This window comes from Oryza sativa, chromosome 12, assembly GCF_034140825.1.
Source record: "Oryza sativa Japonica Group chromosome 12, ASM3414082v1".
Lineage (NCBI taxonomy): Eukaryota > Viridiplantae > Streptophyta > Magnoliopsida > Poales > Poaceae > Oryza > Oryza sativa.
The window spans coordinates 11462184-11534272 of record NC_089046.1 but is presented as its reverse complement, the minus strand read 5'-3'; the positions used below and the strand labels follow the sequence as shown (position 1 = coordinate 11534272).

General features: G+C 43.3%; 2 protein-coding genes and 1 long non-coding RNA gene across 4 annotated transcripts; 1 reads left to right on the top strand and 2 right to left on the bottom strand.

Annotated features, from left to right (window-relative positions):
• The first annotated feature begins 10689 nt into the window (after nt 1-10689).
• On the top strand, nt 10690-12699 carry LOC136354794 (uncharacterized). Its single transcript, XR_010738576.1, has 3 exons — nt 10690-11280; nt 11611-11676; nt 12171-12699. It is a non-coding gene; the product is annotated as an uncharacterized lncRNA (long non-coding RNA).
• Nucleotides 12700-28499: 15800 nt separating this feature from the next.
• Nucleotides 28500-29985, bottom strand: LOC136354533 (uncharacterized). The gene is made up of 2 exons (XM_066306039.1): nt 28884-29985; nt 28500-28510 (listed from the first exon to the last, which is right to left on the bottom strand). The coding sequence occupies exons 1-2, from the start codon at nt 29983-29985 to the stop codon at nt 28500-28502; spliced, it is 1113 nt and encodes a 370-aa protein (XP_066162136.1).
• Nucleotides 29986-43487: 13502 nt separating this feature from the next.
• On the bottom strand, nt 43488-52598 carry LOC4352026 (WD repeat-containing protein GTS1). Of its 2 annotated transcripts, none has more exons than XM_015765229.2 (8): nt 52182-52598; nt 51163-51413; nt 49663-49752; nt 48971-49045; nt 46191-46301; nt 45575-45666; nt 45366-45450; nt 43488-43992 (listed from the first exon to the last, which is right to left on the bottom strand). In XM_015765229.2, exons 2-8 carry the CDS (start codon nt 51406-51408, stop codon nt 43636-43638), a joined length of 1056 nt encoding a protein of 351 aa, XP_015620715.1. In that variant the 5' UTR covers nt 51409-51413; nt 52182-52598; the 3' UTR covers nt 43488-43635. The 2 variants fall into 2 exon arrangements, with proteins under 2 accessions (XP_015620715.1, XP_015620712.1); XM_015765226.3 differs by having other exon boundaries at nt 51163-51370.
• Between the last annotated feature and the right edge of the window lie 19491 nt (nt 52599-72089).

Below are 72089 nucleotides of genomic sequence, written 5' to 3'. Positions count from 1 at the left end.
TACATCCCACCAATGATGTAAGCAACAACTAAAACCCACACACTCACAAACAAACTTAAACAAGCAATCTAACACAGCGAACTACGGCAACGATCTAACTAAGCGACTAATCCCGCCTTGCGTCGGAACGAAGCGATGGATCTTCTTCCTCTGGAGTAGCTGGCTCTCTTTCTTCAGGGTCTTCCTCTTCTTCCTCATCACTTATGATGTCGATGACAGGTTCAGCACGATCGGGCACAGCTTCACCCATCACGCGAATCTTCGAAGCTAACTGGAGACGAGGTGGCGGACAGGTTCTCTTTCTTGCGACGAGGCGAAGCTTGGGTGTTGGCGGCGGCGTTTCTCCTTTGAGTTCAGCTAATTCCTTCTGTAGACGGTACACCTTGCTCTCCAACTTGCAAATCTTGCCTCGATTCCAGTTTTCCCTGTCATGAGCTGCTTTGTCTCGCTCCACACTTACTGCATCCATAGCACTAAGCATATGCACCACATGCATCAGAGTGGCACTCTCTTCACCATCAGGACAGATATAGGTTCCATAGTCTTGACCATGAGGCTTGTGAGGATGATACTGGAAAGCTGATGAATCCAACTCTTCTTCAAAACGTTGACGCAACTCTCCAATGGCCACCAAAGCTGCTTCTTGACAAGCATGGCAGTACGATCTTCCTCCAGCTTCGAACTTAATAGACGGAAGGTCTTCTCTATCACTAGCCAACGTCACACGAACACGACACTTCTCCTCGTCGGGGTCATGGGAAATCTGGCGATACTCAGGAGCAACTTCATAACCTACCTCAAAAGCCATCAACCTCAGCTCCCTGACGAATCCTAACACCTCGATCAAATTTCTCGGTGAATGGGGCGGCATCTAAAGAAACATGGAAGAGAAGAATTAATGCATATTTTTTCTAAGTTAGCTGCACCAACTAGACTTAACTGATTTTTGACCAAAAAGGAAGAAAATAAAAGAAAAGACACATAAAAAGCTATTTTATAAATATTTTTAGAATTTAACTTTTTAGATAGAGACAAATATATTTTTTTTGACAAATAACTAAAACAAAACTAAAATACTTATGATCTATTTTAAGCACGGTACAGTGTCACCACAAGAAAGATGAGTAGTACTAGTGCTACCATGATTATGTCGATACCATAATAGATGTACAGTGCCGACTAATCAATAAGAAAAAAGAAATATTTTGAGAAGAACAACTTTTTGCTATTAAAAGAAAAGAAGTTGAATTAAATAAATTTTGTGCATAACCTTGCATGTGTTGCCAACTTAATTAATTTATAAGAGAATAGAGAAGAGCAGTTCTATTTTCAAAATATTTTGAAGGCTACTTAAGGTTTACCATTTGGCTTATCCTAAGGTCAAGGTGGCTCTGATACCAACTTGTCACGCCCTGAATTTCTATCCAAAATTCCAAACGCTTACATGTGTGTTAAACCCTCGTCCAGGAATCAACCGAGGCACACAATGACAATATTGATAATAGAGTACAATTAAATAACTATTTAACAATCGCAAATAATAAATTATTACAGAGGTAGATAGTTCCTCTCAAAAAAAATAACATTCTACGCAGCGGAAAAATTAAACTAAAACAATCTACGGAACAGCTATGGCAACTCCACTCCACAGACAACTTAACCAGGACAAGCCTAATCCTCCAGACCATCACCTTCACTCAAGTACTCCTCTTCTGATGAATGAATATTGCAAGAATGAGCATATGACATACTCAACAAGCCACACAGCAAATATGCAAGTGCACAGGATAACAAAGGATGGCATAATACAGTTCATTTGCAGAAAACAGCATTTAATAAATATTTAAGAGAATAGTAAAACAGTTGTATAATTAACCAATATTAAATAAACACCATACAACACACCCGTGTTGCATAGGCCCAACCACATTTGAACAACCAACCCCAGTTGAACAAATTAAACCTCGAAACCAGGAATTATCCATTCCAAACCAGGAATCAAATTAATTACCACATTATTACCATTAATGGGTGGTGTGAGACTAATCACGAAAAACATTGCTCAACTCACCCATAACCGCGGGTACGGCTATTCGAATAGATTAAACTCTGATCAGAGGTGTACCACTGTACCCACAAGACACAACCCCACATCATGTCACCATGTGCCTCAGTACCACCACGGTACCTCGGAAAGGAGTCGTGACAATACCCCTCGCACAACATAACCCATTACAGTGCTCCTTTCCTGGATCATAATCACCCCCTTTAAAACAAGGCATGGACTCCCCAGCGACCCCCATGGACTTCTCGCCACTTCTCAGTCGGGCGCACTATAATGAATCACGCTATACAAAAGATAAAGCCGTTGCCCACGCTGGCTTGTGGTTGGCACGATAAATGTTTCACAACAGTAGCTCGCGAACCGGTCCTTAATTGTCATGAGCACAACCATCAAAACCATATGCTCACAACCCACCTTATCCAGGTTTTAATTATCAATTAATTAACATCACACGATTTACCATCGTGAGCTACCATTGAATATAACCCTAATTAATAATAACAATTATGTAATATAATTTATATTTAACTCCTTTTGTTAGCTAATGTTTCTAAGCATGGCTAAGCAAACTTACATATAGCATTTAGCCGAACCAATCCAATATATAAGGTTCATGCTAATCAAATTATAACCCATAGGAAAATAAAGTCATCTTCGGCCATTAATTAATTGGGAAAGGTTCACCACCCGATGACATTCGAAAACAATGCATAGTTGAAATAAAATAATAGCTTTAAACAGGATCAACATGCTCAAAGGGTCGTTTGGGATCTGTGTGACTTGCCTTGGGCTTCCACAAACGCGTCGGAAACTTCCTCAACGGAAACACTCTCCTCCGGAACGTCGAAAACTAAAGCAAATAAACAAAATCAACAAAACAGTATAAAAACAAGCATAAACAGTACATGTGAATATTTTTAACATGTAGATCTTGATTTTAGAAAAATTTAGAAACTTGAACCACCTGAAACGGATCTACGGTTATTTAGTTATGATTTTCCGAAGTTTTAATCTATTAGAAAATCGGGAAAAAGAAAAAGAAAAGGAGATGATGACGTCATGCTGACGTCATGCTGACGTCGGCAATGGCGGCCGGCTAGGGTTTGCGAGCTCGCCGGAGCTAGGGCGGTCGGCCGGGTGATTGGAGGGCACCTACGCGTAGAGGACATCGAGACGAACCCGATGGTACTCACCCCGACTTCAAACGACGAACGATGGCGGCCGGCGACGAGGAGGATGGCGGCGGCGGCTCGGCTTGACGGCGACGAGGGGACTCCGGTGGTCGGCGGCGAAGGGGAACGGGCGGCCGAGATTCCTCTCACCACGGCGCACCTAACGGCGGCGACGGCAAGCGGCGGCGACGGCGGAGACGGCGCGACGACGACGCCGAAGACGGCCGGCGGCGGCGGCGAGCTTGGCGCGCTTGGCGGCGGCGCTACGGGGCACAGGAGAGCTCGGGAGAGGGGGCAAACGGAAGAGGACGACGAGGGGAAGCTTTATATAAGCTCGGATTGAAGAGATCGAACTCCAAACGAGAGGAATCGGCTCGGAAAAGATTAAAACTCGGTTTTAGGGATAAAATCAAAACGAACTCGATTCGGATCAAATCCTCAACGATTCTCTTTGATTCTTGGGGAAAAAGAAAGAGGAGAACGAGAGGAACAAAACCCCTCAAAAACCCGAAGGAATCGGAGTCGGATTGAGGCGAATTTGGAGGTGGAAGGCAGCGGCTCGGGCTCGGCCGGCGGCTGGAGGTAGGAGATGGATCCGACAGGTGGGCCCCACCTGTCGGCCTCCACGAGAGAGGGGAGCGGGCGGCGTCGGCTTGGGCCGGCATGGGCCGGTTCGGCCGCGAGAGAGAGAGAGGATGTTGGGCCGAAAACGGCCCAACGGCTTAGGGAGGGGTTTTTAAACTTTTTTGAATAAAACAATTTGTGAAATGTTGTTTCAATTATTAAAAATACTTCCCTTGCTCAAATAATTCCCAGAAAATTCTAGAAAATAGAGGAGCAAGCATAGTATTTAATAAAATTTTATCTAACTCATTTTTATATTGAAAATTTTCCTAGAAAATTAGGGTTTAGCTTGTAGGCTTTTAAAATAATTTCTAAAAATGATTTAAAATATGCATTTTTAATTTAATCGATTTTTAGGGCGTGACAATATTGCCAGAGATTATATAGGATATATGATAACTCGATGAATTACATAAACAAGATTAGAGTGTCATAAAGATGGAAGCACTAATCCCGAGAACGCAAGCCACCATAACAAGTTTTACCTCTAGTTGAAGATCGAAACCAATGCAGCTCAACTTGAAAGCAAGAACTTGTCGAAAATAAATGAAAGTAAAAGAGTGGTGATGCGCCGAGATTGTATTGAACGATTGTTGTTTGATTTCATGGGTTCGGGTCATATTTATACCCGTCATAAAAAATATGTCCTAGTCTTTGCGGCAGACTTTTGCCCAAACTTATCTCTAAGGATATTACATAAAATATCCTAATTAATAGATACAATTGCCTTTTCAGGACTTAATCCGTGCGTGGCAATCCATATGAAGCACATTAACTCAATTCGACAACGTGTACCGAGTCACATTGTCGGAATCGGCTCAATCGGCTACCTTGTCTGACTCGAACTCTGCCGATCCTGATCGTAGCCGATTCGGACTTCGGCCGATTCTTGCTCTGTTTCCGGAACAATCTTTCTCTTGGATTCTGCTTCAATTTTATCTTCATCTCCGATACTTGAATTACCAAATTTGGTCGTTAACAAATGCCCCCCAAGTCTGGAATATTTGGTAATGTTTCGGATTTGCCATATTTTATCTCCAAGAAAATCGCTCATTGCCGTTTTTCCTACCGTTACCACAGCGCTTTAAATACTAACCGTCACCCCTGAGAAACTTCACACCGTTACTTCTGTTTTCACAGCTTAAGAAAATCTTGCCTTTTCTCTCCGGCGATCCCCTCGGTGCATAAGGCGATCTTGAGATGATTTTCCCTCCGACCAAACTTCCGCCCGTGGCAATGTCAATTTCTGCCAGCCCGTCTGCTGTGCCATTAGCCGAATATGCAGAGGTACGTATCCATCGGCTAGATCCTCTCCTTTGTGCAGTAGATCGGTTTTCCTCTGTCTCATCTTGTTTTCTTCTTCTCTATTCTTTTTTGCATCGGTAGCATCTTTCCAATCTGGTTGCGATTCCCAGTCTATCCCATGAGCATCAGTATTTCCTTGGTCCTATCGGCGATTCCGACCCCATTGAGTTCATTATCACCGAAACCAATAGGATACCTTTTAGATTGGCAACCCAAATCTAGGTCATTGGAAAAACACTTTCAAATCTTGGCCTTCCCTTGAGAAAAGATGGCCCGCCTGGTACAAGCGCGTGTCGGCTAGCAAACAAGTTCACTGGGACGAACTCGGAATCGGCCAAGCGCTTGCTCTCACAATAGCAAATTCGGCTAAGGATGAACCTCTGATGGCCTCTGCAGCTTATTTCTGGTCCAACACCCTCAATGCCTTTATGTTCAATCAAGGGCCGATGACCCCCTGTTAACAACCAAATTTGGTAATATCGGCATCGGGAAAGAAGATTAGATCGAAGTGAAGTCGAAGGCGGAGATCGAATCCGAAAACAGAGTAGGAATCGGCTGGAGTCCAGATCGGCTATGATTAGGATCGGCTGGGTCTGAGTTGGACTAGGTAAGCCGATGCAGCCGATTCCGACAATACGACTTGATGTATGACATTGGGTTGAATTGAGGTGGTTCAAGATGATTGCCGCGCATGGATAGAGTCTTGAGAAGGCAATTGTATCTATTAATTAGGATATTTTATGTAATTTCCTTAGAGATATGCTTGGGCAAAAGTCTGCCGCAAAGACTTATGGTATCTTAGAGTTTGTTAGAGATAATAGTCGTGTCTGGTATGGACATGTCTTGTAATTCTGGGGTATAAATAGACCTGAGCCCTATGTAATTTTAAACACACACACGTTCAATACAATTTCGGCGCATCGCCACCTTTTGCTTTAGTTTTATTTCGACGAGTTCTTGCTTTCGGGTTGAGCTGCGTTGGTTTCGATCTTCAACAAAAGGTAAAACTTGTTATGATGGATTGTGTTCTAGGGATAAGTGCTTCCATCTTTACGATACTCTAATCTTGTCTATGTAATTCGTCAAGTTATCATATATCTTACATAATCTTCGACAATATCGTCATCTAACCTACAATCGGCTAGCATCTGTCGACAGAAGGCAGCCGATTAGGTTAAATAGCGGCGTTGACGTAGATTATATAAGATATCTACCACTTTATGAAACATCCAGCGGCTTGATTGTCTATATATTGTTCTTCTTTTCATACTTAATGCTGCATCAGTTGAGTTTGATCTATTAAGTCGTGCTTAGAGTTTCAATCTCTAGCCTGCTTTCTGGTTGCTGATTAGGGTAGTATCAGAGTTTCATCCGATCTTATCTGATTTAACCATATTCGCTCTATATGCTTCATTGATATGTTAAATCCACCCTTTACGTCAAGATCTTACTGCATTTAAGTATATTAGGCTTTTGTTTGATATATTATACTTGTTTTGATATCTTGATATAGAGTAGTATCGGAGTATTAGCCGATACATGCTAGATCTATCTGATCGGCTATGCTATAAACATATATAATGCTGTTATTAATATATATTTCGATCTAAGTGATTTATACTGTCTCGGCATGGCAACCGATCTATCCCAGTCACTTGATTTAAGTATATATCGATATAAGAACTATATATTGTTAATATCTACAGCCGATCGAATATATTTAGTTCTTTATTGTCTATTTACAACCGCCGATCGATTCACATATGACATCGGCTCAAAGATAAATGATATGTCATTGGCACCTAGCCGATCGGCTATCATTTATAGATTTAACCGCGGTCTATTTGTCTCTATTTCTTGTTGATTACAGAATCAAATCAACTGGCACGCTTATACATCCAAAGGCGAGGTTTGGACCTGCACTGGAGTTAAGCAGATCTCCCAGGCCTCGTGTTTTCTGTCAACACCCCCACTCTGCTTGACGTCATCATGATTACTGGTTTAGATGTCACCTCTTCAACCAATCCCATGACCCTGAACTCCAAGAACCAGTTTGAGTTTAAAACAAAAACCATAGGTGGCTGGTCTGGCTATGTCGCTGCAAACATGGGCAAAGGATCTGTCACCCCCCAAGAGCACACAACCTTTCTGCTAATGTGGCTTGAGAAATTCCTGTTCTGTGGATCGAGTTGTGGCCCTACCACCAACTGGCAGTTCTTAGCCGAAAGCCTTGAAGCAAAGAAACAAATCTGTTTAGGCAAAATCCTCCTCGGCTATCTGTATCAGATGTTGAACAACGCATCGACTAAAATAGCCACAAGCTCGATAGTAGCTGCAAGTGGACCATGGTGGTTACTGCAAACATGGCTTAACTTAGTCGTCATGAAAGCTGTGAATCAGCCAGCCCTATCAGAGTCCTAGTTTCCAAGTCTAAAGCCGATCGCCAATGAAGATGGGGGAGAACTAACTCATCGCAGATGCATGTCCTATGGAGAAGTTGCATCAACACCAGCCAATTCTGGAGCAAAGCTATCAGCTGAACTGCTCAAGGACTGGTTCTCTAGCTTCTACGATGGCTTCAAGAAAGATGCTCGAGTCTAGTTCGCATATGAGGATACAGTAGACTTTGAGCTACCATCGGACTTCCGGTTTGAAGAAATCAACTCTGAGAAGTACGATAAGTCTAGAGAAGTCTTTTCAGCTGCTATCAGCCCGTGTATTCTTCCTATTGGCATTCATCAAGGAAGAAATATACAAGTATCCTATGAGTTCTATCACCCAATGAGCTCGGCCAGGCAGTTTGGGATGGGACAGGTCCCAATCGGCTTGTACTTCACTGATAAGATCCAATGCAGAGGAGAAATCTCATCAACACTGATGATGGATCGGCTGCTCAACATCCCAGGACCTCCTTTGGGCAGCATTGAAAATATAGAGCTAGCAAGGTTCAAGAGCAGGAACTTTGACAGATGGTGGGGTGAATGGAAGCAACACTTGTTCCAACAATCGGCTTCCATGTACATGACAGATCTATTCCCGGATGTCATCCCTCAGGTATATCTTGACTAATCTCTTCTTCTATTTTGCAGACAACAGAATCCTGTCCTCCTCGCAAAAGCAATAGTGGCAAGGATATAGAATATGCTCCAGGCCTTATCCCAAATGGAGGTGGACTAGCTCCCCCTGTCATTGGCTACCATGCCCCAGGACCTCAAGTTTACTCCAAGGGCAGCTGGGAGAATCGGCCGATGTTGGCAAAAAGAGGAAAACTAAGGCATCAGCTATTGATTCATCAACTCTAGCACCAAAGAAAAAGGCCAAAAAGAAGAAATCCAAGCAAACCAATGATTTGCCTGCCATAGACCCGTCCATAGAACAAGCCTTGGATGAAGAGGAAATCGAGGAAGATGTTGACCAAGCGGCAACCGAACTGAGTGACTTAGGAGAAAAAACACCATCGGCTTTACCCAAACAGACTCCTCCAACTCCTGCTTCTCCAGCCCACTTTTCAATGGTAAATAACTCATCTTGATCACCTTTTTGAAAAAATTGTAGAGCCGATTATTTGTAAGTCTTGTATTTGCAGAAAAAGAAAACTACTGTGAAGAAGAAATTGACACTAGCACCATCTAAACAGGTTCCATCGGTAAGGTTTCTTCTGTAAAATCTTTTAAATTTGCTCGTAGCCGATGATAATTAACACTTGTCTCTTTTAGCGTCCTCCTCCTTCACCTCCTGTACAGCTGATGTCAAGTGACCGTAGTCCATCGGCTATAGACAGCCACAACATTGAGGAAGAAGAAGAACCAGCAGCTCCTGCCATCCTAGTAAGTCTCATTCTAAAAATTCCCAGATCGGCTGTATAACATATTTTGATATTCAATTATCTTCAATTTCCACTTTTGCAGGTATTAGCTGATATGTTCTCCTTTGATATCAAGGATTATCTTGATCAAGAGGCAAAAGATGAAACAACAAGCAAGACCCTAGCTCCTCTAGACGAAGATGTCAAAAGAACTCTTGAAGATATATCTCATCGGCTAGAGGCATCTTTAAACAATTTTGTGGTTGATTGTGGTTCCATTCGGGCAAGACTTCGAGAAATTCACGCTCTGATCCCGGATGATCTTTCGAACACCATCACTCCAGCTGCATACCTCGAGCAACATCAATTCAAGCTAGAAAAAACTAAACAAAGATTACCCGAATGGCGAGAGCGGAAGGACATCGAAGCCACAATCCAAGCCAATCGGCAACTCGTGCATGAAGAGAAGTCCAAGCTTGATAAATTATCTGAAGGTCCGATCCAGTCCAACATAGATCGGCTTGAGGCCCGAAAGATTGATCTCATGGCACAACTTGAAGAATGCAATGCTAAATTGGCCTTGGAAACACAGAAGCTAGCCAATCTCCCAAAAGCAATCGAAGAGAAAAAATCATGACTTAAATCGGCCATCAAAAATGTTGCTGATTTAACCAAGTCTGTGAAGGTTATCCCAGGAACCGATGCCCAAGACATCCAAGAAGTAGAGGAAATTAGACAATGACCTATATCGGCTATCCTGCAATACCTCTCTAAATGATTGGCTTTGTAATAAGACTTAGCTTGAAACTCATTTTTGTAATCGGCTATTTGTAGTCTAACTCTTAATCCATCTGCCGATTAATATAATTTTCGCGTTGAAAATCCACTTTTTTTTTCATATATCTGCCCCCCTAATTTTGCAATGACGAAGGCATTGATAAAATTATAACTTGTACTAAGGGCGATATAGCAAATATCGGCCATCATACATCGGCAAAACACCATCGATTATAATAATACAGAAAAACAACTAAGGGCGATATAACCATATCGGCCGTCATACATCGGCAAGACACAACCGATTATGATAACAAAACTAAGGGCGATATAACTATATCGGCCATCTGAAGGCGATCTAAATACATCGGCTAACATGCATCGGCAACACTTAGCCGATCATGCAATGACCCAGACACTTGGGTAATATTTCTTCAAGTACTTGTCATTAAGTGCTCGTCCATAAACTTCTCCATCAAACCCTTGCAACATACAAGCTCCTTTGGACACAACCTTATGGATTTGAAACGGTCCTTCCCAATTTGGTGACCACTTGTCACGCCATGAAAATCGCCTAGTTTAATAATTCATTCTTTAAATCATTTTTAGAAATTATTTTAGAAGCTTACAAGTTAAACTCTAATAATCTAGGAAAAATTTCAACATAAAATTGAGCTAGATAAAATTTTATTAAATACTTTGCTTGTTTATCTATTTTCTAGATTTTTTTGGAAATTATTTGAGCAAGGGAAGTATTTTTAATAAATGAAACATCATTTCACGAATTATTTTAATTGAAAAAGTCTTTAAAATTCCCTAGGCCGTTGGGCCGTTTCCGGCCCAACTCCTCTTTTCCTCGCGCGCGGCCGTGCGGCCCAAGCCGGCCCAAGCCGAGCCGCCACCGCCCCCCTCCTTTTAGCCGCCGACATGTGGGGCCCACATGTCGGGGTTGTCTTCAACCTCCAGCCGGCCTGCCGAGCCCAAGCCGCCGCCGTTCCCCGCCAAATCCGCCCCAACCGGCCATCTCTGAGTCCGATTGGTTGAGGGGTTTTTATCCCTTTGTTGTCCTCTATCCTTTCCCCAAGAATTGGAGCTAATTGCTTCGTATTTTATCCGAATCAAACTCGATTTCGAGTTTATCTTTCCACCTAACCCTAGGATTTTCCGGCTTCGATTCCTCTCGTTTGGAGTCCGATTTCTCTAATCCAAGCCTATAAATAGCATCCCCTAGTCATCCTCTTCTGTTTGCCCGAAGTCCTAGCCGTCGCCGTTGCCCATAGCACCGCCGCCGCGTTGAACTAGTCGCCGCCGCCGCCGATGCCGTTCCAGCCGCGCCGCGCCGCCGCTGTAGCCGTCGCCGCCGCTTCCCATTGCCGCCGTCGGGTGCGTGCGGAGGAGGAGTACCCCGGCAACCCCTTCGCCGCCGTCGCAAGCCGCCAGAGCGCCGTCGCCACCGTCGAGCCGAGCCGCGCCGTCCTCGGTCCTCGTCGCCGGCCGTTGTTCGTCGTCGTCCGTCGTTGTTCTTTGCACCGGTGAGTTCGCGTCGTCGTCCTCTACGCGTAGGTGTCCTTGGATAGCCCGGCCGAGCCCTCTACCACCGGTGGTCGCGTCATCCCGCACCATGGCCGGCGATGATGTCGTAATGACGTCATAAATCTTTTATTTAATTCGTAATAATTTTCTGTATTTGATGAAAATCTGATTAAACTTCAGAAATTCATAACTAAATCATCGTAACTCGGATTCGAGTGGTTCAAGTTGCTAAATTCATCTAAAATCGAGATCTACATGTTAAAAATATCCACATGTTCTGTTTATGCTTGTTTTTGTACTGTTTTGTTGATTTTGTTCATTTGCTTTAGTTTCTGACGTTCTGGAGGAGAGCGTTTTCGTTGAGGAAGGTTCAGAAGCGTTTGAAGAAGCTCAAGGCAAGTCACATGGATCCCAAACAACCTTTTGAGCATGTTGAACCTGTTTAAAGCTAATGTTTTATTTTAACTTATGCATTATTTTCGAATGTCATCGGGTGGTGAACCTTTCCCAATTAATTAATGGTCGAAGATGACTTTATTTTCCTATGGGTTATAATTTGATTAGCTAGAACCTTATATATTGGTTTGGTTCAGCTAAATGCTATATGTATAATTGCTTAGCCATGCTTAGAAATATTAGCTCATCAATGGGATGAATCATATTACATTATTATTTATGTTTATATATTTAATGGTAGCTCACGATGGTTAATCATGTTATGATAATTAATTGATAATTAAAACCTTATTAAAGGTGGGTTGTGAGCATATGGTTTTGATGGTCGTGCTCATGACAATTAAGGACCAGTTCGCGAGCTACTGTTGTGAAACATTAACCGTGACAACCACAAGCCAGCATGGGTAACAGCTTTACCTTTTGTATAGAATAGTTCATTACGGGGTGCCAGACTGAGAAGCGGCGAGAAGTCCGTGGGGGTCGCTGGGGAGTCCATGCCTCTGGTTATTGAGGGGGTGATTATGATCCAGGAACGGTGCGCTGTGGTGGATTGTGTTGTGTAAGGGGTACTGTCACAGTTCCTATCCGAGATATCATGGTGGTATTGAGGCGCATGGTGACATGTTGTGGAGCTATGTCTTGTGGGTATAGTGGTACACCTCTGGCCAGAGTAAAACTATTCGAATAGCCGTGCCCGCGGTTATGGGTGAGTTTAACAATGTTTTTCGTCATTAGTCTCACACTACTCATTATTGGTGATAGTTTGTGATAACTAAATTGACTCCTGGTTTGGAATGGTATATTCCTGGTATGGAGGTTTGATTTGTACAACCGGGGTTGGTTGTTCAGGTGAGGTTGGGCCTATGCAACACGGGTGTGTTGTATAGTGTTCATTTAATATTGCTTAATTACTCAACTGTTTTACTGTTCTCTCAAATGTTTATTAAATGTTGTTTATGCAATTGAGCTGTATTATGCCATGCTTTGTTATCCTGTGCACTTGCATATTTGTTGTGTGGCTTATTGAGTATGTCATATGCTCATTCTTGCAATATTCATTCATTAGAGGAGGAGTACTTTAGTGAAGGTGATGATCAGGAGGGTTAGGCTTTGTTCGGGTCAAGTTGCTTGTGGAGTGGAGTCGCCATAGCTGTTTAGTCTTATGTTTATTTCCGCTGCGTAGAATTTTATTCTTTTGAGAGGAACTATCCACCTCTATAATAATTTATTATTTTGCGAATATTAATTAGCTGTTTGATAGTATTCTATTATCAATTTGTTATTGTGTGCCTCGGCTGATTCCTGGATGAGGATTTAACGCACATGTAAGCGTTTGGAATTTTGGATAGAAATTCCGGGCGTGACACCACATGCCGAATTTGTTATCTGAGTTCCTATCGGCAAAATTAGCTTCCAAACAAGCTCTCCCTCAGAAAAAGACTTAGGCACCACCTTCTTGTTATAATGTTGAGCAACCCTTTCCTTATCCTTGGTAGCTTTTGCAAGAGCTCTCAATCTGGATTGAACCAAATCTTCCTTCTCATCGGCCATGAGATTATAATATTCATTAGCTGACAACTCATTCTGCAAATCTGTTCCCATGGTAAAACTGCCTCAAATCAATCCGTGGCAAGCCATCCGATAAGACCACAATGCTTCAGCCAACCTAGTATGCCATTGCCGAGGATAATCAGAAATCTTTCTCTTAATCAACTTGATCAAACTCTTGTTAGACGCCTCGGCTTGTCCATTGGCTTGTGCATAATACGACGCAGAATTCAACATTTTGATACCCATGCTATCGGCAAACTGAACAAACTCATTAGACACAAAGATAGACCCTTGATCGGTTGTAATTGTTTGAGGAATCCCAAATCGGTAAATAATATACTCTTGAACGAGTTGTATAGCATCCCCCAAATCATTAGCTTCAACATTTTGCTCCCGAGATACATGCTTTAAAGTTACCAGCCGAAATCCATCCATCAACTCCCGGCACCTCTCATTGTATACCATCAACGTACCATTTTTGCATTCATATTCTCCTACCAATTGACTGATCACCAACAAGGAATCACCCATAATTTCGACTGCATCGGCTTCAACTTCCTTAAGCAACTGCAACCCCTTGAGAACCGCTTCATATTCAGCCTGATTGTTTGTTGCATAGGGCTTAATTGTATAGGCAAACTCAAAACTTGCCCCCGAGGGGAAATTATAACTAAGCCGATACCATAACCATGAGTGCACACTGATCCATCGAAAAACAAAGTCCAAGGCACAATATCGATCGATCCGATTGAGTCATCATGATGATCCACAATAAAATTGGCTATAGCTTGTTCTTTAATCGCTTTTGGTGACTCATACCGAAGATCAAATTCCGTTAAAGCAAATATCAATTTTCCAACCCTTCCTTTCAAAATCGGAGCCGATAGCATGTATTTAACCACATCGGCCTTACATATCACAGCGCATTCATTGGATAATAGATAATGCCTCAACTTTGTGCAAGAGAAATATAGACACAAACACAACTTTTCCATAGGAGAATACCTTGTCTCTCCATCCAAGAGCCTGCGGCTTAAATAAAATACAGCTCTCTCTTTCCCTTCAAGCTCCTGAATCAAAACTCAGCCGATTGACTTCTCACCGGCTGATAGATATAATCTGAAAGGTATACCCTTCTGTGGAGGGATTAAAACTGGAGGAGAACTAAGATATTCTTTAATATTATCCAAAGCCTTATGTTGTTTAGCCCCCAGATGAATTCTTGATCGGCTTTCAATCTCAACAAAGGTGTAAAAGGTTCCAACCTACCAGATAAATTAGAAATAAACCTTATAACAAAATTTATCTTGCCGATCATTTCCTGCAACTTCTTCTTGTCCTCCTGAGGTTGAATCTTCTTGATTGCATTAATACTCCTTTGAGTTACCTCAATCCCCCTCTCATGAACAAGAAATCCCAAAAACTGACCAGCCGATACTCCAAAAGCACACTTTGTCGGATTCATCTTCAGGCCATATTTTCTAGTCCTCTCAAAAACCTTCCTCAAATCGGCTATGTGGTTTTCTACCTCCTTGGACTTAACGACCATGTCATCAATATAAACTTCAACTAACCAGCCGATCAGATCATAGAATATGTAGTTCATGGCCCTCTGATATGTAGCTCCAGCACTCTTCAAGCCAAAAGTCATCACAACCCACTCAAACAAGCCAATTGCACCAGGACACCTGAAAGCTGTCTTATGAATGTCTTCTTCTGCCATAAAGATCTGATTGTAACCCGCATTGCCATCCATAAAACTTAATATCTTAAGCCCTGAAGCAGCATCAACCAATTTATCGGCAACCGGCATTGGGTACTTGTCCTTTGGGGTAGCCTTGTTTAGATCCCGAAAATCAGTGCACACTCTGACCTTGCCATTTTTCTTGATAACTGGAACTATATTAGAAACCCACTCAGCATATCGGCATGGACGGATAAAACCAGCATCATATAAACGTGTAACCTTAGCCTTGACAGCATCGAGCATATCGGCTTTGCATCTCCTCGGCAACTGCTGGTATGGTCTAACCCCCGGTTTAATAGGAAGCCGATGTTCAACAATCGATCGGCTGAGTCCTGGCATCTCATAATACTCCCAAGCGAAGCAATCTTTATATTCCTTTAAAAGCTCTATCAGCTTGGCTCTGAATTCTGGAGATAAGTTATTGCTGATGAATGTCGGCCTGGGTCTATCACCTGGACCTATATCAATTTCTTCCAAATCATCAGCTGACATGAAACCCTGTCCTTGCTTGTCATCGAGATCATCTACTGTATCCTTGGTGTAGACGTTTGAACCCACCACGATGCCCTCAAAATAATAATTTGGGCTCTCCATCTTCAATTGTGTCACGCCCGGAATTTCTATCCAAAATTCCAAACGCTTACATGTGTGTAAACCCTCGTCCAGGAATCAGCTGAGGCACACAGTAACAAATTGATAATAGAGTGCAATTATTACTCTAATTAATAATCGAATATAAAGTCATTACAGAGGTAGATAGTTCCTCTCAAACAATAAAGATCTAAGCAGCGGAAAATAAGATAAACGCACAGACGACTCCATTCCACAAGCAGCTTGACCAGGACTACGCCTAATCCTCCACACCTTCAGCAACACTATAGAACTCCACCTCTGATGAATGTTTGCAAGGTGAGTATATGACATACTCAACAAGCCACGCAGCAAATATGCAAATGCAAGCGATAACAAAGGATGGCATAATATAGTGTCATTTGCATAAATGGCATTTAATAAATACTTCAGAATTTAATAAAGCAGTAAAGTATTTAATTAAGCAATATTAATCCATCGCTATACAACATACCTATTGCATAGGCCCAACCATTCTGAACAACCAATCCCGGCTGCACAGTTCTATCTCCAAACCAGGAATATACCATTCCAAACCAGGAGCTAAACAAGTTATTACCAATTACAGTATCATTTATTACGGTGAGAGATGTGAAACTAATCACGAAAGACATTGTTAGACCCGCCCATAACCGCGGGCACGGCTATTCGAATAGTTTTACTCTGGTGAGAGGTGTACCACTGTACCCACAAGACACAACCTCAACACCATGTCAACCATGCATCGTGATACTTAACAAGTACCCGAATAGAGATTGTGACAATACCCTATGCATAACACAATTCAAAGCAGTGCACCGTTCCTGGATCATAATCACCCCCTTATAAACAAGGCATGGACTCCCCAGCGACCCCCGTGGGCTTATCTCCGCCACTTCACAGTCTGGTGCTCTAAAATGAACCATACTATACAAAAAGTAAAGTCGTTGCCCATGCTGGCTTGTGGTTGGCACGGTTAATGTTTCACAACCGAAAATCGTGAACCGGTCCTTAATTGTCATGAGCACGACAGCAAAACGATGTGCTCACAACCCACCATTATCAGTTTCAGTTGACAAATTAATTAATGAACCAATCACAATTAACCATCGTGAGCTATCATTAAGCCATCATTAAATCATAGTGAATCATAAGTTATCCCATTTATATGAGCTAGTGTCTCTAAGCAAGGCTAAGCATCCTAAGCACTTTAGCTAAAACCATATAATGTTCTAGCTAATCCAATTATTAACCAAGTGACAAAGGATAGATAATCAATAACCAAAAAGGCTATAACAAAGGCAATAGGTCATTCCCACCCAATGACATTCAAAAATATATGCAATAGTTAAATAGAAACAATAGCTTTAAACAGGATCAACATGCTCAAAGGGTTGTTTGGGATCTATGTGACTTGCCTTGCTGGCATTGGAACTCTTCAAAGTCTTCTCCTGCAAAATCAGACTCTCCGGGAAGGTCGGAATCTAAGCAGAAAAGAGCAAAATCACCAAAAAACGGACGGCCTACGAAACGGACGGCCGAGATCTAATCTAATCCAAAACGGATGGCCGAGATCTAATCGGTCTACCGTGGGTCTACGGGTAACGCAATGCTGACGTCGGCGATGACGTCATCACCAACGGCGGCTTGGCAACTCACGCTCGCCGGCGTACGACGGCGGTGCTCCTGCGGTCTTCGGCGGAAACGGAGGGCTGGACGAGGACGACGACGACTTGGCGATCCCGACGGTGGCCTTCCTGAGCGACAACAATGACCAGAGCGGCGGCGGTGCACGGCTGGTCTCCCTTCGGCGGCGGCGGCGCACGACTTGACGCGGAATCGGCACTACAAGCGGTGGCGAGCTAAAGCGAGGGTGGCGGCGGATAGAGGAGGTCCCGGGGGTCCTTTTATAGGGGCTAGGGGGCGGCGACGGAGGCCCACGGCGGCCGGCGAAGGCGAAGGAAAGCTTAGGGTTCGGGAGGAAAAACGAATCCGAATCGAGCTCGAATCCTACGATTTCCAAACGAAATTAGATGAAGATTCCAAAACAGAAAAGGAAGAGGGGATCCCGGGGATCATTACCCCTCTACTGATTCGATTGGATCGGGAAAAGAGTGGTCGAATTTGGAAGGAGGCGGCGGCGGCTTGCGCGCGGCTAGGGCACGGCTGCGGCGGGAGGAGGAAGACGACCCTGACAGGTGGGCCCCACCTGTCAGAGGGAGAGAGGAGGGAGAGCGGCGGCTCGGCTCGGCGGGCTGACTTGGGCCGGGCGCGCTTGCAGGCCAAGGAGAGAGAGAGAGGGGTTTTGGGCCGACTTTCGGCCCAAAGCCAAAAGAGGACTTTTAAAACCTTTTTCATTTTAAATTATTCATGAAATGCAATTCCATTTATTAAAAATACTTCCTTGGCTCAAATAAATCCCAGAAAAATCTAGGAACTATAGAATCAAATGAAGTATTTAATAAAATTTTATCTAGCCCACTTTTATATTGGATTTTATTATTTAAAATTAGATCTTCTCTTTCTAAGCTTTTAAAATCATTTCTAATAATTCCATTTAAACAACAATTTATAAATTTAGGATTTTCAGGGTGTGACAAACCTACCGTCTTAAACAGAATCTCGTCCTCGAGATTCGGAAGAGCTGGCGAAAAGATGCGGATGAGCTGACTTTAATTCTTCTTCTCGTTCCCAGGTAGCTTCTTCTTCCGAGTGATTACTCCATTGGACCTTACAGAAACGGATAACTCGATTCCTGGTTCTTCTCTCATCTGTCTCCAGGATACGGATTGGTTTCTCAACATATGTCAAATCCTCTTGGATTTCAATCTGCTCAAGATTAGCTTCTTCAGTGTGTACCCTTAAACACTTTTTCAACTATGACACATGGAACACATTATGAACACCTGCCAAGCATTGAGGTAACTCCAACTGATAAGCAACCTCACCTCTTCTACTGACAATCTTATAAGGTCCCACAAAACGCGGTGCCAATTTTCCTTTGGTGTGAAAACGATGAACCCCCCAAAGAGGCATGACACGAAGGTACACATGATCTCCTTCCTCAAAACTTAAATCCCTGCGGCGATTGTCGGCATAACTCTTATGACGAGACTGAGCTATACGCAACCTCTCTTGAGTGATCTTTACCTTCTCTTCTACTTCCCTCAGAATATCAGTCCCGAAAACCTGACGTTCTCGCGTTTGATCCCACAACAGCGGAGTGCGGCACTTCCGACCATACAGTGCTTCATAAGGAGCCATTTGAAGACTAGCTTGATAACTGTTGTTGTATGAGAATTCCGCGTAAGGCAGATTCTTATCCCAACTTCCACCGAAGTCTAAAGCACAAGCTCTCAACATGTCTTCCAAAATCTGATTTACCCTTTCAATTTGTCCGTCTGTCTGCGGATGATAAGCGGTACTGAAGTTCAGCTTGGAACCCATCTCTTCCTGAAGCTTCTTCCAAAACTTTGAAGTAAACTGGCTACCTCGATCGGATACTATTTTCTTAGGCACTCCGTGCAAACACACAATTCTTGCCATATACAATTCCGCCAAACGACTTCCGGAATATGTTGTCCTCACAGGGATGAAATGAGCCACTTTGGTAAGTTTGTCGACTATCACCCAAATAGAGTCATGGCCTGATGACGTTCTGGGTAGACCAGTGATGAAATCCATCCAAATTTCCTCCCACTTCCATTCTGGTATCATTAAGGGCTGCAGCAAACCTGTGGGTTTCTGATGTTCTGCCTTGACTCGCTAACAAACATCACACACAGCTACATACTCTGCTATCTCACGCTTTATACTTGCCCACCAAAATTTCTCCTTGAGATCTTGGTACATCTTGGTACTACCAGGGTGAATGGAGTATAAAGTGTCATGAGCTTCCTTCAAGATTGCATTTTTCAACTCCTTGTTCTCTGGGACACAAATTCTCTCACCCAACCATACGGTTCCTTGCTCATCTTCCAAATACCCGATAGCCTTTCCCCTTCTCATGTTCTTCTTAATCTCTTGAATATCAGGATCATTGATTTGAGCTTCTCTAACCTGGTCAATGAGAGTGGGCTTCGCTTCTAAAGCTGCAACAAAACCTCTACTGACAATTCCCAAATTCAATCTTTCAAATTCCTTGCATAATTCCCACGGCAACCGCCGTCCTTCCGTAGCATTGCAATAGCCTTTCCTGCTGAGAGCATCTGCTACAACATTAGCCTTTCCCGGGTGATAATGAATTCCCATGTCATAATCCTTAATCAGTTCCAACCATCTCCGCTGTCTCATGTTCAGATCCGGCTGAGTAAAGATATACTTTAAACCCTTGTGATTCGTGTACACCTCCGTACGAGTACCAAAGAGGTAGTGACGCCAAATCTTCAACGCATGAACCACTGCGGCTAACTCAAGGTCATGACTAGGGTAGTTCTTCTCATGCGGATGTAACTGACGAGATGCATACGCAACCACCTTCCCATCTTGCATCAGAACACAACCTAACCCAAGCTTAGATGCGTCGTAGTACACATGGAAACCCTTCTTTGGATCAGGCAAAATCAAAATGGGTGTTGATATTAAGCGACTTTTCAACTCTTGAAAACTCTGCTCACATTCTTCTGACCACTTGTACTTCACATCTTTCTAAAGCAGTTGTGTCATGGGCTTAGCAATCTTGGAAAAATTCTCTATGAACCTCCGGTAATAGCCTGCAAGACCCAGGAAACTATGAATCTCGGAGACTGTCTTCGGTTGTTTCTAGTTGGTTACTCATTCCACATTACTCGGATCAACGGCAACTCCTCCGGCTGAGATGACGTGTCCAAGGAACTTTACTTCAGACAACCAAAATTCACATTTGCTAAACTTGGCATACAGTTGATGTTCTCGTAGCTTCTCTAGTGCAAGGCGAAGGTGTTCTTCATGCTCTTCTTTGGTTCGGGAGTAGATAAGAATGTCATCAATAAAAACCACCACGAACTTGTCCAGGTATTCCATAAACACCTTATTCATCAAGTTCATGAAGAAAGCGGGGGCATTGGTAAGTCCAAAAGACATAACAGTACATTCAAACAACCCATCTTGAGTGGTAAAATCCGTCTTAGGTATATCTTCCTCTTTAATCCTCAACTGCCCTGATCGAAGATCGATCTTGGAGAAAACGGTGGCTCCTTTAAGCTGAACAAACAAATCATCAATTCTAGGCAGTGGGTATTTATTCTTGATAGTCACATCATTTAGTGCACGATAATCCATACACATCCTCTCAGTATGATCTTTCTTTTCCACAAAAATGACTGGAGCTCCCCATGGAGACGAACTTGGTCTAATGTATTGTCACGCCCGGAATTTCTATCCAAAATTCCAAACGCTTGCATGTGTGTAAACCATCGTCCAGGAATCAGCCAAGGCACACAATAACAAATTGATAATAGAGTACAATTATTACTCTAATTAATAAGCGAACATAAAGTCATTACAGAGGTAGATAATTCCTCTCAAACAATAAAGTTCTAAGTAGTGCAAAATAAGATAAACGGCGCAGGTGACTCCATTCCACAAGCAGCTTGACTAGGGCTACGCCTAATCCTCCACACCTTCGGCATCACTGTAGAACTCCTCCTCTGATGAATGATTGCAAGGTGAGTATATGACATACTCAACAAGCCACGCAGCAAATATGCAAGTGCAAGGGATAACAAAGGATGGCATAATATAGTCTCATTTGCATAAATGGCATTTAATAAATATTTCAGAATTTAATAAAACAGAAAAGTATTTAATTAAGCAATATTAATCCATCTCTATACAACATACCCGTTGCATAGGCCCAACCATTCTGAACAACCAATCCCGGCTGCACAGTTCTATCTCCAAACCAGGAATATACCATTCCAAGCCAGGAGTTAAACAAATTATTATCAAGTACAACATCATTTATTATGGTGAGAGGTGTGAAACTAATCACGAAAAACATTGTTACACCCGCCCATAACCGTGGGCACGGCTATTCGAATAGTTTTACTCTGGCCAGAGGTATACCACTGTACCCACAAGACACAACCTCAACATCATGTCAACCATGCGTCGCGATACTTAACAAGTACCCGAATAGAGATTGTCATAATACCCTCTGCATAACACAATTCAAAGCAGTGCTCCGTTCCTGGATCATAATCACCCCCTTATAAACAAGGCATGGACTCCCCAGCGACCCCTGTGGGCTTATCTCCGCCACTTCACAGTCTGGTGCTCTACAGTGAACCATACTATACAAAAAGTAAAGCCGTTGCCCATGCTGGCTTGTGGTTGGCACGGTTAATGTTTCACAACCGAAAATCGTGAACCGGTCCTTAATTGTCATGAGCATGACCATCAAAACCATGTGCTCACAACCCACCATTGTCAGGTTTTAGTTGGCAAATTGATTAATTAACCAATCACGATCAACCATCGTGAGCTATCATTAAGCCATCATTAAATAATAGTGAATCATAAGATACCCCATTTATACGAGCTAGTGTCTCTAAGCATGGCTAAGCATTCTAGCACTTTAGCTAAAACCATATAATGTTCTAGCTAATCCAATTATTAACCAAGTGACAAAGAATAGGTAATCAATAATCAAAAGGATATAACAAAGGCAATAGGTTATTTCCACCCAATGACATTGAAAAATAAATGCAATAGTTGAATAGAAACAATAGCTTTAAAAAGGATCAACATGCTCAAATGGTCATTTGAGATCTGTGTGACTTGCCTTGCTGGCCTTGGAACTCTTCAAAGTCTTCTCCTGCAAAATCGGACTCTCCGGGAACGTCGGAATCTAAGCAGAAAAGAGCAAAATCACCAAAACAGCACATAAACAATCATGAACAGTACATGTGGATATTTTTAACATGTAGATCTCAATTTTAGAAAAATTTAGAGACTTGAACCAACTAAATCCGAGCTTAGATGAATTAGTTATGAATTTTTAAAGATTAAATCGGATTAAATCATTTATATAGATTTTAATTGAATTATGACGCAATAAAGAATTATTTTTGAAAAGGAAAAAGGATTTATTGCTTCAGCGGCTCGGGTTTACGGTGGACCGGGTGCACAGGAATGGTCTACGGAATGGACGGCTGAGATCTAATCCTATCCAAAACGGATGGCCGAGATCAACTTGATCTACCGCGGTCTACGGCTGACGTCGACGATGACATCGGCGATGACGTCACCACCGGGGGCGGCTCGGCCACGCACGCTCGCCGGCGAACGATGGCGCGGCGGCGCAAACGGAGGGCACCTACGGGTAGCGGGCGACGCGGCGAACTCACCGCAAGCACGGACGGCGGCGGACGGCAACCAGACGGCGACGGCGACGAGGTTGAAGTGACGGCGGCGTTCGGTTCGACGACGACGGCGGTGCTCCGGTGATCTTCGACGGAAACAGAGGGGTGGACGAGGACGGTGACGACTTGGCGAACCTGACGGTGGCCTTCCCGAGCGACGACGACGACCTAAGCGACGGTATGATCCTTTTGCTTCAATGCCCTGAACTCACGCTTCTTCAAAGCAACAACTCCTACAGGTATGTGTGTCTTCTTGAATGCCTCAGTGAACTCCGCCCAAGTGATTGGTTGTCCTTCTGCTCTGTTCACCCGGAAATGATCCCACCATTCTGATGCAGGTCCTTGCAACTGATGTGAAGCGAAAACAACTTTCTCCTGATCCGTGCACTGGAGCAGTTCCAACTTCTTCTCAATAGTGTGCAACCAATCACCTGCTTCCACTGGGTTAGTAGTACTAGAAAAGGTAGGTGGCCTCACACGAAGAAAATCAGCTAGCTTGTTCTGCGGCGGTGGAGCATTGTTGTTTCCTTGGTTGAGCTGGTTCTGCATCTGCTGTATCATCATGTTCATTAATTGAGTCTGTTGAGCCAGAACTTGAGCAAGAGTTGGGTTATCTTCATTGTTATTATTTCCACTTCCACTGGTGCGAGTGTTCACCATCTGTTGCATATTAGAGAAGATAGAAGGAGAGGGGTTACACTAAAGACAAGACCTTAACCAGGTTAACACTGATCTGATGTGTGTAGACCATTATATTGTTCAGGTTGATTAAGCAAGCAACCTAGTACAGTTACACACTCATCAATGAACTACTCCAATGATGGGAATGCAACCATACCTACACACAAAGCAAACAAACGTTCTACCCTACTAACTATTCTTCAAAGACACTTTGGCGGCATAGGTTTCTAAGGTAGGATCCAAACTTCATTCCATCTTGACCACTTGGCACTTCGGTCCTTCCTCGATCCACTTGACTGACCTCCATAAGTAGACCTCATTGGCGTCTTCAAGTTTCAACAACTAGTTTCAGAACTACTCAAGTTGAAAGCAGGAGGGGAGAGGATGATAAAACAATTTGCAAAGAATTCTAGATAAGGAAGAAAGGAGAAATTTTCACAAATCATGTTTTCGGAAAATTTGTCCTTAAGGTTTGACCATTTGGCTTATCCTACAGTCGAGATGGCTCTGATACCAACTTGTCACGCCCGGAAATTCACTAGTAATTTCCGAACTTATTTGTGCATGAAATCCTCGTCCAGGAATCAGCCGAGGTACACAAATTGACAATTTAATATACAGATTCATCAAATTAACTAAAACGATAAATACTTACTTAAGAGGCACTAAGTCCTCACCAAGAAGAAAACTGCAGCGGAAAATAAAATCTAGCGAAGCTCCGGCTACACTCCCACAGGCAGCTCAACTGGGGTATAAGCCAAACGTCTTCTCCTTCTGGATCCTTTTTCTTCAACTGAGGTTGATTGATTATTGCAAGGTGAGCATATGACATACTCAGCAAGCCACACAACAAATATGCAAGTGCACAAGGATACCAAAGGATGGCATAATATAGGCTCATTTGCAAAAGCAGCATTTAGCAAAACATTTAAGAGGAATAAAATAGTGGAGTAGTTAATCAGAAATTTTAATCAACACTGAACAGCACACCCATGCTGCACAGGCCCAACCATCCTGAACAACCATACCCGGCTGTACAGATCAAATCTCCAAACCAGGAGCTAAGCAAATTATTACCAGTATAACATCATTAATTATTGTGAGAGGTGTGAGACTAATCACGAAAAACATTGCTCAACTCGCCCATAACCGCGGGCACGACTATTCGAATAGTTTTACTCTGGCCAGAGGTGTACCACTGTATCCACAAGACACAGCCTCAACATCATGTCTACCATGCGTCGCGATACTGGAAAGTACCCGAATAGAAGCTGTGACAATACCCTCTGCACAACACAACTCACGACAGTGCACCATTCCTGGATCATAATCACCCCCTTATAAAACAAGGCATGGACTCCCCAGCGACCCCTGTGGGCTTATCTCCGCCACTTCTCAGTCTGGTGCTCCGCAATGAATCATGCTATACAAAAGGTAAAGCTGTTGCCCACGCTGGCTTGTGGTTGGCACGATTAATGTTTCACAATAGTAGCTCGCGAACCGGTCCTTAATTGTCATGAGCACGACTCTCAAAACCATGTACTCACAACCCACCATTATCAAGTTTTAGTTGGCAAGTAATTAATTAACCAATCACGATTGACCATCGTGAACTATCATTAAGCCATCATAATAATGAGTCATAAGTTATCCCAATAGTGTGCTAATGTTTCTAAGCATGGCTAAGCAATCATATCTAATATCTAGCTGAACTAATATATATAGCTCAACTAGTTAAGTTATAATATCCCAAGGTATCAAGGAATAGAGTAATCAATGCAAACAGGCCATAACAAAGGAATAGATTCACACCACCCAATGACATTCGAAAATAAATACACAGTTGAAATAAATAGAGAATTTAAATATAGGATCAACATGCTCAAAGGATTGTGTTTAGGATCTGTGTGACTTGCCTTGCAATAATCGGTCTTCAATTAATCTTCTTGAATACTTCCGGCGCACTCGCGAACCTTTGCAATGACGGAAACGACAAGCTAACACGCAAAACGAAGAAAAAGACTAATAAAAACCAAATAAACAATACATATAAAGTAAACAAACATGTAGATTATAATTTTAGATGAATTATGAGACTTGAACGGCCTCATTCTGACTTCAAATGAATTTATTATGAATTTTACAAGATTAAATCTATTTAAAGCCCATTTAAAAAGAATTAAATAAATTTAATTCAATTTATGGAAAATTTTAATATGTAGATCTTTATTTTACACAATTTTTGCAACTTGAACCACATTAAACTGAGTTCAAATGAATTAGTTATGAATTTTTAAAGATTAAATCGGATTAAAACACTTATATGGATTTTAATTGAATTATGACGCAATAATGAATTATTTTTGAAAAGGAAAAAGGGTTTATTGCGTCAGCGCTAGGGTTTGCGGTGGACCGGGCGCACGGCAACGGTCCACGGGAACGGACGGCCGAGATCAACCCTATCCAAAACGGACGGCCGAGATCGATCCTATCCAAAACGGATGGCCGAGATCGAACGGTCCACGACGGGTCTACGGCAGACGGCCACGATGACGTCAGCGACAACGTCAGCGATGACGTCAGCACCGGCGGCGACTCGGGCGGCTCGGGCGCGCATGCTCGCCGGCGAACGACGGCGCGGCGACGCGAACGGAGGGCACCAACGGGTAGAGGGCGACGCGGCGAACTCACCGGTGACCAAAGAAGCGGCGGAGGAACAACGGACAGCGCCGGCGACAAGGAAGAAGCGGCGGCGGAGATCGGGTCGACGGTGGTGACGGTGCTCCGGCGGTCTTCGGCAGCGGCGAAGGGGCGGACGAGGACGGCGACGCGACGGCGACCACGATGGTGACCTCCCCGAGCGACGACGACGACTGGAGTGACGGCGGCACACGGCTGGAGCGGCGGCGACAACGGCGGCACGAGGCGGCACGGCGCTAGGGCGCTACAAGCGACGAGAGGCGAAGGCGAGGGTGGCGGCGGTTAGAGGAGAGCTCGGGGGTCCTTTTAAAGGGGCTAGCGAGCGGCGGCGGAGGCCCACGGCGACCGGCGGCGAGAAGGAAAGATTAAGGTTAGAGGAGAGAGATCGATCCGAATCAAACTCGAATCCACGGATTTCCAAACCGAATTAGCTCATGATTCCATAAGAGAAAAGATAGAGGAGATCTCAAGGATCATTTGCCCTCAATCAATTTCACCCGATCGGGAAAGACGCGGCCGAATTTGGAAGGAGACGGCGGCACGGCTCGGCTAGGGTTCGGGCGGCGGCGGCGGCGCGAGGAAGACGAACCTGACAGGTGGGACCCACCTGTCAGCGGCCGAGAGAGAGGAGGAAGGGGCGCGGCGGACTAGGCCGACTGGGCCGGGGAGGGAGAGAGAAAGAGAGAGGTTTTGGGCCGACTTTCGGCCCAAAGCCAAAAGGAGGATTTAAAAACATTTTTCTATTTAAATTATTCATGAAATGCAATTCCATTTATTAAAAATACTTCCTTAGCTCAAATAAATCCCAGAAAAATCTAGGAATTATAGAATTAAGCAAAGTATTTAACAAAATTTTATCTAGCCCAATTTTATATTGAGATTTAGCAAATTAAAATTAGATCTTCTCTTTTAGACTTTTAAAATCATTTCTAATAATTCCTTTTAAACAACAATTTATAATTTAAGGATTTTTAAACAAGAAAAACTCTTAACAATTATAATTAGATCATTATTTATCAAATAATTACTGAACTGTTCTTTGTATCATTTAGGAATTGAGCTCCGAAAGATCCGAGAATATTTCAGAGAGTGTAATTAACCATGGAGAATTTAATAAAAAAATTAAATCCATTCATGCTTTATATTTAGGAAATTTTATTTCCCACATTTAACTTCACTTGTAAATTAAAGATCATTTAATATAAATTCTATTATTAGTTTATTAAATAATTTATAAATCCTGAAACAAAAATCAGGATGTGACAGAGGCCCACGGCGGCCGGCGGCGAGAAGGAAAGATTAGGGTTAGAGGGAGAAAATTGAATCCGAATCGAGCTCGAATCCGACGATTTCCAAACGAAATTAGCGAGAGATTCCAAAAGACAAAAGGAAGAGGGGATCCCGGGGATCATTTCCCCTCTATTAATTTGATCGGATCGGGAAAGGGGCGGGCGAATTTGGAAGGGGCGGCGGCGGCTAGGGCTCGGCTGCGGCGGCGCGAGGAGGAAGACGACTCTGACAGGTGGGCCCCACCTGTCCGCAGGAGGGAGAGGGGGAGAGCGGCGGCTCGGCTCGGCGGGCTGGATGGGCCTGGCGCTAGCAGGCCGGGGTGAGAGAGAGGGGTTTTGGGCCGACTTTCGGCCCAAAGCCAAAAGAGGATTTTTAAAACCTTTTTCAATTTAAATTATTCGTGAAATGCAATTCTATTTATTAAAAATACTTCCTTGGCTCAAATAAATCCTAGAAAAATCTAGGAACTATAGAATCAAATGAAGTATTTAATAAAATTTTATCTAGCCCACTTTCATATTGGAATTTATTATTTAAAATTAGATCTTTTCTTCTAGGCTTTTAAAATCATTTCTAATAATTCCAATTAAACAACAATTTATAAATTTGGGGTTTTTAGGGTGTGACATGTATCCTTTCTGAAGCAAATCATCTACTTGCCTCTTGACCTCTGCTAGTTCATTGGCTGCCATTCTATAAGGTCTCTTATGGATCGGAGTTTTTCTTGGTACCAGATCTATTCTGAATTCTATATCTCTCTTGGGCGGCATACCAGGTAAATCATCCGGGAACACATCCGGGTAGTCCTGTACTATGGGAATCTCTTCCAAACTTACTTGGTTCAGACTTGACCTTAAAGGCTCAGAAGGCAATGCGTAAACAGTTACAACTTGACCGTCATTGCTGGTGAGAGTTACTTTTCTATTGGCACAGTCTATCACACCTTTATATCGGGCTAACCAGTCCATCCCTAGGATGACATCAAGGTCTTTGGATTCTAATAGAATAAGGTTGGCCAGAAATGGTACTCCTTGAATCTCTATTCTGACGGAGGGGCTACGTTGTGACGAGAGTGCTTGGTTGCTGGGGGTACTAACCATCAACGGACGTCTAAGATCTTCTACCTCCATCCCGTGATTTCTCGCAAAACTCATAGACAAAAATGAATGTGTAGCACCAGAATCGAAAAGCACTGTTGCAGGAACTGAGTTAACAAGGAACGTACCCAAAATCACATCTGGAGCACCTTGGGCTTCTGCAGCAGCAACATGATTGACACGAGCCTTGGACACTGGTGCGGTGGAGTTGTTCTGTGCAGGGACAACCTTCACGCGCCGGGGCTTCGGACACTTGTCAGAATAATGACCTGGTTCCCCACAGTTGAAGCACACTCTTGGCTTGTTTCCCGGCTCCCTCTTGGCAGGCTGATGCTGGGCTAGAGTTGCAACAGGACGTGGAGCTTGGTTGCGGTTGTTGTTGCCAGAATTGTTGTTGAAGAACTGACGCTGTGGACGGGCAACCAACGAAGATCCTCCCTGTGACACTGCCTGAGGTCCCATAGCAAGACACGGCCTCTGACTATTCCCCTGCTGAGCTTTGAAGTGAGCAATCCTGCGTTTCTTCTGCTCCATTCGGTTGTACTTGTCCTCCTGGCGAATGGCCATATCCACCAACTTCTGGAAATCATGATAATCCCCAGTCATTAATGGGTAAGAGAGCTCATCATTCAGTCCTTCCAAGAACTTCTCTTGACGCTCTTCATCTGTACGTACATCTTCTGGAGCATAGCGAGCTAGACGATTAAATTCATGCAAGTATTCAGTGACAGAGCGAGATCCCTGAGTGAGCGTCCTGAACTCCTTCTTCTTGGGAGACACCACTCCCGACGGTATGTGAGTTTTCCGCAAAGCAGCAGTGAACTCAAGCCAAGTGATTGGTTCCGCAGTGGTCCTGTTGAGACGGAAGTGATCCCACCACTCAGAGGCAGGGCCATGAAGCTGATGTGAAGCGAAGGAGACTTTTTCTTGATTAGTGCACTGAAGCAGGTCCAATTTCTTTTCTATGGCGTGCAGCCAATCACTAGCCTCAACTGGATTGGTAGTGCTAGAAAAAGTGGGCGGCCTCACACGAAGAAATTCTGCTAACTTGTTCTGGGGAGGTGCATGGTTGTTCCCCTGGTTCTGCTGGTTCTGGAATTGCTGCATCATCATGTTCATGAGCTGTGCCTGTTGGACCAGGACTTGGGCAAGCGTGGGATTCTCTCCATTGTTGTTGTTGTTGTTGTTGTTGTTGTTTGGGCCATTCCCATTGCTGTGAGTAAGCACCATTTGGCATAGGCAGGAGCACAAGAAGAGAAACAAGGAGGAAAAAACTACTTAGGACAGGGAATTGATTTTTATTAACTTGACTTTTATTGATCTTAACTGAGTTTCATTATTACACAAAACTGAAGACTCTCACACAACTTAACTTAAACTCCCTAACACTCGAAAGCAAACAAACGCATGCATTTACATCCCAACAATGATGTAAACCACATGCAAGACCCACACACGCAACCAAACTTAAACAAGCAAACTAACACAATGATCTAGGGCAACGACTTAACAAGGCGTTCTAGATCTTCCGGGCATCGGAATTGATTGAAGGCTCGTTCGGCTTGCCCCCATCATCTTGAGTAGCTCCCCACTCGACCTTTGAATGGGTGCGCTTCGATTCTTCTCCATCATCATCACTTACGTTAACGACCGAAGGATTCGCTGAGACTGGGACAACTTCTTCTTCTTCCACCACACGAACCTTAGGCGCCAACTGGTAGCGAGGGACAAATAGAGCTCTCTTCCTTGTGGTAAGACGAACCCTGGCCTTTTGTGGTGGTGCTTCTCCCTTCAACGCGGCTAGTTCCTTCTCCAAACGATCAACTTTGTCCTCAAGCTTACATATCTTACCACGATTCCGGTCTTCACGATCTTGAGCAGCTAACACAATCTCAGCGCGGAACTCATCCATGGCCCACAGCATCTCAACCAAATGCCTTGTGGTAGCATCATTCTCAATTCCTGCAGGTTCAAGGTAGCTGCCACGGTCACTTCCCTGGGGTTGGCGAGGATGGTAGCGATACTCAGTGTCGGCCAACTGATCACTGTAGCAATCGCGAAGCTCTCCTATGGCGATCCTTGCCACCTCCTGACAAGCATGAATGTAGTTTCCCCCTCCAGCCTCGAACATCAGCGATGGGATGTCTTCATGATTAGTGTTCAAGGTGACCTTGACACGGCACTTCTCTTCATCACGGTCATGAGGAATCTGGGCATACAAAGGGGCAGTCCCAAATCCTATGGCGAAGGACATCGTACGCAACTCCTGGACAAATCCCTCAGTACCGAACAAGTACTCAGGCTTGAAGCGCGGCATCTAAAGACAAGTGAAAGGAGGGAGTTAAGACATTTATCCAATTAATAGCACAAGTTTTTGGATTAATTTGAATAAAGTTAGAAAATCAAAGTAAAAGGTAAATAAATAAAGTAAACCAATCTTGCAAGATAAGTTGAAACAGTTGAAAACAGAATCACAAATTTTGCACTTTTGAATAACAGGTTTCAAAAGAAATAAAATAAAAGAGAGTTATAAAATCAACATGCTAAATTATATTGCAACATGATTGAATAAATAAATAAATAAATGAAAGGTTGTAAAATCTCTGCTAGAAAGTGGGCCATTAGTATAGTAATAGATGTACAGTACTAACAACACAGGAATAATAAATAAATTTTGAATGAGAACAATTAAAGGGACTATAAACTGCATGTGCCATTAGCTTGGTTTAATTAAAAGAGAAAGAGAGGAGAACAGTTCTACTTTTTCAATCTTTTTAGAGGGCTTCTATAGGTATCCATTTGGCATAACCTAGGGTCAATGTGGCTCTGATACCAACTTATGACGCCCGGAATTTCTATCCAAAATTCCAAACGCTTACATGTGTGTAAACCCTCGTCCAGGAATCAGCCGAGGCACACAATAACAAATTGATAATAGAGTGCAATAATTACTCTAATAAATAAGCGAATAGAAAGTCATTACAGAGGTAGATAGTTCCTCTCAAACAATAAAATTAGGAAAATAAGATAAACGGCGCAGGCGACTCCATTCCACAAGCAGCTTGACCAGGGCTACGCCTAATCCTCCACACCTTCAGCATCACTGTAGAACTCCTATGATGAATGATTGCAAGGTGAGTATATGACATACTCAACAAGCCACGCAGCAAATATGCAAATGCAAGGCATAACAAAGGATGGTATAATATAGTCTCATTTGCATAAATGGCATTTAATAAATACTTCAGAATTTAATAAAACAGTAAAGTATTTAATTAAACAATATTAATCCATCGCTATACAACATACCCGTTGCATAGGCCCAACCATCCTGAACAACCATTCCCGGCTGCACAGTTCTATCTCCAAACCAGGAATATACCATTCCAAACCAGGAGCTAAACAAGTTATTACCAATTACAGCATCATTTATTACGGTGAGAGGTATGAGACTAATCACAAAAGACATTGTTAGACCCGCCCAAAACCGCGGGCACGGCTATTCGAATAGTTTTACTCTGGCCAGAGGTGTACCACTGTACCCACAAGACACAACCTCAACATCATGTCAACCATGCGTCGCGATACTTAACAAGTACCCGAATAGAGATGGTGACAATACCCTCTGCATAACACAATTCAAAGCAGTGCACCGTTCCTAGATCATAATCACCCCCTTATAAACAAGGCATGGACTCCCCAGCGACCCCCGTGGGCTTATCTCCGCCACTTCATAGTCTGGTGCTCTACAATGAACCATATTATACAAAAAGTAAAGCCGTTGCCCACGCTGGCTAATGGTTGGCACGGTTAATGTTTCACAACCGAAAATCGTGAACCGGTCCTTAAATGTCATGAGCACGACCATCAAAACCATGTGCTCACAACCCACCATTGTCAGGTTTTAGTTGGCAAATTGATTAATTAACCAATCACGATCAACCATCGTGAGCTATCATTAAGCCATCATTAAATAATAGTGAATCATAAGATACCCCATTTATACGAGCTAGTGTCTCTAAGCATGGCTAAGCATTCTAGCACTTTAGCTAAAACCATATAATATTCTAGCTAATCCAATTATTAACCAAGTGACAAAGAATAGGTAATCAATAATCAAAAGGCTATAACAAAGGCAATAGGTTATTTCCACTCAATGACATTCAAAAATAAATGCAATAGTTGAATAGAAACAATAGCTTTAAACGGGATCAACATGCTCAAAGGGTCGTTTGGGATCTGTGTGACTTGCCTTGCTGGCCCTGGAATTCTTCAAAATCTTCCCCTCCAAAATCGGACTCTCCGGGAACGTCGGAACCTAAGCATAAAAGATCAAAATCACCATAACAGCACATAAACAATCATGAACAGTACATGTGGATATTTTTAACATGTAGATCTCACTTTTAGAAAAATTTAGAGACTTGAACCAACTAAATCCGAGCTAAGATGAATTAGTTATGAATTTTTAAAGATTAAATCGGATTAAATCATTTATATAGATTTTAATTGAATTATGACGCAATAAAGAATTATTTTTGAAAAGGAAAAAGGAGTTATTGCGTCAGCGGCTCAGGTTTATGGTGGACCGGGTGCACGAAGACGGTCTACGGAATGGACGTCCGAGATCTAACCTAATCCAAAACGGACGGCCGAGATTGAATCGGTCTACCGCGGGTCTACGGATGACGCGGCGCTGATGCCAGCGGTGACATCATCACCGGCGGCGACTCGGCACCTCATGCTCGCCGGGGAACGATGGCGCGGCGGCGCAAACGGAGGGCACTAATGGGTAGCGGGCGACGCGGCGAACTCACCGAGGGCTTGGACGACGGTGGACGGCAACGGACGGCGACGGCGGCGAGGTTGAAACGGCGGAGACGTTCGGGTCGACGACGACGGCGGTGCTCCGGCGGTCTTCGGCGAAAACGGAGGGCGGGACGAGGACGGCGGTGACTTGGCGATCCCGACGGTGACCTTCCCGAGCGACGACAATGACCGGAGCGGCGGCAGCGCATGGCTGGACTCCCTCCGGCGGCGGCGGCGAATGGCTTGACGCGGAGGTTGCGCTACAAGCGGCGGCGAGCTAAAGCGAGGGTGGCGGCGGATAGAGGAGGTCCCGGGGGTCCTTATATAGGGGCTAGGGGCGGCGATGGAGGCCCACGGCGGCCGGCGACGGCGATGGAAAGTTTAGGGTTCGGGAAGAAAAACGAATCCGAATCGAGCTCGAATCCGGCGATTACCAAATGAAATTAGATGAAGTTTCTATAGGGGAAAAGATAGAGGAGATCAAGGGGATCATTTCCCCTCTACCAATTTGACCGGATCGAGAAAGGGGCGACGAAATTTGGAAGGGGGCGACGGCGGCTTGCACGGCTAGGGCGCAGCTGCGGCGGCGCGAGGAAGACGACAACCCTGACAGGTGGGCCCCACCTGTCAACGGGAGAGTGGAGAGCGAGCGGCAGCTCGGCTCGGCGGGCGGACTGGACCGAGGCGCGCTTGGGCCGGGGAGAGAGAGAGAGGGGTTTTGGGCCGACTTTCGGCCCAAAGCTATAAGAGGGATTTTAAAACCTTTTTCTATTTAAATTATTCATGAAATGCAATTCCATTTGTTAAAAATACTTCCTTGGCTCAAATAAATCCCAGAAAAATCTAGGAACTATAGAATCAAGAGAAGTATTTAATAAAATTTTATCTAGCCCACTTTTATATTGGAATTTGTTATTTAAAATTAGATCTTTTCTTCTAGGCTTTTAAAATCATTTCTAATAATTCCATTTAAACAATAGTTTATAAATTTAGGATTTTTAGGGTGTGACATTTTCGAACCGTACCGATGCCGAGTTGATGAGATGGCACCAGGAGGGTAGGAAAAATGACGGTAAGATTCAACACCCTGCCGATGCTCGACAGTGGAAAAACTTTGATGCACTACACCCGGAATTTGCAAAGAACCCGAGAAACGTAAGGTTTGCCTGGAGCACAAACGGAAAGAACCCGTTCAGTGACCTAAGCAGCACATAGAGTCATGTCGGACCATCAGGCTTCATTCCATTCCATTTCATCTCACATCAGGGCACAACGAGATACATATCAAGGGGGACAGAGAGGCTACCAAGCTTAACAACGAACACCCAACAGGGGCTCACACACCTAGCCTTTCTCACAGAGATGGTGGAGGCGCAAGTGGATCGACCGGAAGTGGGGGGCTTCCTGCGAATCCTTCCCAACCTGTGGGATTGGATCATACCGGACTTAACGCTTGCCTGTGCGACTAGGGCGGAGGTGTTCCTGCGATTCATCTTCTGGTAGCGGGCTTCCAGATCCATGTACTGCTCTCGAAGCTCGTCCAGCTCCTCGAGTGCCTGCTCGTAGGCATCCTCGATGCTGCGGGCCAGCTCGGAGAGGAGGGTGCACCGACTTTCTTGGGCTGGTCCGGTGAAGCGGAGGTGGTATCGGTTGTCGTCCTCGGAGCGGAATGGGTACAAGCTCAAAACATTGACTATACCTAGGGGGACGGAGAGCTTGCAGAATCGATACAGGGTGTCACGGGACACATCGTAGGATGGCGGCGTCCAGGATGATCCGAGGGTGACGAGTCTGGAAAGAGATCATGATCATCTCTTTCTCTTCCTCTCTGGGGAAGGGGAGGAAGAGCTTCACCTTCCAGTACTTCTGGGATCCCCGGACGATTTGCTCGCCACGATAGATTGGCCCAGAAAAGAAACCGAGGTGCTGGAGCAGCTGACCCAGCTGCCAGGCATACCCAATTGTACACACCTAAGGGAGTACCTGAGGTGGTTGCTGAGGTGGTTCTGGAGGGGGCGCAGCCATGGTTACTGCGAGGTCTACCATGGAGCTAGGGTTTTTCTGGCTAGCTTAGTTCAAAGGAGAGGGGAGGGGAGGACTGGTGCACTTTCTCAGGGTCGCTTGGGGCTCCTGTTATAGGCACCAACCACTGGGGCTCCTGTGATAAGGTCAGTAGCTCCAGTGCTTATCCTGTGGTATGGTCGGTCCCATTTACTGGTAATGGATAGTGCTCTGCTGTAGATCTCGTCAGTCAGAGTTCCTGTAGATCCTGTCGATCAGGGTTCCTGTTGCGTTCCCACGAGTGCCGTCAGCACACAGTGGTTCCAGGTCTTCCGGGGTCCTTGAACGGTCAGACACTGTGCTGGTCCTTATTCCTTACGGTCGAAGCTTCATGTTGGTCCCATGCTTCTGTTGCCTCAGGTTGCTAAGCATACGAATGGCTTCTTCGCGGTCAGCTAATCATAATTAGGCCTGGTTGGATCTTGGTGCAGCTGGTTCTGAGTGCCCACTTGTTAGTGGTTGTCCTTTATCTTAAGCAGCACCAGATTTAGAAAATTGGGGAAAGAATCCACCGGGAGGAAAGATAAGGATTTGAGTTTGAAAAGGGGATGAGAAACTAACCCACAAAGATTGCCCAAAAGGTGGCAGCTACATAGCAAGGAAAACAATACACAAATAATGGATCGCTGCCCCTTATTGCGAGAACTCGCACTAGTGAGCGGCTTAATACAACGTCTACAACACACATCTAACGTTTTTAGTCAGTTCAGTCAGTGGTTAGGATAGCTCTAGCATACCTTCTATCTCTTCAACCTTAATCCTTATGGTCTGTATAGGAGTATTCGAATACTGGGGATAAGTCGAGATTTATCAAAAGAAATTTTTCAATAATACTTGAGAAGGGAGAGTAGTAAGAATCTAAGGTTTTATCAAAATAGGTTTTGAAAATATGTGGTTTATGTGTAATAGGCTACGCTTAGCTGATCCTAGGTCTTAAGGGTGGTCGCAAGGGTCCTTAGGTCCTGCAGTCGTCTAGCTCTGATACCAAGCTTGTGGGCCCTCGATTTTATGCACCGGAAACCCCATATGTTTTACAATACCATTCCCTGGACCAGTAAATGGTACACACATGGCACAGTTGTATATCAAAAGCTGACATCATTATACAGGTTAAACTATACATTAATAATACAAGGATAACCCAAATGGGACCCAAATAGACCGAGCATGGTCATATACATTACAAAATACCAAAAGAAGTAGATGAGATAACGGAAGCGAAGCAGCGGCGGTCCAACGTACTCCATAGGCATCGACTGGTGAACCTAGGTCCCGACTCCACCGTCTTCAATATCTCTTCATCAACATTGTTCCCGTATGGTCGACTCCAACTCCTTTCTAAAAGATTTAGTTAAGCAAGGGTGAGTACCAACCTACTCAGCAAGCCACTACTACAGGATGCATTTAGTGCACACAGGGGTTCAAGGATGGCTTGGTATATTTACATAAAGCTAGTTTTCACAATTCATTTCACAAACCTATGACCTAGCAATTTTAAGTGAAAAACAACATTAAGTTGATGTTGTCATTAATCCGTGAGGGTTCATCCACCTTCCCCAAGCCTCGATTGGTCCGGTCCACCTTCCTGTCCAACGAGCAAAGTCACACTTCATTCTCAATCTAAGCAAGATTAAAATCTATGAGGCTAATCAAGAGTAGTACAAGTCCCGGCACTCATTAACCGCGAGCACGGCTATTCGAATAGATTTGATTTACTCACACTGCAATGGATGTACGCTTTTAATCCTGCACTCCGCGACTTGCCTAACGAATGAGCCTAGTCCCAACAAATGAGACGTGTCACGGCCCAGTTTTTCAGTAAACCCTCGCATTATGGCACCCACTCCAAGGACTATGAACTCCCATTGCACCCCGACGCCCAACCCTACCTCGAGTCGGAAGGTGAGGGGAGTCCTGGCGCTCCCGATATCACAAGAAGTTACATTACATGTAGGTTAGGTGTGTTTTAAGTTTTGCCAGCATAACCAAACCAATCCACCACACTGCAACAACATTACATCATCACAAGTGCAGAACCACCATGATAGGGGTGCTGCCCCACGAGGATTTCTTAGTCCACCGGTTCTATACCCACTCGAGAAGTGTGGTCGTACTCTGATCATCTCCTGCATAGCTTCTTGAATTGGTCCTTAACTGACCAGGGCCTGCGCCGAGTCGTTTCCAGAACCACCCATATTCCATTCGTGCCGCCCCAGTCGAAAACATTTGTTTTATTAGGTTTTTGGTTTTCGCAAAGCTTTTTGTGCTGCGGCCTGCGAGTGGCGCTCATGTCTCCACCCGCCTTCTTTGGCAATCACTCTCGACAAGTGACCACCCCCAACACATTCATATCCAACTAGTATGGAGTGTACAATCGTCTATAAATAAGCAGTACTAAGCAATATCAATATTTGACCACGTATAACAAATAGACTCGGGCAACAAAGATATATATAAAGGTAACAATATCAAGGAAATTAGCATGCAACTTTATTTATAAACAAAGCATTTGTAACATGGGTTCAACATGCCTTGCTTTTAGAAATCGATATCTTCGAGAAATCCACATCTGTTGAATATCCGCAATATCCGATACGCAGTTAATACGCAAAATCCTCCAAATAAGGTACCAAACATTTCAAACCAGAAGTGCCGTTGGATATATCTCGATTTTAAAAGAATTCCGGAAGTTGAACGGAGTCAATCGGAGTCACGGTTTGCAAGATATGAATTTCCGAAGGTTATACGGATTAATAATCCGAGGAAAAGGTTTCCTTTCAATGAATATTCTTCGTGAGGCCGCTCTGTCAGTGGGATTAAAGAAGAATTAGGGAGATGTTTCAAACTTACAGAGAGGAACTCGGGTTGTAAGGGGATGTAGTATGAACTTGTAGTGGATAAAGAGGCCGCAAGTGGGCTCGGCAGGGGATGTAATAGGGAGATGAAATAGACTTTTCGGCAGCGTCAAGGTCCCGAGGAGTCACAACACAGTAGGCCCCACCGGTGGGTCCCACAGCTTTTTCTTTTCTTCTTTTTATTTTCTTCTCTCTCTTATCCTTCCTTCCTCTTGTCGGTATCTTCTCTTGCTCTCTCCCCCTCGTTTCTTTCTCTGCTTCTCGCTTCTTGTGCGCGACAAATTGGACATTACGCCACTGTAAAGAGTGGGTTTCATCAGTATCGTTAAAATGCCACTCCCAATGAATGCCAAACATTTGGTTTTGCCATATTCACCATTTTATAAAGTTTTCATCATTTTCCACACATGGTCTGACCAAAATACCCTTCGGTCGGTTAAAGAAGACGAGTTGGGCTGGCATTGGAGAAGCAGCTCACCAGTCTTCGGGCGCATCCACGCCGAGCCGACGACACGACACCGCGTGTGGAGCGGCGGCTCAGCGCGCTGCTCTCCAAGGGCCCGAACACGACGGTGGAGCTGTTCCCGATGGTGGCACTCCGCGCTGCCACCGGCTGCTTCTGGCCGAGCAACGCATCGGCTCCGGTAGCTTCGGCGCGGTGTACCGTGGTTCCCACCCCGCTGGCGGGGAGGAGGGAGGAGGATGGGTTGGACGCGACATAGAAGGGGCTGCCCGAGCTTGACTTTGACGGGAGCGACTCGGCGTTGGCGGGTACGGCATCGGCTGCCGCGGTCCGTATTGGTATTTCTTAACTACATTACTAAAAATAGTCATTCCAGCAATGGCGCCAGAAATAGTCCTGGTATATTTATAGTTACAGAAATAATCCGCAAGCGCACGGATATACCATTGTAGCATTTTTTATCCCAAGCTATCGTATTTTTTATCCCAAGGAAAGATAATAAGAGTGAACTTTACTAATGCAGTTTATACATATATTACTTATAATTGTCAGAGCCTAAACAGGGTTTAAGTATAATATAAGGGTAGAGTGACACGAAGCAAAGCTATCCAATCCTCATAACGAATAATTCTACTAAGTGGAAGAAGAAATAGAAAGCACTCAATTCCTATACTTCTAGTATACACTTAAATCCTAACTTACATCTGTTAATGTACAATTATGTGGCCGATACCCCCTAACAGTGTCCTCCTGATACTTTGAGAGACTACCTTGGGTTGCCGAATTTCTTAAGACAACCTGTCATGGTAGTCCAACCGGGGCTAAATACGGATGAGTACTCTCCCCAGGAAATTGTCTTAGAAATATATACTAACAAGGAGGAATACCCGTACTGAGCTGTCACCATCAGCGGCCCACCTCTACTGTCCTGTAGCATATATACCTAATTAATTATGCTTAATAATCTAAGCACCATACTTACATTATTAAATACTACTCTATACCCGCATGCTAGACATAGAGTAACTGATAAATTAGACATTAAACCCGCACCATTACACCTCTCTGGTAGGCTACCCACACAATTAACACAATACAGATATAAAATAAGACTAGTACTTAAACAAAGTAGGCAAAATTTGCTACAGGACGTCCGAAAAATATGTAATTAGCTAGAGGACATTGTAAGAACGTGTATTTGCTGTAAGGCATCATAACAAAACTGGTAATTAACTGCTGGACACCGGCGGGATTATTTTATTATTTTTAGAGGGATAGGAGAGAGAAACAATCATTAAAGACCAGTTTGCCCTTGGCTCAAATTAATCCAATGTGGGCCCCACTATGAGTATGTCCTTCTCGTGTCGCCATCGTAGGTGAAGTGGTGAACCCCACGTCGGCGCCATCGAGCGTGCAGCTCGCTAGCCTCCGCGAGAAGTAGGCATCGAAACGGCCGCAACCGCACACCCTGAGTGGCACAGCGGCTGCGGTGGCGTTGACAGCGCACTCCTCAACAGCATCGCTGGGTGATGCCCTCCATGCCGTCTGCCCACGGCCTGCTGATCTGCCGGATGCTGTGCCAGTGGATGGCGACTTTCTCCGTCAGCAGCGAGTTCTTGATGTTGATGACGATACTGTCCCTCTAGACGACGCTGATGGTGCGGCTCGGCGTGTGGCCGTTGATGGTGACGGCCAGCTTGCGGACGCAGTCCGGGGACGTGAACTGGTAGGTGATGTCCCAGTCGTGGCGCCGCGGCTGACGTGACGCCGCACAGCGCCGCAGCGGCGAGGAAGAGGCTGCAGAGGAGGCGGCGGCTACACCGCGTCATGTCCCCTCTTGCTCGCAGTCGCAGCTGCATTGTTTGGTTTGCTCCGGTTGCTAGCTGCTCTGTCTGTGCGTCGTTTTGAGTTACACAGGTGGATTTGGAGCTCGCCAAGTAGCGAGCTTAGGTTTTTGATGTTTCGAGATGTTTGGAGCCTGCTCCGGTACCGCTGCGATGGCATTGATGGAACACCTCGTACTCGAGCGCCCCGAGCATCACCGGTAGAGCAGCGCCGCACGGCAGCCGGACCAGCTCACGCGCCCGGTGCCGTCGTTGGCGACCAGCGCAATGGCGTCGACGTCGTCGGCGCGCACGGCGCCGGTGAGCATCGCGGGAAAGAATGAGAGAGGGAGAAAAGGATAATGAAGAAAAAAAGAAAAAAAATCAAAGGGTAGAAACGTACTTACACATGTGTTTCACTCTTCAATTCTTCCAGATATAATAAAATAATCACGCGGGTGTCCAGCAGCTAATTACCAGTTTTTTGTGGTGCCCTACAGCGGAACACGTTCTTGCGGTGTCTCCTAGCTAATTACACTTTTTTGGATGTCCTGTAACAAATTTTGCCAACTAAGTAAAGTACCGAAGATATATAAAGAAGAGTATTCCATTAATTTGGAAAGTATTACAGAAGAGATTACAAGAGCCGCTAGAGCCATACCGAAAACTCTTCCGAAGACTCCGATGACTTCCGAACACTATTCTATTCTACTCCACTTAGTACTATACTACTAATACTAAAGTATGAAGAGGACTTTAGCTTGCTTGAGTGTGTTGAGAGAGTGAATGAACTCCTCCTTTTATAGAGCTGGTATGACGGTTGTAGAAACACGAAATGTCGATTTTGCCATTACAACCATCGTTGAGAAGCAATCCTGGACGTCCACGTGTAAGGCCAGCGGGAGCCGCAGCTGCCAAGGTTCGGCCGAACCTGGGCTGGCCCAGCAAGCCTCCAGCTTTGGCAAGTCGCTGGCAAGTGGGTCCCTTAGGCGGTTGTGGTAGTTAAAAGTCGGTTTCCGGCGGTTGCTTCTGATATGTGGGCCCTCCTTATCCATATGCTTGCTTAGGAGTGAGGTCTCTTAACTTTTATCTTTATTTTATTTGATAAATTCCTGCAACATATTATTCTCCAAGTACAAACGGAAATATATTATTTTGGAAATAAACATGCATTGTAAGCATAGCTAATTCTCCATTATTTTAGTTATATTGATGGTCGAAATTTGTCGGTAACGACCGTCAACAACCCCAACACCCATGTGATCGTTCTCCCCCTCTTACCAAGAACAATGGGGTTTTGTTTATTAGAGTTAGCAACTTGATACTTGCATTCAGCGCGCGTGTTGGCTAAATTGTCTGTCTGTTTGTCTTCGGAACCCCACCATATTGTGATTTCTTCATAGTGAAACTTTCATATTCATTTAGTGTTTGTTCTACTTGTTCTTCGATTGCTTGCAGGAAGAGTGACCTCGTTGCCTGGTTGTTGTGCACCACAAGCTCGCGACAACAGACGTTGTATTGGTTGCTAAGGCGCAGCGTCATTAGATGGTTGTAGTCGGGTCGTGAACGTCTTCTTCATCCAAGTGAGTTATCCCCGCCTCCCATAGAAAGATCGGGACACAAACCCTCGCGGGTTCACATCATCACTGCTAGAGTGCCTCTTCCACCGCCAATCCGAACCACCGCCACTGTTGTAGCATCTGGCTGCTCACTGTCAGCAATTGGCATCACGCTAGGCTGCAGTGCTTCCACCTTTCGCTAAAATGCGCCTAGCAGTAGCTTGGCCACCCATCCACAACCTCAAATCGGGGCCCAAACCTGCTTTCTCACACTCCCTAGTGAGTTCCGCTGCAAACTCAATCTCCAGCTAGCGTTTCTCGCTGCGCCGCGACTCCTCTCTCTCCCTTAACTCCTTCACCTTCCCGAGGTTGCGGCCATCCCCGTCCGGAGGAGCACCGCCGTCGGCCACCTTCCCTTCTCCCCTACCCGTCGCGTGCGAACGGTGAGAATCCTCTCCTCGTCTACTCCCGCGCCACCTCTCTCACCGCCGCTGACCGCTGCCGGCCACCTCATGTGCCGTGTCATCGTCTTCTTCCCTCGGTAAGCACACCGTCACACTCCTTCCCACCTTCACCGCTTCCCATGTGCGCCGTCGTGCCAGTTGGTCGTCACTAGTGATCATAGGGCTACGCGCCGCCGCTACCCAGCCAGCCAATTGTCGAGCCCCACTCCCACTTGCACCGGTCATCCGATTCAACTCGGGGGAATTTGGGCCATCCATGTGGCCTCCCGGTGCCACCTCACTATGCCCGCCCAAAGTAATAGCTCAAGTAGGCTCAAATATGTGCTAAATGAATAGCAAATGCTCAAATCAGATAATGTAAAGTTGAAAAATCATTCAAAGTCAGTACCATGTTGGTCCTAGGCTAGAAAATACTATACGCGCAAGCCTAGATACAAACGGTACCACAAGATAGCACTTGTAGGAGATGACAATAACAAGCACACGATAGCGGCGATGACAGTGTTAGTGACCCTATCAAATGTAAAATTGACAGCGATCCACTTGTAGGAGATTATTAGGTAGTTGTGAGGGCAATAAGGTTAAAAAAGAGACGACGGAGACATTCTCAAAGAATATAAGCATTTCTAACAATGAATCTGGACATATCTATATCAAGATTCATAGCTAGAAGTTGTTATATTTTGGAACGAAGGTAGTAAACACAACCATTACTTCATTTGAAACGAAAATAATCTATATAGCACATACAAGGGAAACATTACGGATTAACAATTGTCAACCTTCCTAATATAGGAGAACAGCTGTATTTTGTTAATCATATGTGTCGGACATATATCGCATCAGTTAGTATGGCTGTTGTCGGCATTTAGCTTTCTTTTGAACCCTTGACACTAATGAACTAGAGATCCAAGACTTGTTCATCTCAGCAATTTCACCAGAGCGCCAACAACACAGACGACCATCTTCGCCACCTGTCCATCCAAAAATGCCCCTGTTTTGCCCAGTATGAGTGTTTGCGGCTGGATATACGGTTCTAACAACGTCTGTATGGCCTCCTTCAAGGATAGCTTCCGCGGAACCTATTGCCCCTTCAAGACCAGCTCTTACAGGGAAGTAACCTATTGTCCCTGCAGTTGTGCCGCCAATCACCCATAACTTGTCGTCGGGCAGAGAGTAGTGACAATCAACAAAATAGTCCACCTACAAAATATAGTAAACAGAATTAGACGTTGAGAATAAATTGTCTAGGTAATTTGCCTCCCTGGACTGCTATATTGCATTGCCAACCACGCTAATTAAACAATGAAGCATCATGGGCAGCCACATCGTGTAGTTTCACATTGTGGCAGCAATCCCTCTGTTTCGCCACATCAACCAATCTAGAGAGCAGGAAAAGCTGAGTTGACGTTTAGACTAAGTAGGTGGACAGCAATGGAGGCGTAGTGAGCATAGTTGAAAAAACCGGACCGGTGGATGACCCGGTGAACACCTCGGTTCACCGGTCCAGCGGTCGAACCGACGGGTTGGACGGTTGAACCGCGGTTTAATAAGGTCATCTAGTTTATATGTTTTGAACTTTTGATACTTGCACATAAGGGCACGTGGTGGGATGGTCAGCGCAGCCGGCTTACAACCTGGTGACCAAAGGTCGAATCTCCTCCGTGAGCGATTTGGCATTTTTTCAAAAAAAACAAAAAATCGTCTTGGTAGGCTGAAGAACTAAATGGGCCTTCGTGTGGCCCATTTACACTCTCGCATGTCTTAGCCCGGTTCAACCGATAGCAGTTTATTGTCCGTTTCACCTCAAAACCAGCCGGTTCAAGCGGTTCAAACCGGTTCGATTACATGGCCGGTCTTTCTATTGAACCGAACCGAGCTAACCTCTGGTTTCGGTTATTTCCGGTTCAAACGCTAGGCCGGTCCGGTTTTTCACTATGGTAGTGAGGTCCCGTAAACGGGAATGTAACACTTGCAACAACAGTGACAAGGCATCTAGAGGAGATAGTCAGTTCAGTAAGCTGTGAAAAATAAAGATCAAGCAAATTTTGGGTTCATATGAGAAAATGACAAGAGGGTGCAACATAAAATGATGCATGAGGATATTGGATTGGCTCCATGATTGGAGAGAATAGGTTTCTGTAGCCAGCAAGAATGGTGACTGGAATGGAGAGTTCCCTATAGTGTCTCCACAGTGGAACTGTGCAAGGAGTAAAGAAAGACGGTCACGCACTCTATATACCCTAAACAAGTGCATTGGAGATTATGTCAATGTCCTAAGCAACAAGTAAAAAAGAATAGAGGGAGTATATCTAAAATTTGGCTAGTTCTGGAGTTAGTTGATGAAGACGATTACAGATATAAGGTGCTACAATATCATTCATTTCGTGAAGTTCTGTAATCTTTTTGTACCATGAGCCAAATGAAGAAAGCAATGAACTAATGAGGTGTGATTGTTTGAATATCATAACTCTCTAATATTAATATAAAAAAAACTGTCAATTACCAAATACCACACTACATGCCAACAAATGCTGAGTAGCTAGAATGTATAAAGGCAAATATTAGAAACTCACATGGTCAAGGTTCCACCTATCAGTTGCCAAGGAACGAGCATCATCTATATTCAGTTCTCTACTCCCATCATTCCAGTCCCAGGTACTGTGAGAATTCAACAGCAAAAATCACAATTAGACTTTTGTCCTTATTTATTTATTTGAACTTTGAAATATAAGTCAGATGACATGGCATTGCCAAACCAGAGAAAGCAAACCGAATAAACTACCTTAATGTTTCAATGTGGCTCAAGCACCAGATCTTCTGGTATGTGTTGCCGAAAAATCCCACTTTTGCAACAGAAGTCTCCACATTCATAACCTAGGGAAGATCAGATATCAGAGAACTATCACCCAAAATTGACATCTTCATACAAATAACCTCATGCAGAACCATTAAAATTAAAAAAAAAATACTTCAAAAGGGAGATATTGTAATACCACAATTGAATAGTACTAACAACCAAGAAAAGAATAGGCAAAACTAGAACTGCATCCGTAACATACAAGAATTGTAAGCTCTATTGTATGAAGATTAACAAAGAACTATGGAGATTAACAGTAGCATTGTTATAAGAAGCGGTGAGGAATAAAATTGTAAGCTCTATCATGTACTTCACGAACAAATAACAGCATATTACACACATGGCCAGTTATTGAAGTTACAAAAAGGGGAAAAAACATCATGCGCATTTGGCATCGTCATATGAAACAACAAAGGAACATAACTTGAAGTACTAATGGGATACTTCAGTAAACAACAAACATCAAAGTATCAAACCATAACCTGACATAGCAGGATATGTAAGACAAGGCATTTGGGCACAGGAAACAACTAAAACATACAGATAGCAAATGATTGTCCTCGTTCATGTCACCATCAGTGTCAAAAACACATATTAATCCATCAACTGCTGCAGAAATGAGTTTGCTATGCTGATGTGGTGCAAATTTTACCTGTCCAAAAAAGGTGACAACATAAAAATTTATAATCACCCAGAATACAGAAATAGTATGAGAGGAACAGTAGCAAATACAAGATATTTTCACAATAAAATGCATTCAAGTGATTCAGTAAGCACATTATCAAAATGTTTAGAGTAAGTGATGAAAGTAGTTGTCTCCTGTGATATAAAAATAGTTGTCTCCATGAAGAGTAGAAAACATACAAAACCATCCAAGCATCACTTTGTAAAATATAATGGTGCATATTTGATATCTAGTCCATCAATCTAAATGCTGATAATGCATGGTACGGAGACAGCAGATCATTAGATCATGATTTTTATATAAAAGTACTGTTTGCTTCTAGGACCATTTCGATTGGATATCCGCATGCTCACATATTTTGATAGTATACACATGTAGTCTCCAGCATTAATGCCTTCAAATATGCCAGCAGGATGACTCAGTTCTCACTTGATTAAGGCTGTGTTCGGGAGGAGGTTCCCAGCACGCAAAACAAAGCTTGTATTATTACATGATTAATTAAGTATTAACCTTTTTTTTGAAAAATGGATTAATATGATTTTTTTAAAATAACTTTCATATAGAAAGTTTTTGCATAAATCCCACCGTTTAGCAGTTTGAAAAGCGTGCGCGCGGAAAACGAGAGATGTGTTTGGAAAATGGGGGGAAGAACACAGCCTAAGTGTTTTTATATAAAGGTGATGTTATGGAAGGGTTCCTTCACAACTGTTCATTGGAGAGCCAATGATCGTCTACACAAGATTCCGTTGGCATACAGTTTCATCGACATGGGTCACCAAAGACTTCAGCCGTAGTTACTGCCACAGCTTGAGGTTGAGATGCCTTGCCACAACAGATGTAGTGCACGAACAGTATCATGTACTGTAGCAGTGTAGCAATACAATTAAGGTTTAGGATTTACCTTCCATAATAAATCTATTGCCTCAACCAATCACATCTATTGTGTCAATATGGCTTAGTTATTTGGTATTATATCTATTACTCCCTCTCCCAAAATACAACTTCTAGCATTCAAAATTTATCCCAAAATAGAACAACTTCACCTACAATTCCTTTTCAACAAAACACAACCTTCCACCATTCAATTTTTTTCCACCTACTTCCTCTTCTTAATCAATCATTCTCCCATTTAATACCACCTACTTTCTTTAATACCCGTGCCCAAGTCTACAACTCCTTGTATTTTGGGACGGAGGTAGTAGTTAGGAATGTTCAGTTAGAAATTAGAAATATGGTGTGTTAAGGTAGAGATACTATTCATGGTACTGTTCACGTAAGTGCCTCCAGTACTGCAGCAAAAGAACCTCCCATATAAGGGACCCATGTAACCCATGTAAGTAAGCAATAAAGAATCATAAAGTAGGTGTAGCTTGATCAGGGTCTACTGGCAATGAGGACAAGCCTAGTACCGATGAGAGTGATCTCACTTCTATCCCAGTCTTTAGACCCTTAACCCATCCATGAATTAGTGTCCATAACAGATGAACACATTCAGTGTCTGCTCCAAAAGATGAAGTCACAAGGTGTAATGCTCAGTTGCTCACAGCATTAAGCCATCAAGTCGAGTCAACTCACAAAAGGTCAGTTTGGGTAATTAGTCAGATGACTAGTCGGTGACTAGGCAGCAGCATGCATATTAGCATGACATCAAAATTGCACAAATGATCTTTCTGCACATAAGATATAACTATTGATGCAGCCAGGTGTCCAATACCTCTTAGATTGTGAATACTCTCCATTCACCAGGACCAGAGCCCTCCAAATTCCACAAATGCAGCTACCAAATGAAGCAGCTATGAAACAGAACAGCAAGTAAACAAGCTTTAACATTGATCCTGCTTGGTCCATGATTCCTATTCCTCCAATTAGGTTAAACATTACATTCCTTTAACAGGTGAAACTGATTCATGTACCTAGCCTGAGGCTGCATCATTCAAGTCAACACTAAACAAGAGCTATCTATTGCAAGGCGTCTTTTAGTTGAGATAGTTATGCTCTAAACATGAGCGGTTCAACTGCCGGTTCACATGGTTCGAATGTTGAACCGGAAGTGCTATATTGTATGCATATTCTCCATTTGTCACTGCGAAAGTTAGCTGGACAGTGGATGCGTAGAGCTTTCAACCAGCTGACCTGTGTTCGAACCCCCATTCTCTACCTTTTTCTTGCTATTTTCAATAAGTACATGAACCGTGGGCCTTGTGATCTTTGCATGCACAAGGCCCTTGACTGGCCCATCAAGGCTCATCCTCTCTTGGCATGATTAACCGGCCGGCTCGGTTTGCCTTGGTTCACCGGTTCACATGAAAACCATCCGGTTTAGACGGTTTGTTCCACTTCACATGCAGGGGCGGTCTTTATAGCAAACCAAGCCATCCAGACCTCTGGTTCTGGTTTTTTCGGTTTAACCCCCTGGCCTGTCCGGTTTTTTGTACTATGGCTCTAATAATGCAATGAGTCAGCTACTTTACATAAATACACAATAACATAAAAATGTATGACCAATTTTATTTGCGGACTACTTGCACCCACATATTTTCTTGAACAGATTGTTCCATTAATGTAGAGAAGGAACAAACAGTCCTGAGTAACAAAAAGAATGCAAAGTAAAATATATGACGTAGAACAATACATACTTGAGTCACATCATCCATGTGAGATTCCTCTAAGCATGCTAGCTGTTTAGAATTTCTCCAATCCCACAATAGAACCTACAACCAACAAATTAGAATGAGACAACAAGAATCAAAACGAGTGTAACATCATAAGATTCTTTTTTCTAGAAGTCACGTCACAAACATATGGAAGTAAACCATCCTGGTATGTTAATCAGATGAATTTTGAGATTGAGATAGTTCATAGTTGGAACTGGTTTTGGAGATAATTGGTAAATATAGCTACAGGGGCTGGAATAGAGAGGCTATTGGAGATGCTCCCCTTCCCTTGCAATGGCTGGAGACACCGATCTACAGCTACAATTGCCTTTCATGCAAGAGACGGTGCACACAAGCATCAGAATGGCTGAGCAAACAATAGTCCACTATTCAGAAATTGTACATCTAGCCATCATTCTCAATTCTCAGTTACTTTGATGTTTCATCTTGATCTATTTGAACACCAGATTGAAGCATTCAACAAATTAGTTTCATCAATTTATTATGGTTTTAGCCAGTTTTTGCCAAACAAACAGACTTCCGGGATTAGAATTTGTGGCTTATAATCCGAACAGTGGATGGTGCAGTTCATTACTTTTGCTCTAGTGTTTTCAGTTAAGTGAGAATGTAAACAGTCCTAATATCTGTGAAAGAATAAAACTCAACTCAATTACCTGGGAATTAGAACCGGCAGCAAGTAGGTTACCACTTGATCCACCAAAGGAGAAGCTGAACAATTCTTGAGAACCCCTTAGCAAAGATATCTATGCAAAACATTTGAACCAGTGATGGTTGAATTTAGAAATATATATAATTACTTAAACCAATTATAATACTAATGAAAACAGCTAACAAACTGGTCGTACAATTAAGCCAATCGCACTGCTTAATAATGTTAAATCAGTCCTAGTAATGTTATATTGAAAAGATATGGACAACAAATAGAGTATGAAAAGCAGTAGTAGATGCAAAATTGTCTGTATAATTTAGCATAAGCACAAAAACAATATCATGACAATTTATAACCATATACACCGAATATTGATGTTAGTTCCATGAAAAGGCAACATCAATTGTGATCCAATTATCAGCAGAACAGAGACAAACTTAATTGCACAAGATTGAGTAGACTATTAGAATTTACCAGATATAAAAGTTGCATTCGGGAAGGTCTTTATGTGTAACAAAAGGCCATGCATTTACATTTTACCATGTAAAAGATAAACTCAAAAAGATGATTTCATGGAAATACTACTGAGCAAGAAGTGCATAAGCTAGCACAGTGGTTGTGCTTTGGGCCGTATCTCGAAGAGATATACCAAAAAACTGGAACTTAAAAGAATCAAATTTGATTGTCCTCAACTCAACATGTATAATTCATATCTGACCAACCATCCACCAGCACCCAAAATATGTAGACAGGTCTAAGTTGACCCATTAATAGAAGATCCTTTAGGAGAATGTGTCGGGGGGTTGCAGACCACAACATCATCACTAACTCCTTTTAAGTAACAGAACTAAGTATGTGATTTGTCAGCACATTAACATAATGAATAGTGTGGACAGTCTACTGTACCCATCTCAAGTACTGCAGTTCTCTCATTTCCCTCCAACTATCAAGCAGGACAAATAGCACTGCCAACTATCAATAGCAGGCATATCTCTAAGACTATCCAAAGGTGGTTTAGCTGATTAGGTGCTAAAAATGCAGTCCAATCAGCAAAACATGGTGATTCCCACATGCCAGCCTCAAATTCTTCATCACCCTCCTATTACCACAGGTCCCTGCTGTTGGCTGCCCCTAAACAATGAACTGCCATAGTTTCTGAATGTGAGGATCCCCATCGCCCACACACAGTGCCATTTGTGTAGTCATTGACACACTTGATGACTCCTGGCCACAGTAAAGGTTGGCCTGCTTCTCATGCTAGGCCGAAGCTAATTATGGGGTCCTCCAATACGGCGGCAGCTGGCCTGACCAACAAGAGCAGGGTGATGTGGCGTCAAACCAGGTGGAATTGGACCAGGGGGGAGTTTGTTTGGTATTGATAGTTAAGGGGTGTCAGTTATTCCATAGTTAGAAGTTGAAAATTAATCAAATACATCAGCTGGCAAGAGTAAAGTATACTTATTCCCTTAATTATGCATTTGATAACCAGATTAGGAAAACAGACCTGCTTAAAGCTTCTTGTATCCCAAGCTCTTATAGTTCCATCTGAAGAACAAGAACAGATTACTTGTGGGGATGATGGGGCTGAAAAGGAAATTTCATGGATTGATCCGCTGTGTCCAGTGCATTCACCCAAAAATTGCCCAGTTGCTGGAGAATATAATTTTAGTGCATTTGTTGACAAGGAAACCGCGAGCGTAGAGTTCTCCTGACTTGTTACCAGATATATGAAATAAGATGCAGAGGGCATAAGTCCTAAAGCATGCATAATATCAGCAGTACATACCACATACATAAAAAAGATGAAAAGAGAAAAGGATGAGTATGGATAAATAATTTGTGATGAAAAGAGAAAAGTGTTATTACGGATAAATAATAATGATAATAGAGTAAATTTCACAAAACTACATGTTTCATGGTTCAAGTTGCAGAAAACCACACACATTCTGACACTTGTCACTTAAGTACATATATTTTGGTAGTTTAGTTTCACAAAACCACACTATCGATGGATGGATTCACCCGTGAGATGACGTGGTTGTTTCATCTAGGATGAGGACGTGGCATCATATTAATTTCGTGCGATGGCTGGTAATAGGATGCCATATCCTCGTCCTAGGTGAAACAGCCACATCATCTCGCGGGTGAATCTATACATCGATAGTGTAGTTTTGTGAAACTACACAACCAAAATATATATACTCAAGTGCCAAGTGTCAAAGTGTGTGTGGTTTTCTGTAACTTGGACCACAAAACATGTAGTTTTGTGAAATTTACTCATGATAATATAACAGCAACAACAAAGACAGGAATAATGTGGTCTTGAAATCTGAATGGTCCTTTTTGCATGTCATGGAATTCGTAATAACATAAAAGCATACACCTAATAGCACACCACAGTTATTAACATCCCAAACCAAAGCTAAAGTGGTCGACAAGTATCATCTGAAGCTAGTGAAATCCATTTAAACGGGTAAAGAATTTGCAGTCTGAAATGAACCAGGGTGGGGGAAGGGCGCCTACCAAGAAGCTATCTGGAAGACGTAGTCGTCGCCGAAGTTGGTCTGGATGCTGTTCTTGAGGCCCAAACGTCTCGAGGAGATGCCGCTGTTAGGGCTTGGAGACGAGGAGTTGGACGTCGCGGGCGAGGATGTCCCCATGCATAGGACGGCCTCTGCCTCTATCTCCACCTCCATCGCCATGGCCGCCGCCGTATCCTCTCCGCCTCCCTCCATCGCGCCGCGCAATCCCTTCCTTCGCCGCCTGCGGGTGGCTCGATGGAAATGTCTCAGCGAGAAGGGTGGATGCGCCTTCTTTCCGGGCGACTGGCGGCGAAGGAAGTAGGGAACGGCCGGCGGAGGGGCCGACCACGCGACGCGAGCCTCGACTCGCGAGGAAAGCCGAGAAGCGACAGCAGCTGGCGGCGTGCTGTACGCGTGCGGGTGTTGGACTGGTACCCTGCTAGGGTTTATTGATGGGCGTAGTGGGCTTGTTTTGATCTAATTTCTGGGGTGAAACTGAATAAGTTGGGCCCGTCCCGGTAGACCATTGGCGTGGTCCGAAATGAAAAAGTTCACCCAGGTCCCTCATCTAAGGGTTGAGGTTGAATTGCGTCTAACGTATCCCTCATTAGTACAAACAAGATCCTAAAACGGTCTGGATGGTGGTTTCAGCTGATGTGACTGGTTTGAGTTAGTTCTCAAACTATGTGAGCATGGCATTGGAAGCAAAATTAAAAAAATAAAAACAAAACATATGGGGTCATATGTCAGTCAAAAAAAATAGATTAAAAAAAAAAGGAGAAATGAGGGAAGGACGGCGAGCTCCCTATGCCATGCCTCATCGATGGTCGGTAGCAGAGGCACTAGCAAGAAGAAGGGAGAAGGGGGATGGAGGAGCCGTCTGCAACATTTTCACACCCTGATTTTCGTTTCAGAGATTTATAAATTATTTAATAAATTATTTCTAGAATTTGTACTAAGTACACATTAATTTACTTAATTTACAAGTAAAGTGTGTAAACTAAAATTTCCCAAATAAACATGGTTGGACTTAATTTTTATTAAATTCTTTGTGATAAATTACAGTCTGAAATTTTATCGGATTTTTCAGAGCTCAATTTTTAATTTTATTAATACAAAGATCATTTTAACATTTATTTAAATGAAAAATAATTAAAATCCATCATTTCTCTCTGGGGCGAACCCGGCCCACTTCTCCTCATCTTTCCGGTCACATGTTTCCCTCTTGCCGGCCCGCTTCCTTCCCTCGTCTCTTCTCTTTTTCTTTTGGGCCTCCTCCCTCGCTCCTCCCACTGACATGTGGGCCCAGACCCAACAAGTCAGGGTCATCTTCAAGCTCGGACGGGAGTCCTAGCTCCACCACGATGCCACCCTAAAGCCGCAGCCTTCCTCCACCCAATTCGGTCGAATCCTTAGAGATTTTACAAAATTGTTTGAGGGGTTTTTGTCCCCTAGATCTCCTCTTTTCGTTTCACCAATAAGGGCTTGTTCGGTTGGGGCGGGAATGGCCAGGACCACGGCCCAACTCTCATGGATCATCTCGGCGTGGAAAGGATACCGACTACAGAAAATTACGTGTTCGATTAAGCCCAGTCGGTATTTTAACCCAACCCATCTCGGTGTTTCCCCTGCGCCCCAGCCCTGAAAAAAAACATCTAGTCCGGAGTGTGTGGAAAATACCCTCGAGGGGAGGAGGCAACATAACGAGAGGAGGCGCTGCTGCGGAGCGCAGCACGCGGCGTGACTCGGACACGACGGCGACGGCACGGTCTCTCCTCCGGTGGCCACCTTCTCCCCGGTGAGTTCCTCCCCTTCCCCTCTCCCCTCCTCTCCTAGGGTTAGGGATTCTGCGAGCGCGCTACTACTGTGGTGGTAACAACACACGGTGATGGCAGGTGTGGCGGAGGACACCGGCGTATCACATCCTCTTGCCATGGCAGTGGAAGCTCTGCCACAACGGCAAGGGAAGACAGGAGGACACGATTTCTTGATTTATTATTGATTTCTTCCACTATTTCTTGATTTGTTCTTCTTCATCGCAAATTGCTTATAATTGATTATGCGATATCTTGTTTGCCAGTCAAGTAGCTTGCTCTTGGATTTGTCTGAGAACATAGGAAGATTTTTGTTTGTTCCTTGATAGATATGGAATTTTTCATGCTGACATGATTAAGACCACTCTCAATTGATGTATTTCACACTTTAACTCCATGAAGTCAAGGTTTAGAAGAAAATACCAAGTTTGAGCAAAAAGCTACATAAGCTTCTATTTTAAACACTTTTCTTCAAAAATGCAAACACACACAAATGAGATGGTTTTGGTGAGAAATGACTATGAATGAATATTATGCACTCATTTGAGCTAGTATGATGCGTTTATGCAACCCCAACAATGAGAACTCATCTAAGTGCTAGTAGTGGCCATTTATGGTCTAGATAATATTTTGGATAAGATTGGGATCTAAATTTATTTTGATCGGTTGGCCTTTCAGAGAAACTTTGAATACCATAAATGTTTGAATTAGCCAACCCTATCTTTTCCGTTTTGAAACCATTTCCAAATTCCTTTTAGAATTAATTGTACAAAAAAATTGAAGTTAAAAGCTAAAACAAGATACTTAGAGCTACATTTTTAGTTGAAATTCATTTTTTTAAAAAAATTAGCTCTTCTTTGAAATATAAAAGTATTGAGAGATATTTGAAACACACATTGAGATCATTTCCAATTAGATTTTTATAGGAAAGCCATAGTTTTCAAAATTTTCATTTTTGGCTAAAAGGTTTATTTTGAAATTACCAACTAGCACTTAGCCAACTTGAACACATATATGAGATGTGATATACATGGATATGAATGAGCATTAAACAGTCATACATCACAACCTATCTTGCTTAAGAATGCATAAATGATGACTTTCACATATGCAAGAAATGTTAATTCTTAAATGCTATGAGAATGCAATGTAACCTACACAAGGTTAAATACAAGATAATTCATTGTAGATACATGTTACCGAGATGACATTGGTTCTTTACGTGAATTTTGCAATGGTTGGCTCCAAATTCCGAACTTGGTGAGATCCACCATTTCTTGCATGAGTCATACCTATATTCTCATTATAGCACATTTTTGTCCCCAACAACATTGGGTCCATAAAGGTAAGTCACACAAGACTTAGGCACCCAAATGAATTTTGTGCTAGCATGTGGTGAACTAGTCACCCTAGTAGCACAAATGTCATTTTTTGCCTTCCTAAGCAAATCATAATCAAATGAGGAGTTTAGTTTAGAAATGTTACTCAGAGGACAATTTTTACCAATATGTCCCTTTGCACGGTAATTGTAGCAAAGTCGATTCTTGTCTTTACATGGTGTCTTCTTCACCACATCTTGCATCTTACTTGCTACCTTGCTATTAAGCTTCTTCTTTGATGACACAGAGTCATCCTTCATGTGGGGGCATGATGCAACTTCATGACCCTTCTCATTGTATCCATAGCACTTCCTATTGCTTCTTCTTGTTCTCCTCTTTGGAAGTGTGGCTTGGTCATCAATCTTGTTGAAACACATCAAGGCATAGTGTCCCACTTTCTTAGACATGAAGCAAGTAATGGGAGTTTTGATCCAACTTTGAATTTGTCCCTTAATCTTGTTGTTGGACTTATTGTTTTCTTGATAGAACTTGGTGCAAGCTACTGTTGATCCCCTCTCAAGCTTTTTCACCATGTTCCCACGGGTATCTTGAGAAGGTTGAGCATTGCCCACAAGTCCATGATCCATGTGCTTCTCTCTTTTTCCTACACAATCCAAGTCACATGTAGTGCTCGGGGAAATGTTTGTGTTGGAGCAACAAGTGTTAGCACAAGTAAAATCAACTTGAACATGTGGCTCATAAGATTTTACCGTTGCAATTATCACCTCATGAGCTATCTCTACCATGGCATGAGAATCTACAAGGTTCTCATGAGACACACAAAAGTTCATCGTGTGTTTCTTGTAAATCCATATACTTTTTAGTGATCTCCTCAAATTGAGATTTGAGCTCTTAATTTTCCTTCTCCAAAGATGCTACACAAGCAATAGAATTAGTGGCACAAGCAAATTCATTTTTCCAATTTTTTATACCTCATAATTAATGAAGAATTAGATCCCTTGAGTTTCTTGTGTTTATCGGCTAGACCCTTGATTTCTTCATTTTTCTTAATGAGGCATGCTTGTTGCTTCTCAATAACCCTCATGAGTTTGATCACCATTGTTGTGTCCTTCTTGTTCAAGTGATCAACCACGAAGTCATCATCATCACCCATAAAGCACATATGATCTTCAGCAATGGAAGATGAACAAATTGATGATGTGGATTCTTCAATTAACCATTGATGTTCATTCACTTATTCCTTCAAAAGGTTAGTTTCACAAATACTTTAGGAAGTAGAGCATCCATCCATATCATCCTCATGCACACATTTAGTGCTAGGTGATATGCATGAGTCAACAACACTATGAAATATAGCAATTTCATTATCGGTGTTATTTGAGTCCAATGGGAGAGTTGGAAGATCATCAACCTTACTCACCAATTTATTACCTTGCTCATAGTGTATGTTGATGAGATGGATGATGAGGTGAGATCTTCTTGGTCGGAGGAGATAATCACTTGGGACTTGTCATGATGAGGTAATGAAGTAGAGCAATTCCCAAATGATGCTTCCACAAGAGTATCCTCTCCATCACATTTAGACTTGTCATATCTTTCCTTTAGTGTTATCCAAATGAGATGAGCATCTACAAGTGGCATGATGGTTTTGAACACATATTCACTCAAAGCACTAAACAAAACATTAATAGCTTGAGCATTGAGATGTGTGCATTTCTCTTCCTCTTCAAATGATAGCTCTTTATCATTAGGAGGAGAAATACTCACATCTACAACTCGCTCTATATGAGGACCCATGGCCCTAAACACATTAAGCACATGAATACTCCAAGATATGTAATTTGAACCATCTAGGAAAAGAGGTTCTAGGAACATTTCACCTCTTATCGACATCTTCTCTCGGGGTAGTAAAGCCCAAAATGAGAGACCTTGCTCTGATACCAATTGAAAGGACCTTGATGTCACCTAGAGAGGGGTGAATAGGCGTCACGCCCAGAAATTTAGCCCAAATTTCCAAGCTATTTTGTGTATTAAATCCATGTCCAGGACAAGACAGGGTACACAAAACAACAAGTGATAAACAGATCCAAACGTAAATAAAGCAAAAATACTTACAGAAGAGGCACTTAGTCCTCGCACCAAAATGAAAGTAGCAGCAGCGGAAAAAGGCGATCCTAGCGAGGCTTCAGCTCCACTCTACAGGCAAAACTCAACTAGGGTCTAAGCCTTGGTCCTCTAACTTCGTCTTCAACTCAGAAGCACTACACTTTTGAAAAGGGGGAACAATAGCAAGGCTGAGTACAACCACCATACTTAGCAAGCCACACCAATGATGCAGACGTGCAATGGGATACAAGGATGGCTTGTGGCTATTTGCATAAAGGCAGTTGTAAAACATTTTATTGAGCAAAACAGTAAAACTATTGATTAATTAAAGTAATATTAAATTTCCACTAATCAACACTACACCACGTTGAATAGGCCCAACCAACCTACCTGAACTACAATGCATTGGGTCGATTTATTGAGTGTGAGACTAATCACGGTGAATCTGGTCGATCACCCATAACCGCGGGCACGACTATTCGAATAGTTTTACTCTAGCCAGAGGTGCACAACTGTACCCACAAGACACAATCCATCGGCATGTCACCGTGCTCGGCTAGACATGTCACCATGTCGAGTGATTGTGACAAGACCCTTCATATAACCCCCTCTGACCACAGAACCGGAAGCGCCCTTGTTTCAAAGAGAGGAGGACGGGTTATTCACATTTAATTTGATGGTTATAGGCGAATTGAGACCCTCGGGGGAAAATAGGGATGTCTCCTACGTTACCCATAATATGTAGAAGTATCGACGTAATTTCATAGAGTCATTCGATCTGAATGCTACATGAAGAACATAAGCCAGATGACGGAACGTGGAGACCTAGGATGTAGAAGATCATAACATGAACGATTTGGCATATTTGGATTCCTTTCCTATATATCCACTCATGTGGTACTTCATCATACGATTCATATAAGATCCATCTGTCTAGAGATCGTCATATACATCTAGAAAGCCGTATGCTTTGGAAGAAGCTTGTACAGTTTGGGAAGGGGTTTTTTTGAGAGAAAAGAATAATCTATTTCAACCGATATGCCCTTAGGCATGGCCATACATAACATAGGAATCACAAGTGGAAGGGGTGGGCAATTAGCTAGAGCAGCAGGTGCTGTAGCGAAACTGATTGCAAAAGAAGGTAAATCGGCCACTTTAAGATTACCATCTGGGGAGGTCCGTTTGGTATCCCAAAACTGCTTAGCAACAGTCGGATAAGTGGGTAATGTTGGGGTGAACCAAAAAAGTTTGGGTAGAGCCGGGTCTAAGTGTTGGCTAGGTAAACGCCCCATAGTAAGAGGGGTAGTTATGAACCCTGTGGACCACCCCCATGGGGGTGGTGAAGGGAAAGCCCCCATTGGTAGAAAAAAACCCACAACCCCTTGGGGTTATCCTGCGCTTGGAAGAAGAACTAGGAAAAGGAAAAAATATAGTGATAGTTTTATTCTTCGTCGTTGTAAGTAAATACGTAACTAGGAATATGGAAAATTGCATTTTTGGAATTTGCAATAATGGGATGGGCGAACGACGGGAATTAAACCCGCGCATGGTGGATTCACAATCCACTGCCTTGATCCACTTGGCTACATCCGCCCCTTATCCAGCTAAAGGATTTTCTCTTTTTTCCATTCATCATTATTCTATTTATTCTGACCTCCATACTTCGATCGAGATATTGGACATCGAATGCCACTCTTTAAAATGGAAAAAAAAGGAGTAATCAGCTGTGACACGAAAAAAAAAGAATTCTTTTGTAGCTCATCATTTATTGGCAAAAATAGAAAAGGTCAATATGAAGGAGGAGAAAGAAACAATAGTAACATGGTCCCGGGCATCTAGCATTCTACCCGCAATGGTTGGCCATACAATCACGATTCATAATGGAAAGGAACATATACCTATTTACATAACAAATCTTATGATAGGTCGCAAATTGGGGGAATTCGTACCAACTCGGCATTTCACGAGTTATGAAAGTGCAAGAAAGGATACTAAATCTCGTCGTTAACTGAATTCAGAATAGAAAGATTCAAAATAAAAAATACCCAGCAAGATATTGGGTATTTCTAGCTTTCCTTTCTTCAAAAATTGCTATATGTTAGCAGAAAAGCCTTATCCATTAAGAGATGGAACTTCAAGAGCAGCTAGGTCTAGAGGGAAGTTGTGAGTATTACGTTCGTGTATTACTCCCATACCAAGATTAGCACGATTGATGATATCAGCCCAAGTATTAATAACGCGACCTTGGCTATCAACTACAGATTAGTTGAAATTGAATCCGTTTAGATTGAAAGCCATAGTACTAATACCTAAAGCAGTGAACCAAATCCCTACTACAGGCCAAGCAGCCAAGAAGAAGTGTAAAGAACGAGAGTTGTTAAAACTAGCATATTGGAAGATTAATCGGCCAAAATAACCATGAGCGGCCACAATATTATAAGTCTCTTCCTCTTGACCAAATCTGTAACCCTCATTAGCAAATTCGTTTTCAGTGGTTTCCCTGATCAAACTAGAGGTTACCAAGGAACCATGCATAGCACTGAATAGGGAACCGCCAAATACACCAGCTACACCTAACATGTGAAATGGATGCATAAGGATGTTATGCTCTGCCTGGAATACAATCATAAAGTTGAAAGTACCAGATATTCCTAAAGGCATACCATCAGAGAAACTTCCTTGACCAATAGGGTAAATCAAGAAAACAGCAGTAGCAGCTGCAACAGGAGTTGAATATAAAACAGCAATCCAAGGACGCATACCCAGACGGAAACTCAGTTCCCACTCACGACCCATATAACAAGCTACACCAAGTAAGAAGTGTAGAACAATTAGCTCATAAGGACCGCCATTGTATAACCACTCATCAACAGATGCAGCTTCCCAAATTGGGTAAAAGTGCAATCCGATCGCAGCAGAAGTAGGAATAATGGTACCAGAGATAATATTGTTTCCGTAAAGTAAAGAACCAGAAACATGCTCACGAATACCATCAATATCTACTGGAGGGGCAGCGATGAAGGCGATAATAAATACAGAAGTTGCGGTCAATAAGGTAGGGATCATCAAAACACCAAACCATCCAATGTAAAGACGGTTTTCGGTGCTAGTTATCCAGTTGCAGAAGCGACCCCACAGGCTTGTGCTTTCGCGTCTCTCTAAAATTGCAATCATGGTAAGATCTTGGTTTATTCAAATTGCAAGGACTCCCAAGCACACGTATTAACTAGAAAGATAATAGAAGGCTTGTTATTTAACAGTATAATATAGACTATATACCAATGTCAACCAAGCCAGCCCCGACAGTTGTATATCCATACAACAAAATTTACCAAACCAAAAAAATTTGTAAATGAATTGAGTGAAAAATCAAAACTCAGATTGCTCCTTTCTAGTTTCCATATGGGTTGCCCGAGACTCGAACCCGGAACTAGTCGGATGGAGTAGATAATTATTCCTTGTTACAATAGAGAAAAAACCTCTCCCCAAATCGTGCTTGCATTTTTCATTGCACACGACTTTCCCTATGTAGAAATAGGCTATTTCTATTCCGAAGAGGAAGTCTACTAATTTTTTTAGTAGTAAGTTGATTCACTTACTATTTATTATAGTACAAAGAACATTTCAGAATAGAAACTGTGAAAGTTTTACCTTGATCATTTATCAATCATTTCTAGTTTATTAGTTTTGTTTAATGATTAATTAAGAGGATTCACCAGATCATTGATACGGAGAATATTCAAATACCAAATACGCTCACTGTGCGATCCACAGAAAGAAAAGTAAGTTGTTTTGGTGAACATCAAAGAAAAAACTTGCTCTTCTTCCGTAAAAAAATATTCTAAAAATAACGAACCCAACCATTGCATAAAAGCTCGTACCGTGCTTTTATGTTTACGAGCTAAAGTTCTAGCGCATGAAAGTCGAAGTATATACTTTAGTCGATACAAAGTCTTCTTTTTTGAAGATCCACTGTGATAATGAAAAAGATTTCTACATATCCGACCAAACTGATCAAGAATATCCCAATCCGATAAATCGGTCCAAATTGGTTTACTAATAGGATGCCCCGATCTAGTACAAAATTGGGCTTTTGCTAAAGATCCAATGAGAGGAGTAACAGGGACTTTGGTATCGAATTTTTTCATTTGAGTATCTATTAGAAATGAATTCTCCAGCATTTGATTCCTTACTAACAAAGAATTTATTGGTACACTTGAAAAGTACCCCAGAAAATCGAAGCAAGAGTTTGCTAATTGGTTTAGATGGATCCTTTGTGGTTGAGTCCAAAAAGAGAAAGAATATTGCCACAAACGGACAAGGTAACATTTCCATTTCTTCTTCAAAAGAAGAGTTCCTTTTGATGCAAGAATTGCCTTTCCTTGATATCGAACATAATGCATAAGGGGATCCATAACGAACCATATGGTTTTCCGAAAAAAAGCAGGGTACATTAACCCAAAATGTTCCATCTTCCTAGAAAAGATGATTCATTCCAGAAAGGTTCCGGAAGAAGTTAATCGCAAGCAAGAAGATTGTTTACGAAGAAACAACAAGAAAAATTCATATTCTGATACATAAGAGTTATATAAGAACCGAAATAGTCTTTTATTTTCTTTTTTCAAAATAAAATCGGATTTCATTGAAGTAATAAAACTATTCCAATTCGAGTAGTAGTTGAGAAAGAATCGCAATAAATACAAGGATGGAACATCTTGGATCCGGTATTGAAGGAGTTGAAGCAAGATATCCAAATGGATAGGATATGGTATTTCTATATGTGCTAGATAATGTAAGTGTAAAAATTTGTCTTCTAAAAAAGGAAATATTGAATGAATAGATCGTAAATTCTGAAACTTTGGTATTTCTTTTTCTTCCGGACAAGACTGTTCTCGTAGCGAGAATGGGATTTCTACAACGATCGCAAACCCCTCAAATAGAATCTGAGAATAAAACTCAGAATAAAAAAAAATTGTTGTAATCCAATAATCGATCTTGTTTAGGATGATTAACCAAATTAATCCAAAAATTCTGCTGATACATTCGAATCATTAACCGTTTCACAAGTAGTGAACTAAATTTCTTGTTATTAGAACCAATAATTTCGACAAGTTCAGAACCATTTAATCCATAATCATGGGCAAACACATAAATGTACTCCTGAAAGAGTAGTGGGTAGACGAAATATTGTCTAGGAAATTTAAGTTTTTCTGAATAACCCTCGAATTTTTCCATTTTTATTTCTACTTGAATCAGAGAGAGAGAAATATTTCTCGGTTTATCAAATGGTGATACATAGTACAATATGGTCAGAACAAGGTGTTGCATTTTTTAATACAAACCCCTGGGGAAGAAAAGGAGTCTAATCCACGGATCTTTTCCCGCTCCTTTTCTATCCAATTTGTTTATGTTTGTTCTTATTACAAAAGAGAACAAATCCTTTAGTTTTGCAGGCCAATTGCTCTTTTGACTTTGGGATACAGTCTCTTTATCAATATACTGCTTCTTTTACACATTCAATCCATAACATCCTTTTCAATCCAAAATCAAGAATAATTAGGATTTCTAAAAAAAAAAGAAAAAATCAAAGGTCTACTAATAGGAAAACCAGCTTTTCCCTACATCAGGCACTAATCTATTTTTAACATCTAATTAGATCAGGGAGTTCTTCCAATTAAGAAGTTAAGCTCGTTGCTTTTTGTTTTACCAGAATTGGAGCCAGGCTCTATCCATTTATTCATTAGACCCAGAAAATCAGAATTTTTTTATTCCATTCCAAAATTCCAAAATAAGAAATTGATTTTATTATGACATGCTATTTTTTCCATTCATTACCCTTGAGGATCAGTCGCGGTCTTATAGACTCTACCAAGAGTCTGGACGAATTTTTTGCTTCATCCAAGTGTAAAAGATCATAGTCGCACTTAAAAGCCGAGTACTCTACCATTGAGTTAGCAACCTAGATAAACTAGGATCTTAGATACGATCGAAATCCAAAAATCAATGGAATTACACCGCACACCCCTGTCAAAATCTTAAAATAGCAAGACATTAAAAGAAAGATTTTATCACCATTGAAAACACTCAGAACACCACACCTCAGGTTTCACCCCTACTTTCCACGGGCAGCGGGCAATTCCCTCTCGTGCCTAGGTGAATCTAAAAGCCGCATAGGCCGTCGTAGGGCCTATCCGAACTCCATCACGCTCACCCTTGCCTGGATGCGTCAACCAGAGGAAAGCTATACTTCAAGTTAGGCAGTTACCCATTCCCGCTTGTGGCAAGCGCTGTATGTCTTCCAGTGTATCCCACGAACCGGACCTTAATTGCCATGGGTGCGACCAGCAAAACCATGCACCCACAGCCCACCATTCAGTCGCATTTTAATTGGATAATTATGACCAAAGAAACATGGTCGGATGTCCCAAGCACGCAGCTCGTCATGATATTAAAAGGTCTAATACTACAATTATCCCATCAACTGTGCTAGTGGTAATTAAGCATGGCTAAGCAAATGGTTCTAGCTAGGTCAACATAAGTAACACAATCTAGGCGATTTATTCACCCAAGGTTGACAAAGAACATATATCAAATAATACGGCACAAGCAAGCAAGTAGGTAAACCCTGATCCCATGTAATTAGCAAAACATGCATATGTATTTGCAAACGATAAAACATTTATAAATTGAGATCAACATGCTCAAGGGGAATGTGTGACTTGCCTTGCTTCTTCACAACAACCTTCTGATCTCTTTTCCTTGCGCCTGCGATCTTTCAAAACGATGGAAACTACACGCTGGCACGCAAAACGAGGAAAAACTTTAGTAAAAACCAAGCAAACAGTACATAAAAAAGTAAACAAACCTGTAGATCTCAATTTTAGATGAATTTTACAAGTTGAATGGCTCAATTTGGAGTTCATATGAATTAGATATGAATGTTAGAAGTTTTGAGCCATCAAATAAATTTCTATAATTATTAACTGAATTTATTGCGCAATTTAAAGTCATTTATGACGTCACCGAGGGGAGAGGGGTAGCAATGACAAGCAGGCCCCACCTATCGGTGGCTAAAAGGGGTGGGCGCACTGTGGACCGAGTCCACGCACGCGTGTCCGTGGGCACACCACGTGGCAGCCACGCGGTGGCCACGGTGGACCGACGTGGGAGTTGGCAAGGACGTGGCGCCGAGGTGGCACCAGCGTGGGACAGCACCACGACAGCCACGTTGACGGCCTCGGGTGAATCCAACGGTGCTTGGCGGCTGCCGGGCTCGGCACGGCTTCAAGCCGGCCAGCCGGCAGGGGAGCGGCGGCGCATGGCCCGATGGTCGCCGGCAACGACCACTGGCGCGGCGGCATGCACGGGATGCAGCAGAGTGAGGCTGGGAGGGAAGGGGGATGTTCACCGAGCGGACGGGATGGTGAGGCGAAGACGGGAAGGCGGCCTGCGACGAGGTTAGGCGGCGTCGCTCCTCGGGTTGGAGTCGGGGATGACGCTCCGATGACTCCCGGCCGCGGCTGTAACATCCTGAAAATGTATCATTTTCTAATCTTGCATCATGCTGATTCTTATGTTCTTAATAACCTTCTAAACCTAGGAAAATATAATTAGCGGGACCTCCTAAAACTAACTTGCATAAAAACATCTATGGTATTTAATCCCTTTTGTGTTTTTCATTTAAAAACATATTTATTTCTTGTTGGAATTCTATTTTCGAATATTAAACCTTCTTTCGACTAAAACTCTTTTATTCAAATTTAGTTTGAAAACCATTTTTACTATTATGAATTATGGTCCAAGAAATCCTCCAATTTTGCCTTGAACCTAAACCAAAGCAGTTCCAATCTCATTGGAATTAATTGTTAGCCCATCCTTTGATCTTAAACCCATCCTTTATTCTCGATCCAAATATCCAAATTCCTCCTTTTGATCTAGCCACCAATTTAATTTCTGTGGCTTGATTTCCTCTTCAGCACAAGAATAGTATTATTTCAAATATTGTGAATAATTGCTCTTGTGCTAAGAAAATTCCAACTTATACTCTTCATTCACCCTTTTTAGCCACAAATATACATAATACCAATTTTAGAATCGGTATCCTATTTATTGCCTTCAACTAATTCCCTTCTATATTCTCAAAAATATTTTGAGGAATATTATTAATTTCCCTTCCTATTTGAGTGCTTCCAAATAAATTCCCTCCAACTCCATCTCTAAATATTGCACTCAAATAAATAAATTAAGAAATCTCTTTTATTAATTCTCTCCGAATTCAAATTCTTCGCAAACCTAGTTATCCAATCAAGTATTCAAATTAGACTTCCTTTCTTTTTGTCATCGGGACGAAACTCCATTCTTTCTTCCTTTTGGCCCAATCCCTTTTCTTTTCTATTTTCCTCCTCCTTCTTGGGCTGCCGGCCCAGCTAAGCCGAGCCGGCCCAAACCAGCCCACACCCCAGCGGAGCCGCCTCCTCCTCCCGTGCGCGTGTTGCGCACGGCGCACACCGCCGCCAACGCCTTCCCTCGCTGCGAAGTTACCGGCCGCCGTCATTCTTTTCTTCACGCTACCGTTGCCGTGTCTTCCTCGACCTCCTCCTCCGAACCGCCTCTCACAACCGCCCTTCCCTCCTATAAATAGCCGGCCCTTCTCTACACACAAACCGAACTCTCTCTCTTCTCTCTCTCCCATGCCGGCCACCATCTTGCCATGCCCAATCTCCTTTACCGGAGCAACACTAACCAAATCCTCGCGCCACCATACTTGCCCCCCTCCGACGAACCCATTTTTCTAGTTTCCCCTCTCCTTTAGCCATCCTATAAGCCACCATCACCACTTCTTTTACTCGCCGGAGTTGAGCTCTTGTCGTCGCCGTTTCGGCCATCTCCCTCGCTCTCTCTGCCAGCCACCGCCCTCCCCGGGTGCGTCGTGCTCGGGAACACGCATGGACGCCGACGTCACCGCCCTCCAGCCACCGAAGCGCCGCCGCCCCGATTGCCTTCTCCTCTCTCTTCTCCCAGCTCTCTCTGGAACAGAGAAGAAGAAAGGAACGGGAGGAAGAAGGAGAAGAAAAAGAAAAAGAAAGACTGTCAGGTGGGCCCCTGCACAGTGACTTTTCTTATTTTCTAGATTTAATTCAAATCCTATTCTTTAGAAGCCCATATCTCCTAAACCGCGTGCATAAAGCGCGCACGTGTTCTATTACGTGCGAGCGCCAGTCAAATTTGGACATAAATTCATCTAAATTCAAACTCTTCATTTTGATATCAAATTTGCTATTTTAAGATTTTATTTGAATTTCCTTAATTTATTCAAATACCATTTGAATAAATATTTGATTTAATCTTATAATTGAATTTACAATTTAAACTTATATTTGCTTTCCAAATATTTTCTTTTATTTCCAAAATACCCTTTAGCCACTAAAAAGCCGCCGGCTTTACGCCTTCCATGGGGACGTTTGCGCGGTCTACGGACCTCAACGTCAAACCGTTGGTTGTAAAGCCCGGCAAAAACCAAACCTAAGGTCGAAGTGCTGCTCCTGGCACCCCACGCCTTGATGCGTACAGCGGTCAGAGCTTCACTATCCCCTTGACCTCCATTGCACGCCGCACAGTTAGCTCTTGAGCTCTGTGTGATCCTAGCCGCTCCGCCGCTACTCACGGTTGACGGAGTAACACTTCCACCCCACTAAAACTGCACCCACCTCCTATTCTTCTAGCCGATATGTTGTCTATCAACACGGCTAGAAATGATACCAAACCTAGTTGTCATGCTGTCCAACTCTAGCGACGACTAGCGAACACCCAAAACCCTAGCCAATATTTATCCTACCTCGATATCGGCCTAAACAACTAAACCCTAGCCACTATTCTACAAAAGCTCAACCTTCACCCATATTAGCCACATGCCTATTTAACCATATCAACTATCTAGTATATTTCCTATCGTCCAAACCACGAGAGCCTCCACAAAAAAATATAGAGCCTAGCCGATATGCTATCCTACTCCACAAACGACTCCCATACAACTAAACCCTAGGTATTATACTACCTAAACCTACCGCTAGCAAATACTAGCCCCATAATCCCTATACCCTATAAAAGATATAGGTTATACCTTAAACCCTAGCCCTTTTAGCCGTTTATCGTTTTCTTACCATTTTATGGCTTTTATTGAAATTAGTTCTTCCTCTTTCTCAGTAGAGTCTATTGTCTTTTGGATGGCAACATATGGTATTTCGAGAATCGGATAATCAGGTTGCCTATCTTGGATTATTTGCGTTGGAGCAAGGCAAGTTATTATTCCTCCCTTTGAGCATAATTATCCTATATTCTACATTCTATTCTATGCATTAGCCATTTATGATTTTGAATGCATAATCTGAACATATAGCAAACCAGTTATATGCTAGCTTTTGCTTAGCCCTGCCTAGTTAGACTGCATAAAATATAATGAACTTAGATTGGGACAGTACGTAAGATTTGGTTGATTTGCGGGTGGCTAGTACTGTCTCAGTCGATATAAGTTTACCAAGTGCTTATGTCAAACGAACGAGTACGACCGCAGCTTCTAGAATGGGGACAGACCTAGATATTATGTTAATTAACAATGTGGTACCTCTGTACAGTGGTTCTTATGTAAGTCCTCGCGAAGGAGGCAAATATATGCTGAGCAGGGCAAATGTGATATTTACCGAGGCGCACATAAATATCTTGATTATCGCGCGATGTTTGTGTGATTTTATGGAAACCTGGTTGAGATGACGTGGGGTCTCTCCTCCAGTTCTCTCTAAAAACCTCGGGAACTCCAGAACTCCTCTCGCTGCTGATAACGTTACGTTCAGAGCGCATGGGGACTAGAGTTCATGGAACAGGTGCCACAATTGTTAATAACTTAATACTGGGCCATGACTAAGCTAATGATTATTAGCAAGTTATGGACTGCGGGTAAAGCGTACATCTACTGCAGTATGAATATGTTTAAAACTATTCGAATAGCCGTGCTCACGGATTTGAGCATCGGGACTGATATGGTACTTTGGTTAGAAATATAATTCAAGATTTTCTTAAATACTGCTGCATATCAAGCATTTCAGGATTTCTACCTCTTTATTCTCAGCATTCTGCAAGTAAATCTAGCTCTACACAGATATTACCTCTCATGCATTCATTGTTGAATAATATAATAGCTTGCTGAGTACGTTGTACTCAACCTTGCTTCAACCCCTCTTTTTCAGAGTCTATTTGGAGTTTTTGCCGAAGCTGGGAGTTCAATCATATAAGTTAGTTTCATTCTAACTTAATTTTCAAGTATAGACTAGATACATGGTTTAAGTCTATAGCAAAACATTAGAGTTAAGCCATTCTATAGCTTCTGCTGTAATAGTTAGCCACAAACTTGTAAATATCCTATTATTTTATATAAAGATATCTCCTTTGGAGTCTTTACCAAATGTATGCGATGAAGATCCAGATTGTTGAACCTGTATCAATCTACTGATCCAAGGCTTGATACAATTAAACATCTCGGTTTCTGAATCGTTAGTTTTGGGATCTGACAGCGGCGGAGGTGCGGCCGAGGACCGGCGGGACCTAGGGAGTACAGAGGAGGGATTAAGAGAGGGAGAGGCTTCGCGGCACGGCGAGGAACACCGGCCGAGCACGGCGTTTGCGGCGGGACTCACCGAGGAGTGAGGGGAGGCGATTACGGTAGCTCCCGGAGGTGAGGAGGTGGTGGCCGAGGGTCTCTTCATCCTTGCGGAGCCGAAGGAGGCGACGGTGCACCGCGAGGAGGTCGGGAACGGCGGGGATCAGCGACCGGAGGTGGCAAACGGCGGCGGTCTCGGGTTGATGGCGAAAGTGGTGCTTCGGAGGTGGACTGGGCAAACTAAGTGGCAGCCGGCCTTGCGCTTGCGACTGCGAAGCCAATGGCGCAAGCGATGAGCCGCAGCGACGTTTGAAGCGTCGGTGGCGCGCGGCTGGACTCGGTGGCAGCGGTGGAAAGAGGTGGTGCGCGTGGCGGCGGCGTTACGGAGGCGAAGAGGGGAAATAGAGTAGGGGCCAGGGTAGAGCTTGGCACAGCGATGCCGACGACACAAACGGCGCGGCACGGCGGCCCCTAGGATGGTAGTAGCGGGCGGCTGGTGGCGGTGAATGGCGGTGGTGGTTCGAGTTGGCGGTGGGATGGTGGTTCCGGCGATGGAATGGGGAAGCGGAGCAGAGGCCGGGGTGCAGCACGGTGAGGTGAAGCCGACGGCACAAACGGCGCGGCACGGCGGTGGCTACGGCGACTGCAGCATGCAGCTGGAGCTCGCCGGTGGGCGGCGGCGCGCGGGGTGGCGTGGGGAGAGCGAGGAAGAGTGAGCCGGGGCTTTGGAAAAATGGGGAAAAGAGAGAGGGAGCCCCGAGGAGCATTTTTATAGGCTCGGGGAGGGGAGAACATGGCCGGAATGGGCGGCAACGGGCAGTGGCGTGGGACTCCAGCGACATGGGTGAGTGGCGGCTCGGCGTAGGGCTGGTTCCCGCGGGGAGAGAGGGGGAGTGGGGCGGGATGTGGGCGCAAGGTGGAGAGGACTCGGGTCCACGCCAGTTGGGACGAGGGGAAGCGCGGATCGGCGGGAGGGGTGGGCGGCGTGGCCGGAGGTTAGGAATGAGCCCGACAGGTGGGACCTACCTGTCGGCGGCTCAGGGGAGAGGAGGTAGGAGGAGACAGCTGGGGGAGGCAAACTAGACTCGAGAGAGAGAACCAAGCGGGCTGAGGGAGGGGAAGGGAGAATGGGCCGGTGGCCCGAGGGGAAGAGGGGGAAGAGGGTGGCCTGGCTGGGAGGGGAAAGGGGAGATTGGGCCGAGCCCAAAGACAAAGAGGGGATTTTAATTTCTTTTATTTTTATTTAAATGAGTTTAATAAACTTTGTGACTTTAAACTTATTTCTTGAGCTCCGAAAATTCGCAGGAAATTTCAGAGAGTTCATTAGGGCACAAAGAATATTACAAAATATTCTCGGTCAATGATTTTTAAAGGAAAATTTTAATTTCCCCTATAATTTCACTTGATTAAATTGCTTTAATTTTTATTTAATTTCTAGAAGGTGCATTATTTAATGATTTTTAATCCCGAACGAAAATCAGGGCGTTACAATAGGCGTTCCTAAAAAATTATCACACTTCATAGCATATTGGAGAGATGAGAACTTTTGGTTCAAATCGGAACTTCCAGTATAGGATTGGAAGTTCCGGTCTCAAGCAAAAAGTTCGGCGGATAACGAAATAAAACACTAGCTATGAACTCGTAGCTCGAATAAACAAAATGTATATGAATCAAATGGTGACAAATAAGGTATCTAAGCAAGATATAAGGTCACCAACTATATTAATTAAGCATGCAAGTAGATCAGGTAAAAACAAGATCAAGATATGAGAGATGGCTAGAACGAGCAAACCAAGAGAGGAGACACGTTGATTTGTTTCCCGAAGTTCGGATCCAAGGATCCTACGTCTCCGTTGAGGGACCATAAGGCCGGGTCTATTTCAACACTTTCTTCACGAGGTTGCACAAATGCAATCATCGGTTTCACTCTTGATTTCTTCCCTTGCGGAGGCGAAATCGAAGCCTTCACAAACTTTTCATGGCACACCACAACCTTGGGTGCTCACCGGCAACACCTAGCCGTCTAGGAGACCATAGTCCCCAAGGGTAACCAATACAATCAAAGATTTGCTTGCTATGAACTCGAGTGCTCAAAGTATGGAGTGAAGCTCACTAGCTCTCAACTTCTTAATCTCTTAATCCAAATCTCTCCCCTTCTCAAATCCCTCTCACAAAGAGGCACCACATAAGGTAGGGAAAACGGGGATGGCTCTTTGGTTTTGAATTTGTCTAATGTTGCCCAAGAACAGCAGCCACTCAAAGAAAGAGTGGAGGAGTTTATATACCCGAGCCCCTCAAAAACTAACCGTTGGAGGCCAACACTGTAATTTTCGGAATTTCTAAAATGCATTTTCGGATAAGTCCAAAAACTTACAGAAGCCAATCTCAGATTCGCAGCCATTTTCAAAATTTCCGATAATTTTCGGATATTTCCGAAATATTTTCGGAATTTCTTTTAGTTTTTCGGAATTTCCGAAAAGCACAGAGTAAAATGACTATAACTTTTCGCTCGGGAGTCCATTTTAGATGATCTTGGACTCTATGGAAAGCTCATTCAGAGGACTACCCAACTCAACCAAAAACAAGGTCTAAAACCACTCAAAGGATAGGTTAAAGCTTGGGTTTCTCTCAAGGTAGCACTACGATAGGTCACTTTGAGCACCGAGACATACACAAATACCTCGACGTTGCATCCCTCTTAATAGTACGACATTCCTAAACTCAAATGTAAATAGGAAGAGAATTATACCAATAGGGATGCCTTCTTTACATCTTTCTTTCATTGTCTTAAGGGACGCCAATGCCGAAACCGTTTCACCATATATTCTTTAAATGATTGATGCGGTTACTTGTAGCTTCAAATGGTCTCGCACGGTCCATCATGACAAAGCCGTCACTCTTCCGTCACCACCGATTTGGTTCTTCGGTGCCAAGCCCCTTGCTTGCCCTTCACCGCCGCATGGTCCATCGTGACCGACCATCGCTTGCCCTTCACCGTC

Excerpts from the sequence above, each read along its gene's own strand:
- LOC136354533 (XM_066306039.1), bottom strand. The coding sequence starts at position 29,985 with ATGGTGCTTACTCACAGCAATGGGAATGGCCCAAACAACAACAACAAC.
- LOC4352026 (XM_015765226.3), bottom strand. The coding sequence starts at position 52,393 with ATGGAGGGAGGCGGAGAGGATACGGCGGCGGCCATGGCGATGGAGGTG. Across the intron at positions 49,046-49,662 it reads CTGCCGGTTCTAATTCCCAG|GTTCTATTGTGGGATTGGAG; the intron begins GTAATTGAGTTG and ends TGTTGGTTGTAG. Across the intron at positions 43,993-45,365 it reads ATAGGTGGAACCTTGACCAT|GTGGACTATTTTGTTGATTG; the intron begins GTGAGTTTCTAA and ends TATATTTTGTAG.